This window comes from Capricornis sumatraensis, chromosome 12 (assembly GCF_032405125.1).
Source record: "Capricornis sumatraensis isolate serow.1 chromosome 12, serow.2, whole genome shotgun sequence".
Classification (NCBI taxonomy): domain Eukaryota; kingdom Metazoa; phylum Chordata; class Mammalia; order Artiodactyla; family Bovidae; genus Capricornis; species Capricornis sumatraensis.
This window is the reverse complement of record NC_091080.1, coordinates 44,345,829-44,417,917: the sequence shown is the minus strand read 5'-3', so window position 1 is coordinate 44,417,917 and position 72,089 is coordinate 44,345,829. Positions and strand designations below refer to the sequence as shown.

The 72,089-nt window shown below is 41.1% G+C and overlaps 1 protein-coding gene across 1 annotated transcript; it reads left to right on the top strand.

Moving 5' to 3' along the window:
- The first annotated feature begins 44,994 nt into the window (after nucleotides 1-44,994).
- Nucleotides 44,995-66,845, top strand: SGCG (sarcoglycan gamma). Its single transcript, XM_068984679.1, has 7 exons — nucleotides 44,995-45,189; nucleotides 47,861-47,962; nucleotides 49,455-49,542; nucleotides 55,289-55,408; nucleotides 56,869-56,941; nucleotides 64,593-64,716; nucleotides 66,672-66,845. Exons 1-7 carry the CDS (start codon nucleotides 44,995-44,997, stop codon nucleotides 66,843-66,845), a joined length of 876 nt encoding a protein of 291 aa, XP_068840780.1.
- Nucleotides 66,846-72,089: the final 5,244 nt, after the last annotated feature.

Below are 72,089 nucleotides of genomic sequence, written 5' to 3'. Positions count from 1 at the left end.
AAGCAGAAGGAGACGAGGGTGACAGAGGATGACGTGGTTGGATGGTATCACAGATTCAATGGACAGGAACTTGGGCAAACTCCAGGAGATAGTGAGGGACAGGGAGGCCTGGCATGCTGCAGTCCATGGGGTTGCAAAGAGTCAGACACAGCTTAGTGACTGAACAACAATAACAAAGACTGAAAATGTCCATCAAATTCAACAACCAGGTGGTGTGGCTACAGCAGAGCAAATCAGGGAAGCAAGGCAGGGATAAGATTCCCAGGCTCACAGAGCCCTGTTGAAATGCTGGCTTTCATGCTGAACATGGTGGAATCACAGGCATGACTCAAGCACAAGAACAGCGTGTTCTGGCTCAAGATGTTAAAGGTTCATGCAGGCTGCAGGGTTGTGCACAGGCCCAGGGCGACCAGGCAAAACCAACCACTTAGGAAGGGATTTTAATCATCCCAGCAAAGAAGGACTGGAAGCTTTGTGGTAGCAGGAGAGATGGAAAGGAGGGGTGGTCAGCTGGGGTGCAGGGGTGCGGGGGGAACCAGTTAGGTTTGCTGATAGATGGGACATGGATAAGAGAGACAGCAAGGTCCAAGGATGAATCCAGGGTTTTGCCAATGGCACTGGTCCTGGCTTTTTGCTTGTTTGCTTTTTTTCTTGGAGTGTCTACAAAGATGGAGTTATCAGAGGAAGTATTCAGAAGGAAAAACAGATTGTGCAATGTGTTGGTGCCATCTTATTCTACTTCATTAACTTGACCAATAAAATGCATCGAGGGTCAATTTCACAGCATGCTCTGTGCTAGATGTCAGAGACGGAAAACAGAAAGACATGCCATCTTTGCCCTCAAGGGAGTCACAATCTAGGAGGAGACAGACACGTAAGACCATGTTTCAGATAATTTCCTTCCCTCTCAAGAGGAGGAAATTTGTTGCCAGGGAAGAGAAATTTATCACCTCACAGAACAGGACTAAACAAACCATTCCCCAGCCCCATTTACTAAGGTTCTATAATGATAAAAGTTGAAACGTCCTCACCCAGAGCAGGTCCAAACAGCTTAAGCCCCAAGGGCAAGTCAGTGTTAACATCACTCCCCACCCCAAGAAGATACAAGATGACTTTATATGAAGAGACCCGAGCAGAGAGAATAACTCTATTTTTCTATTTTCAAAATTTCCCTTCGTCTTGAGGCACCAACTGTGAGAACCCAGGAGCACAGGAAAATATCTAGGAGTGAACCAATGTAGAGTCAGTTGGCCTCCTTCTGAGCACAGCAATTTGGAAAATTGGAGGAAAAGTGCCAACCAGAAAACTGAAATAGCATATTATCACTCTGAATGCTTTGTTGGTTCTGGAATTCTTCCTTCAGGTTTTAAGATCTTAGACTCGAGGAGAACATGAGAAACACATCACACGTTTTGTTCTGAATCATTTATTTATGGTGTAATCTTTTTAAAGTTGTCATACATTGTAGACATTTTAAGTTTAGCCCCTACTCTTCAGAAACATAGAACTTTTCTTTGCAGTGTATATATATATATATATATATTTCCTACTGTGATTATATAATATTATACATATTCTTAAATTGTCATTCTACTTTGAAAAATAGCACCAGTAGTTTATAGCACAGCTATCTTGAGTCAGCATCCCTGGGCTGAGCTGATCATATTTCATTTTTAGAATTTATTAGACACAAATTCCAGGACTAAACCTATGGTATGAGCAAACCTGGGGTAAGAGCAAAGCTAACAAACCAGTGCTCTGACTTTTTATGGTGACATTTCTACTGTGGTCATGAAAATCAGTGTGGCTATGTGCCTATGAAATTATTTTAAATGTCAATAAAGACAGTGAACATTGAAGAATCTATGGAACAGCAATTTTATTTTGGGATCAATTTTATATTTGGATCTGATTGTGGGCAAAGTAACTAGAGATCAAACTGACAACATTCACAGAATCATGGAGAAAGCAAGAGAATTCCAGAAAAACATTGACTTCTGCTTCACTGACTGTTCTAAAGCCTTTGACTGTGTGCATCACAACAAACTGTGGAAAATCCTTAAAGACATGGGAATACCAGACCACCTGACCTGGCTCCTGAGACATCTGTATGCAGGTCAATAAGCAACAGTTAGAACTGGGCATGGAAAAATGGACTAGTTCAAAACTGGGAAAAGAGTAGATCAAGGCTGTATATTGTCACCCTGCTTATCTAACCTATATGCAGAGTACATCATGCAAAATGCCAGGCTGGACGAATCACAAGCTGGAATCAATATTTCTGGGAGAAATATCAACTGCTTCAGATATGCAAATACTACTACTCTAATGGCAAAAAGTGAAGAAGAAATAAAGAACCTCTTAATGACAGATGGGGAAAAATAAAAATAATACAGCATAGTATATACACATATATCAGAGAACAATTTGGTGAAAATTTGACAGTAAAACATTTTGAGATGCTATTTAAAAGATATATGCAAATAAACCTATAATTATAAAACTGATAGAATTGTATCAGAAAAATCATAATACCTCACTTAATATGGCACTTAATATGAGAATTAAATGGTATAATATTAATACAGGTAAAACCTTTGCATAGTGACTGAAAACTATGTGTACTCTGGAAGATGGGGATTCAGGAAGGACTGTTGGCAGTTAAATTTGTTAAACCTTGAGAAAAGCCTGTATAAAATTTTAATAAGTTAAATAAACATTTATCAATGACCTGTTCTGCTGTGTGCATGCTCAGTCATGTCCAACATTTTGTGACCCCCATGGACAGTACCCGCCAGGCTCCTCTGTCCATGGGATTCTCCAGGCAAGAATACTGAAGTGGGTTGCCATTTCCTTCTCCATGGGATCTTCCTGATCCAGGGATCGAACCTGCATCTCCTGCACTGACAGGCAGATTCTTTAACCACTGAGTCACCCGGGAAGCCCTATCAATCACTTACAACAGAGCAATTCTGAATAAGTTGTTAGACTTCAAAGCATGACTAAGACATGGCTTCTGCCTCCAATGTGTGAAGGTGAAGTAATGATTAATAATTCAAATGCAACATACAGGTGCTCTGACGCAGGTGTGTCCAAAGCTCTGGCAGGCGGTGGGGGCGCGCAGAGCAAGATGAGAAGCTGCCCTCTTGAGAAGAGGACCAGGAGCTGGGGCACACAGGACTTTCACAGGGCAGAGGAGGAACGAGTTTCTAAGCAGAGAAAACAGATGCTCAGGAACTTGGCAGCAAGACCATGGGGTGGATTCACTTTAAAGGGAGAGAAGATGTGGAGTGAAGCTTGGGCAAGACAGGGAAGAGTGGTGACCTCAGACTCAAGGGCCATTTGGGTTTAGTGTTCTTCTGCTAGACCACCAAAATTTTGAATATGCTATCGCCTAAAAGGTAAGATATCAATAACCTCAGATATGCAGATGACACCACCCTTATGGCAGAAAGTGAAGAGGAACTAAAAAGCCTCTTGATGAAAGTGAAAGAGGAGAATGAAAAAGCTGGCTTAAAGCTCAACATCCAGAAAACTAAGATCATGGTATCTGGTCCTATCACTTCATGGGAAATAGATAGGGATACAGTGGAAACAGTGTCAGACTTTATTTTTGGGGGGGGGCTCCAAAATCACTGCAGATGGTGATCACAGCCATGAAATTAAAAGATGCTTACTTCTTGGAAGAAAAGTTAGGACCAACCTAGATAGCATATTCAAAAGCAGAGACATTACTTTGCTGACTAAGGTCCATCTAGTCAAGGCTATGGTTTTTCCAGTGGTCATGTATGAATGTGAGAGTTGGACTGTGAAGAAGGCTGAGCGCTGAAGAATTGATGCTTTTGAACTGTGGTGTTGGACAAGACTCTTGAGAGTCCCTTGGACTGCAAGGAGATCCAACCAGTCCATTCTGAAGGAGATCAGCCCTGGGATTTCTTTGGAAGGAATGATGCTAAAGCTGAAACTCCAGTACTTTGGCCACCTCATGCGAAGAGTTGACTCATTGGAAAAGACTCTGATGCTGAGAGGAATTGGGGGCAGGAGGAGAAGGGGACGACAGAGGATGAGATGGCTGGATGGCATCACCGACTCGATGGACGTGAGTCTGAGTGAACTCCGGGAATTGGTGATGGGCAGGGAGGCCTGGCGTGCTGTGATTCATGGGGTCGCAGAGTCGGACATGACTGAGTGACTGAACTGAACTGAAAAGGTAAGATATTGCAAAATACTTTGGAAATCTTCTGAGAGCTGAGCCACTGAAAAAAATATACAATGACTAGAGTTCTGAAAAGTCTCAAGAGACAGAGTCTAGCCTTTCCCAGGTCACTCTTGGGAGGAATGTGGAAAGCTGGAGTGTTACTAGCTGCACTCCAGTGAATGAGAGGGTGGGATGATTTGGGAGAATGCCATTGAAACATGTATACTATCATGTAAGAAACAAATCGCCAGTCTTTGTCCAATGCAAGATATAGCATGCTTGGGGCTGGTGCACAGGGATGACCCTGAAAGATGTTATAGGGAGGGAGGTGGGAGGGGGGTTCATGTTTGGGAAGGCATGTACACCCATGGTGGATTCATGTCAATGTATGGCAAAACCAATACAGTATTGTAAAGTAAAGTAAAGTAAAAATAAAAATTTAAAAATAAATAAATAAATAAAATAAAGAACTTAATTTAAAACCAAGCATTAATGACAGCATTGGAAAGAATCTGGTTCATGATCCCTGACCAAGGTCATTAAACAATGCTATTTTTGCATATATTACATACAAAGCTAAGATTAATTCTGATTTTCTTATATTTTAATGTTTCATCCCAGAATTGTCCATGCAGCGGCAAGAGGAAACATTGAGCAGACTCCAAGGCAACGAACGAGAAATAGGAAGATTCTCCTGACTTGTCTCTAAATCTCTATGAAAACTACATTGACAAAGTATGTGATGGTGTTCATATACAAACTCCTCTTTAGAAATGAAAGTCCCTATTAAAAATTTTAAAGTACTGACGACTATGAATATAAATGGGTCTTCAAATACTATGGGCTTTAAATGGTTTCTAGTCTATGTGATAAGAAAGTAAGCCTCTAATCCGAAAGTTATGTTTCAAAGGCAAGCATTTCACACTTTCTATGTCCATTATTACATTTTATTGAGGGAAAGCAGTCTGCTTGGAATAATGCAACTCCATTTCCTACTTTTGGTAAAGAGCTGTCTTTGGACGTAGATATGGAGCTGTTTCAGTCATTATAGATTTTCATGACAACCACTCAGAGTTCACTGCAAATTCGATTACGTTCGAATTTGGCAACTCGGATGGTCACAGCACCGACTATGTTTTCTCTATTCCTCAAGAAGATTGGTACATGTTTTGATGGCCCCTTAGTGTCAGGATGAAAAATAAGTGTTCCTGTTTTTCCTCTCCAGTGTCAACAATTTTGGATGATTATATACCTTCTGAAATTGCTGTTATTCTCATATTGTTTTCAAGGTCCACTTAAGTACCCAAATCTATTCACATTTTTATGCCAGGGATGACAATTTGGAAAAATGTAAAACACTACACAGCAAAATGAAGGCCATCTTTAGAGAGATATGGCAACTTTTATCTTCATTTAAAGGAAAGTTGGAGAGATTTTAACCAGCTCAGAAGACCAGAGAGGTTAAATAACTCATCCAAGAACATATTATTAAATCTGGTGTCAGGTAGACCCTTCTGACACCAGATTTCAGTCTCTGCTGACATTTAGAGCTCTGTTCCTACTAGTGTTAAGCTAGGATGTTTGTTTCTATTAATACATGAGTCTCCTCCACACCTGGACTTGGGCAGGTGAGTAACTGAGATGCTGTATTTTTCTGTGTTTATCCATGCAAAATATCTTTTCCAAGCACCTAGTTCCAGGCCTTATGTTTGCAATAAAAAAACTAAATACTGTTCTTGGCCAGAGGAATGTTTAACCTAATTAGAGAGGAAATCTCATGAATTACAAATATAAAGGGGTAAAACACTGCTATGTATCAAATGCTGTTAAAAAGAACACGGAATTGCAGACAAGGAATCTGCTGCCACTGTGATGAGTGTGGTGGGACGTGGGGGAGGGGCCCAGATCCATGAAAGTGGGCAGAAGTCAGTCCCCACAGTCAACAGGGAATAGAACCCAACTCCTCTTTCAAAAATTCACATCCTGAGACAGCAGATCCCTGACTTGCCTTTGATGGCTCGTATCCATTAAACCACCTTGTCCTGCCCATGTTTTCACGTCATGCCCTTTTTTCAGTGCATGTATTCTGTGCTAAGTTCTTAGCAGCAGACACAGAAAAGGAGACATCCAGCTAAATGATTCATACTTGGTGTATAAGATGGGCTGGGTCATTGTCGTAATCAAGATTTTTGATGAATACTGGAAACAGAGCTAGAAAACAGTATTTAAGCAAGTATTTGAAAGGAGCCCATTTCGTGGGGGTTTTTCAAATTTTGACTCTACTGAGGTATAACAGACCTGTAAAATTATAAGATATTCAAAGAATATATCATAGGGATCTGATATATGCATACATTGTGAAAGGACTCCCCATCTAGTTAATTAACACAGCCATCATCTCCCATATATGTCTTCTTTTTTAGATAAGAACATTGAATTCTACTCTCTTTGCAAATTTCCATTATGCAATACCATGTAGTGTTGACAGCTAAATAAAGAATTATTTGACTCAAGAAACAATGGAGTTGGGTTGGGTTGGACACCTTGGTGAGAACCAAGATTCTATGAAGATAAAAATAAAGCCCCAAAATTTATTAAGACAATAACTCTGCATGTTTTCTAAGGCACAGATAGACAATGGAAACCTTAAAGTTATCATTCACTGCATGATTCTAATAGTTTAACCTTGAAAATTTAAAGCGATATCAGATAGTCAGCCACAGAGTGCAAAGGAAAAAAGAAATGTCTTAATACACATGGGAAATGAAAAAATTTTATTGCATCTGGATTTAATTTTAATAAATGCTTTTGACTTTCTCCAAAATGACACTGGTCATTTGACTAGAAGGAATGCTGAGGGGAAATTTTAATAGAGATAATTTTAAAGGCCTAGGAAAAAAGATGGTGCCAAAAAGATGTTAATGAAAATGGGGGTACAACTGACATTAACTTTTCTTTATCAATTTTTCAAAATTTCTACAATGTATGTGAATTGGTATCACAATCATAAATACCATATACATTAAAAACAATGGGAATACAAAAGGAAAAGATATGCTCGTTCACTGCAAGAAAAATTAATCTGCTTTCAAAAAAGTTTCCAGATGTACAACTCTTCTGTCTGCAGATTATCTGAATTTCTTGGCCAAAATATTCTGGCCATTTTCAAAGGAAAAAAAAATCACAAATTAATAAAGATAAATTGCCTAGAGATAGATTTTAATGAAAGTGAACTCACAACAGCAGCATATTTATTGCCTTGCATTGGCAGTTTAACAGGGGCACACCTGGTACTGAAACACATATTGTTTAAACTATCTGAGCACATCTGGTCTTATTTTACCAAATAACGCAGATTCAGGTAAAACTGGGGAAGCCCTCATGTCTGTGGGTTTCTGGTATAAAATTTTTCTAAACAGCAAAACACACAAGAGATACAGGAACACCTACAGGAAAACACGTTCAATCATGGGGAAATTTCACTGGGTATGTGTCAGCTCATGGGAAAATTTGGAGTCTGACGAGCTTACTTCAGAATAATGACAGTTTTAAAATGAAAGAGAGAAAAATAAACTTATAAGTACATTCTAAGAGCATACGAGCAGACAGCTTTAAATTTTCAGTTCCTACAGAACCATACCCTTATTCATGTGTGCATCTATTTGTGAACCAAAATTTTTATTTAGACACTCATGTGCCAACCTCTGAGAAGCCTGGTGGGTGACAGGTGAGCGAAGAGAATCATCTCAGAGCTCCAGGTCAGTGGGGAGCAGACAGCATGCTAGAACCTGCATGTGCTCTACTGGCGGGGGGTGGTCCTGATACTTTAGAGAAGCCCCCAAAGTAGAGTGATCAGGTACCCACCACGGATTCCTACTAATCCGTAATGCAGCTCCTAAGATTAAATCAGTCACAAACTCCACTCCACAAGCAGCTAAACAGAGGTGTGGTGAGTGAGCCAGCTGGGCGAGGCCTTAGCCTCCTGCACGCGCACTGGTTCAACTGAAGTGTGTTGTGTGTGTGCTCAGTTGTATCCGACTCTTTGAGACCCCATGGACTGTAGCCCGCCAGGCTCCTCTCTCTGTGGGATTCTCCAGGCAAGAATACTGCAGTGGGTTGTCATGCCCTCCTCCAGGGGATCTTGCTGATCCAGGGATTGAACCCAGGTCTCCTGCATTGTAAGCAGATTCTTTACTGTCTGAGCCACCAAGTGAGCACCCAATAATAATAACGTTCAATGAATGAACTGTTAGATAAGGGAGCTGAGGTCTTCAAATTGCTTCTCACTGCCTCTCTTTAAGAGATTTGACAAAATTTTCCTATGCCTGGGAAAACATGTGTGAAAAAGGAAGCTATTTTTTTTAATGTCTAAAATTTGCCTTGGAAATGATTTTAAAATGTTAAGGCAGTTTGAGAATCATGAAAAACTGTAATTAAGTAATTTAAATTATTGAAATTACAGATTTTTTAAACATGACGGGAAACACTGACCTGGATATGGTAAATACCACCACACAGCACTCCCTTCCCTTCCACCTGTTCTGAATCTGGAGACTTTACTCAGGACAGGATGCTCCAGGAATCACTAGAAACGTCTTGTTGACACTTGCTCAGAACTTTCTCCCCTCTTTAGCGTGATTTTATTTCATAAAGCAAGGATAAAATATTCCAATAAAACACATCTCTAATTTAAGATTAATAGGAAAATGATTTATCTTTAAAAGGTTATTTTTAAAAGGGTTGAAACAATTTACTCCTTAAAGCAAAGAATCATCTGTACAATTTATTTTAGAGATGCTTTTCTATCTCACATGGAATAATTACCTAACTTAACCATTTGTGAGCTCCATATTTTTAAGGATATAGAATTAAGACATGATTACTGCTACCAGTAAACTTACAACCCAGCAAAGTAAACACATAAAACAATATACTAGAAGTAGCTAAATGAATCTTGAAATATATTAGATGGCATACACCAACCAAGTCACACGATGCAATAATTAATAAATGGCTCAGAGAATAGACCCTCAGTAAGGACTAAAGGAATCCAAGAAGACTGCACAGAGGTGTCAGCCAGGGAAGACTTGAAGAGAGAGGGTTTTGACTGACTTTCTGACTAAAAGTCCATACAGATGAATGGAAATTTCCTACAACACTCTATGGCCCTTTCCATCTCCATCTAATCAGAGAAACATTAAATGAGGTATTCCATGCAAAACTGGAATTCTAGAGAGAACATACAAATATATATCACAGGCATCTACACAGTACATAGCAGAAGGATATATGTGTGTGTAATATCAGATCAGGGGCTCCCTGGTGGCTCAATGGTAAAGAATCTGCCTGCCAATGCAGAAGACATGGGTTCAATCCCTGGGTCTGGAAGATCCCGTGGAGGAGGAAATGGCAACCCACTCCAGTATTCTTGCCTGGAGAACCCCATGGACAGAGGAGCCTGGCGGGCTACAGGCCATGGGGTCGCAAAGAGTCAGACACAACTGAGAGACTACACAACAAAACATGAGATAGATACATATCATATCTGATGGATGTACTTCATGCAATATATACATATATGTATCATTTCATATCAAACAGAGGGACCCAAATCCTATCTATGAACAATGATGCTAACCCTACCCACATTCCTGACTTTCAGAGCTTACTTTCCCCTCAAAAATCCCTCAAAGAAAGTGGCATCCATCCTTCAGAGCCACACGTCTCGCTCCCAAGAGCTAACACCCCACAACCAGCTGAGGAAGCACCAGGATGTGAGTTGTCCCATAGCAGGTTTGCCTGAGCCCACCATCTAGGGAGTTCTCTTCGTGTTTACTGGTCAGGAGGCTCTTTAGTTCTCCAGTTGGTACCATCATGTCGCCAGCCTTTCAGCCTCACTTACCACAGTTGATAACCCCCTTATCCATGAGAAGCCACATTTATGAGACCCTGTGTTCTCTTCCCATCTTCTTCTCATTTCACTGGGGATACCTTCTCACCATGCATTTCTTTGTCCTCTTCGTCTCCCCAACTCTAAATACTGTCGTGACCCAGAACTGAGTCTCCCAGACTCCTCTCTCCAACTGCCCCTCTGTTGCTTCAGTATCTTCCTCAGGGTCATGGCTTAAATCCCAACTTCCATCTTCATATTCCAAGCCTGGAGCCTCCCTCCTCAGTTCTTGATGCAGACAACTGCTTATGGGATGCGTCAGCTCGATGTCTTAAAGGGGACTCAAATTTCACAAGTCTAGCACTAGACTCTTCACCAACCGCTTAAACCTCTTTTCCAGCCATCCTCTCCAAATCAGTCCTCGGGTCCATCATTCACCATTTGTTTGAGGCAAAATGTGAAGTTATCTCAAACTTGGCTCTTTTTCTTACCTCATATCCAATCCATCACCAGAGGTGTTGACTCTAGGCAGTCCTCCACACTGACCTGCCCAGGCTGTGCTCACCTCCCACCTGGGCTGTTGCAGTAAAGGCCTGTCATGTCACCCCAGTCACTACAATCTACTCACTGAGCAGCTTATACAACAGGCATTTACATCTCACAGGCTGGAGGCTGGGCATCCAAGATCAAGGTGCCTGCAGATTTGGTTTCTCCTGCACCTGCTCCTTGCCTTGAAGATGGACCACCTCCCTACTCTTTCCTTAAGCGGTCTTTTCTGCTTTTCCTCACGCTACTAGTGTCTTTCATGTGTCCTGAATCTTCTTCTTATAAGGACACCAATTAGACTGGATTAGGGCGCCACCCTAACAACCTCATTTAACTTTAATTACCTCTTTAAAGGTCAAGTCTTTAAATATAGTTACATTTGCAGCTGGCGCTTCAGTGTATGAATCTGCGGAGGCAGCAGTCCATTATGCTATCATTCAGTGGTTTCCCATCTCACACAGGAAACAAGCCAGCATCTTTTCAGTGGCCCGAGAGACAGCACCTGGCCTGACCACCCTGTCACCAGTCTTTCTCCAGCTCCTGCACGCAAGCAAATCAGCTTGTTTGCCATTCATGGAAGAGCCGGCACCCTCTTTACTTGTGACTCCCTCCTCAGAAGGGTTTTCTCTCCCTGCCACAGGGTTCTCAGGTCTTTGCTGAAGCATCTCTTCTCCAGGAGACCCTCCTGCCTAATTTACAGCCTCACCTTGAACACCACGACCCCCCTCTCCCACTTTATTTTCCAAAAGGACACCTGTCATCATCTCTCCCAGTGTTGACATGATATGTATTTTACACATTTGTGGGTATTTGTCTGACACCAAGCTTCCTGGTGGCTGAGGTCTTTGTTTTATTCAGTGCTGGTTCTCCATCATCTTGAACAGGAACAAACATTCTCCGATCAAGGTGACAAAAATTCATGACTGTTTTCAAGGGTATAATGCTGATCAGAACTATCAACTATTTCTATAACTTATTTGGTCCTGGCCAATAAGCAACCTCCACTTTCTCCTAGTTGATAATAAACTCATAGTGGTTTTGAGATCTCTTTCTGGTGACTGATTCTGCACAGCTACCCCAAATCCATTATTATTTCTTGTTTCTTTGCTTGTATACTTAGAACATGCTGAAATCAGCACATACAAATTCATAAATTCAGACCTCAAGGGCTTTTCTATGAAAGTCCCTGGTTTATTGAGGTGTTAACATAAACCATAGTCCTGCAAAGAGTTAGAAATTTTAGATGAAAGAAGAGAACATTTATTGAGCACCCACTTTGAAAGTGTATGATTTCATTGAATCCTTACTACAAGCCTGACTTCCCTGGTGGCTCAGACGGTAAAGCGTCTGCCTACAATGTGGGAGACCGGGGTTCAATCCCTGGGCCGGGAAGATTTCCTGGAGAAGGAAATGGCAACCCACTCCAGTATTCTTGCCTGGAGAATCCCATGGTAGGCTACACAGTCCATGGAGTCTCAAAGAGTCGGACACAACTGAGCAACTTCACTTTCAATACCTTTACTACAAGCCTCTGTTACCACTGTTATTAAGTCTGTTGATACTCATTAAATCTATTCATACTGTATTGTTTATTGATACTGGATTAAGTCTATTGATATTGTTATTAAGTCTACTGATACTGTATTGTCTATTGATGTTGTTATTAAGTCTACTGATACTCTATTAAGTCCACTGATCTGATTCTCTCCTCCCACACAGGAGAGCCAATATGGTTCCCTGAATATATTACAAAATCTACCTTTTTTCCCTCGTGAATATGCAGAGTTAATTCACAGCTCTTAAGGATTTTATATAACAAGAAGCTTATCTTCTCCACTGAGCTAACACTCTCCTGCTGGACACCCCATGCCTGTTCTCACATGTGGAACCCTGGATACAGCCTTGATCTCAGAGGCTTGGAATCAGCAGGAGCCAGGAGGGAGGAAAGGCATTGTCTTCAGCAATTCTCCAAATACAGCATAATGTACTCTGTAAGAGTCTGGACTCCTGAGTGCAAAGCCCTGGTTGTCCATTGACTAGCTGTACATCTTGGGGAAAATACTTCACTTTTCTGTTAAATGGAAAGGATGACAACAAATACATTGACAGGATTCATAGAGATGTTATGCCCACAGCCTGTAAGAGCTTCAGTAATGTAAGCTATTGACCTGCAACTTGCTTTTTTCATTCATACCAGCAGTCACATGTTTGCCCTGATGATAAACATTTAATTTCTGGTCTCTTGCTTTAATAATGCCAGTCAAACATCCTCATACATATTTCCAGAGGCTTATGTGAAAATTAGTCTAGGATATATACAGAGAACACAGTTTGGCAAATGTTCGTCTCCAATTTGTCTAGATATCACAAAATTGTTCTCTAAAGCATTTGTACTGACTTTTACTTTCATCCCCCCACATAGCAGTGAATGATACCCTCTCATCATCTGATTGTCAGGCTTGATTGAGTGTGGCCTTCTGATGTGTGTGAGATGACCTCATGAGATACTCCGTTTTCATTTCCCCGATGGTTAATGAGGTTGGATATCTTTTCATCATGGCAACCTTTCAGATTTCCTTTTTGGCTGATTGCTTATTCACAATCATTTCTACTACAATTTATTGATCGAGGTAATTCATAAAACCAACTCTGATTTGAGGGTAGGAGAAATAGAGTCCATTGCTTAAACAGACAGAACATCACACCACATTTATCAGTTCTGTGGCTTGCCTTTTTGTAACTGTTTTAGTTAATTTTACTGGAATTATCTATCATTCCCAAATAATATCTTCACCCATTTAGGTTATTACAGAATATTGAGGAGAGTTTCTTGTGCTGTATAGTACATCCTAAATGTAAAGAGAATTTGAAAAAAGATAGATATATATATATGTGTGTATAATTGAATCACTTTGATGTGATTTATGCATCACAGATGTCGCTTCCCAGCATGTGGCTGATCTTTTCACACTTTACAGTGTCTTCTGACTCATAGACATTTTCAGTGTTAACATAGTCAAATTTACTGTCTTTGTCTCATGAACTGTGATTTCTGTGTCTCTTTTAAGAAAATCTGTGCTCTCCAAAAGTCATATTCTGCTGTTTCTCCAAATGCCTTAAATTTTAGTATCTACATTTGGATCATAAACCATTTGGTATTTATTTTAGTACATCGTTTGGGGTAAGAATAGAATTTAATTTTACTTTTTTTCATGTAACAAGCCAATTGCCCCAGCAGAGTTTGTTAAAGAGTCTAGATTCCTCTATTTATTTGTAATGTCCTTCTGCTGTATAAGTTTCCTTATATTTATGGTTGTATTAAAGTCCTCCCTAGCTAAAGACACTATTTTAACAACTGAATAAGTTAAGACTGAACATTTGATTTGATACACCTTCATTTTTTTCTTCTTTAACTTCTCCTGACTATTAATGTTCTTTGCTTTCTCATTCAAATTATAACTGGTTTGTCAAGTTCCACTTACTAGTATCTTGAATGTATTTTTTTCTTTTTTATTTAAATTTTAATTTTTACTTTATTTTACTTTACAATACTGTATTGGTTTTGCCATACATTGACATGAATCCGCCACGGGTGTACATGAGTTCCCAAACATGAACCCCCCTCCCACCCCCCACCCCATATCATCTCTCTGGATCATCCCCGTGCACCAGCCCCAAGCATCCTGTATCCTGCATAGAACATAGACTGGCAATTTGTTTCTTACATGATAGCATACATGTTTCAATGCCATTCTCCCAAATCATCCCACCCTCTCCCTCTCCCTCTGAGTCTAAAAGTCCGGTCTACACATCTGTGTCTCTTTTGCTGTCTCGCATACAGAATCATCATTATCATCTTTCTAAATTCCATATGTATGTGTTAGTATACTGTATTGGTGTTTTTCTTTCTGGCTTACTTCACTCTGTATAATCGGCTCCAGTTTCATCCATCCCATTAGAACTGATTCAAGTGTATTTTTTTAATGGCTGAGTAATACTCCATTGTGTATATGTACCACAGCTTTCTTATCCGTTCATCTGCTGATGGACATCTAGGTTGTTTCCATGTCCTGGTTATTATAAACAGTGCTGCGATGAACATTGGGGTCCATGTGTCTCTTTCAATTCTGGTTTCATCTGTTTGTATGCCTAGCAGTGGGATTGCTGGGTCATAAGGCAGTTCTATTTGCAACTTTTTAAGGAACCTCCACACTGTTCTCCATTGGCTGTACTAGTTTGCGTTCCCACCAACAGTGTAAGAGGTTCCCTTTTCTCCACACCCTTTCCAGCATTTATTGCTTGCAGACTTTTGGATCGCAGCCATTCTGACTGGTGTGAAGTGGTATCTCATTGTGGTCTTGATTTGCACTTCTCTGATAATGAGTGATGTTGAGCATCTTTTCATGTGTTTGTTAGCCATCCGTATGTCTTCTTTTTGGAGAAATGTCTATTTAGTTCTTTGGCCCATTTTTTGATTGGGTCGTTTATTTTTCTGGAATTGAGCTGCATAAGTTGCTTGTATATTTTTGAGATTAGTTGTTTGTCAGGTGCATCTTTTGCTATTATTTTCTCCCATTCTGAAGGCTGTCTTTTCACCTTGCTTATAGTTTCCTTTGTTGTGCAGAAGCTTTTAAGTTTAATTAGATCCCATTTGTTTATTTTTGTTTTTATTTCCAGTATTCTGGGAGGTGGATCATAGAGGATCCTGCTGTGATTTATGTCAGAGAGTGTTTTGCCTATGTTCTCCTCTAGAAGTTTTATAGTTTCTGGCCTTACATTTAGATCTTTAATCCATTTTGAGTTTATTTTTGTGTATGGTGTTAGAAAGTGATCTAGTTTCATTCTTTTACAAGTGGTTGACCAGTTTTCCCAGCATCACTTGTTAAAGAGATTGTCTTTACTCCATTGTATATTCTTGCCTCCTTTGTCAAAGATAAGGTGTCCATATGTGTGTGGATTTATCTCTGGGCTTTCTGTTTTGTTCCATTGATCTATATTTCTGTCTTTGTGCCAGTACCATACTGTCTTGATGACTGTGGCTTTGTAGTAGAGCCTGAAGTCAGGCAAGTTGATTCCTCCAGTTCCATTCTTCTTTCTCAAGATTGCTTTGGCTGTTTGAGGTTTTTTGCATTTCTATACAAATCTTGAAATTATTTGTTCTAGTTCTGTGAAAAATACCCCTGGTAGCTTGACAGGGATTGCAGTAGAAGGAAAGAAATCTTAAAAATTAGGGCAGAAATAAATGCAAAAGAGACCATAGCAAAAATAAACAAAGCCAAAAGCTGGCTCTTTGAAAGGATAAATAAAATTGACAAACCATTAGCCAGACTCATCAAGAAACAAAGAGAGAAAAATCAAATCAATAAAATTAGAAATGAAAATGGAGAGATCACAACAGACAACACAGAAATACAAAGGATCATAAGAGACTACTATCAGCAGTTGTATGCCAATAAAATGGGCAACGTGGAAGAAATGGACAAATTCTTAGAAAAGTACAACTTTCCAAAACTGAACCAGGAAGAAATAGAAAATCTTAACAGACCCATCACAAGCACGGAAATTGAAACTGTAATCAGAAATCTTCCAGCAAACAAAAGCCCAGGTCCAGATGGCTACACAGCTGAATTCTACCAAAAATTTAGAGAAGAGCTAACACCTATCCTACTCAAACTCTTCCAGAAAATTGCAGAGGAAAGTAAACTTCCAAACTCATTCTATGAGGCCACCATCACCCTAATACTGAAACCTGACAAAGATGCCACAAAAAAAGAAAACTACAGGCCAATATCACTGATGAACATAGACGCAAAAATCCTCAACAAAATTCTAGCAATCAGAATCCAACAACACATTAAAAAGATCATACACCATGACCAAGTGGGCTTTATTCCAAGGATGCAAGGATTCTTCAATATCCGCAAATCAATCAATGTAATTCACCACATTAACAAATTGAAAAATAAAAGCAATATGATTATCTCAATAGATGTAGAGAAGGCCTTTGACAAAATTCAACATCCATTTATGATAAAAACTCTCTTGAATGTTATTATATCAAAATTTTAAAATTTAATTACATTGTAAGCAATGTAAAAATCTCATCAGGCATTTTTCATTTTTTTCTTAGAGACTGAAAAGATGATTCTAAAATTAATATGAAACCATCTAGTGTATAGGAATCTTGTATATCCAAAGCAGTTTTTGAAAAGAATTAAGTCAAAGGACTTATACTACTTGATTTCAAGACTTATTATAAAGCTGTAGTAATCAGGATTAGTGATACTGGCATGAAGACTGACACATACATCAGTGGAACAGAAAAAAATCCTGGAAATAAACTCACATATGTACTGATGTGTCATTACCAGCAAAGTCAGCAAAGCAACAACTGAGAGGGGAATCTTTTCAAAAGGAATTGTGGGAACAACTGGACATCCATCTAGGAAGTGGAACAGAAAAAAATCCTGGAAATAAACTCACATATGTACTGATGTTTCATTACCAGCAAAGTCAGCAAAGCAACAACTGAGAGGGGAACCTTTTCAAAAGGAATTGTGGGAACAACTGGACATCCATCTAGGAAAATAAACCATAACACTCTCCTCAAACCAAACACAAACATAACTCAGCATGGATTACAGACCTACATTTAAATGCCAGAACTATAAAGCTTCTAGAAGTTACAGGGTCCAAGTTAGGTCTCGGAATATCTGTACCAGTCCTTAACTAATTTAACAAGAAAGAGTCAAGCAATGGCAAATTGTTTCATAGCCCTGTTTCCATGAACAGCACAAAATTTTCTCTAAAACACTACACACTCCCAAACTAACATATTTAACAGCTAAATCTAATCATACTCAATATGCTTCTTACTTTGTATCAGTGCATAAAATCCTAACAAGATTGTTTTAAAAACTCCTTATGGGAAATCTATCACCACTTCATTTCCTGATGCTCCAAAGTGAGCTGTTTAACTCAGTGTTAAGAAATTTTCCACGTCTTTCTCTTTGTTTTCCCTCTCCTGGCTGGCACAATTTTTGATATGTAGTAGGCACTACTTTGTTTAGTTTCATTTAATTGAAGATATAAAATCAAGGTTTAAATGTTCATAACAATTTATGAAGGAAACATTTCTTTAAATTACTAAAGCTGAAGCCAATGGAAATGACAGTAAAACTCTAAAACACCTATTTTCTTTCATCCAAAAACTCCCTACTCTTCTATTGCAGATTAGCTCAAAGAATTTAAAACATTTCTTTCAAAACCAACAAAGAACAAAAGGGTAAAATTTTAAAACACAATTCAGGAGTTTGAGCAGATTCAGAGTTTTCTCGTCATTGATGGTAATGAACCTTTGACACTATAGCTTTAATATTTGGAGAAGGCAATGGCAACCCATTCCAGTACTCTTGCCTGGAAAATCCCATGGGTGGAGGAGCCTGGTAGGCTGCAGTCCATGGGGTCACGAAAAGTTGGACACAACTGAGCGACTTCACTTTCACTTTTCACTTTCATGCATTGGAGAAGGAAATGGCAACCCACTCCAGTGTTCTTGCCTGGAGAATCTCAGGGACAGGGGAGCATGGTGGGCTGCCGTCTATGGGGTCACACAGAGTCGGACAGGACTGAAGCAACTTAGCAGCAGGATTCTTCTTCAAATGTGTTCATAACTATTCACGGTGAAGCAGTTTTAGGTTCACTGTATTTACATGCAGCATATTACAGAGCATGACAGCTTTGAAACTCCATAGGCAAGAAACTTGTGACTTCCAATTCATTGTTACATTGTAAACTAATAGATATGCAAACCTGTAATAGATATTTTCATCTACAAAGACTGCAGTTACAGTAAGAAGCATGATAACTATTTCATTTCTGCCATGTTTCGCACCAGTTTCTGAATGAGCACATCCAATCACGTTGTTATCTATTCCTTAAATATTTTAGGACCTTTCATGTTTGTTCCAGTATGCTAAGCCATGCAACTCTCTAAATTTCTAGCGCTGTCTAGGGGCTGCAAAACTTTAACATATTTTTGAAATCAATTATTAGAACACAAAGGCATCTGAAGGAGAATCTGACACAGCAACTGTGGAACTATTTTATTCACGGGACTGTTTTGAAAATCTTATAAAGATTACAGACACTGTCAGAACAAATGCACACTTTCACAAAATTTTGCTTACAACTTTAGGATTTTCAAAGAATACTGAAGTCTGATTCTTGTATCCCAAATTAAGAATCTTCACCTAGTTTAGTCCCCTTGAGTAAGTGAGTAGTGTGTGCTCAGTCATGTCCAACTCCTTGCAACCCCATGGACTGTAGCCTGCCAGGCTGTTCATGGGATTTTCCAGGCAAGAATACTGGAGTGGATTGCCATTCTCTTCTTCAGAGGATCTTCCCAACCCCATGTGCTGTGCTGTGCTTAGTCACTCAGTCATGTCTGACTCTTTGTGACCCTATGGATTGTAGCCCGCCAGGCTCCTCTGTCCTTGAAGATTCTCCAGGCAAGAATACTGGAGTGGTTTACTATGCCCTTCCCCAGGCGATTTTCCCATCAGGGATCGAATCCAGGTCTCCTGCATTGCATGGATTCTTTACCATCTGAACCACCAGGGAAGCCCCTTCCCAACCTATACTGGGAGCCAAAGCCCAGCACTGTGGGCCAGGACTCAGCATTTCAGTGGCCCAGCCAGACTAAAACTCAAGCTTTTGCTGTCTGAGTTCATTACTATTTTTCTGCACAGTACCCTGGTGGCTCAGACGGTAAAGTGTCTGTCTACAATGTGGGAGACCTGGGTTCGATCCCTGGGTTGGGAAGATCCCCTGGAGAAGGAATAGTACTCCAGTACTATTGCCTGGAAAATCCCATGGACAGAGGGGCCTGGTAGGCTACAGTCCATGGGGTCACAAAGAGTCAGACACGACTGAGTGACTTCACTCCAGGTGTGCACAGTACTCAAATTCAAAAGAGGTGACTAGGAACAAAACACAGGATAACAATTCAAATTTCTTATTAGATATGGAATAAAGTCTGAACAAGACAGACAAATAGGTGCAGTAACTCTAGCATAATATATTTAGTGGTAGAAAATTATCATAGCAAGCCATCAAAAATGACATCTTAGAGACTTGCCTGGTGGCCCAGTGGTCAAGATTCCACTTACCAATGCAGGGGACAAGGGTTCAGCCCCTGATGCAGGAAGATCCCACATGCCAAGAGGCAACTAAGCCCATGTGCCGCAATGAGAGAGAAGCTTGCACGCCACAACGAGAGATGCCCATGTGCTGCAGCTAAGACCCAAACAGCCAAATAGACTAAATAAATAAAAGTGACAGCCTAGGCATGAGTGGTCAAAGTACATCCCACACAGTGAGCACAGATAACCAATATAAAGTGATTGCTGGAAGGAAGGAAGGAGAAGGGCAGAGACAAGGGGGGAATTCAAGGAGGGGAGGGGAAAGAAATGTGTTTACCAGCACAGAAATAAACCTTCATCTAAAACGTCATGCTTCTGCTAAGGTTTACACTGTCTTATCTGTCCAGTTAAGTGAAAATGTGACCATGATATGGTACTTCCTTGATGGCTCAACAGTTAAAGAATCCGCCAACAACGCAGGAGACACACGGATTTGATCCCTGGGTCAGGAAGATCCCCTGGATGAGGAAATGGCAACCCACTCCAGTATTCTTGCCTGAAAAATCCCATGGACAGAGGAGCCTGGTGGGCTACAGTCCATGGGGTGGCAAAGAGTTGGACATGACTGAGCAACTAAGCATGCACGCCATGTGACAATATAAAAGTCTGCTATTAAGTAGTTATCAAAGGAACAAATATTATCTCAGGTTTTTTTAACCTTGGAGTAAGATGGATCCTGCTAAGATGGTGCTTTGTTCAGAGAAAGAGCAGGTGGGGTGGAAGAGCCTGGGAGCTGGCAGGAGCTAAGATTTCAGAAGAAAGCAGAAGCCACTCTGCACAAAGAGGATGATGTGTTTGGAACCCCCACATAGAGGGAAGGACAGAGATGGGAAAGAGGACAGGGTGCAGAGCGGGCAGGTGGCAGGAGGGCTCCACTCTGGGAATGTACTGGACGAGGGAAGGACTAATCTAACTCCATATCTCACCTATTTCTTTTGCTTTAACACTGTGCTCGGTCACCTGTGCTGAGTCACATTGCTTCTGAACCTTTTGTGAAAGAATGCTGCCCAGAGCCTGAAATACACAGGGGAGTCTGTTCTCCAGGCTCTGACCTTTAAGGGTCCATCCATACAGAGGTAAAAAGTTGCAGAACAGACAAGAGCACTTGTTTTATTGAAAGTTTATAGAAACATCATGACCTGACCTAACTGCACAGCTGCAAGAACAAAGGATTCCTACACCAAAATGTCTGCAACAGGAAACTATCCCCCTTCCTCACCTTGCCCTTTAAAAATACTTTGCTGAAACTCTTCAGAGAGTTTGAAGTTTGGGGAGCACAAGCCACCCATCTCCTTGCATGGCCCTGCGATGAATCTTTCTCTGCTCCAAACTCTGATGTTCTGATTCGTTTGACTTCACAGTGCATTGGGCACATGAACATGCTGTTGAGAATATGAACTTAGTAACAGTATCTCTTTCTCAGAACCCCCAGATCTTGAGATTGGTCTAAAACTCAAAGAATGTTTAATATGAGTAGTCAATTTATGGAAGACACTGAATGACCAAAACACTTTCTTTTCTAAGAAAACTCTTTCTGACAATAGAATATATGTCCAAAGAATATTATAGACTCTTCTCTGGAAATGTTAAGGCTAAATTAGTTATCCAAGAGATTTAAATGATGTAGGTATAAGACTAACTGAACTGAAGTTCAACCAACTAATCGAAGTTACCAAAGTCTGCTAAATATCTTTAGTATCTTTTAACTCAGTTTTTATGTTTCTATGATTTGCTTTCTTCAATAGTCCACATGTTTTAAAATATTAGACACCATTAGAAACAAGAATTTCAGGTACTGAATTTAAATATATCTGTGAAATTCACTCATGCACATGGATTTCATTAAGTTCAGTGAAGCAAATAAAGTCTGTTGTTATGAAGAGGACCTTTGACAGCTCATAATTACATAATAATAAGTGCATCAGTTGAGGAGTAGAACAAAATTAAGATGTCAGCATTGATGAATCTCATAACTAAAATTTTAAGAAGCACTTTAAGACTCAGTAACTTTTCCCTGTTTTGTGTGGCTACATTAAAGTGGTAACAATTTATTTTGCAGCAACTTGACAGTAATTATTTAACTCAACACATCATGGAAAGTAATTTTTAGAAATTATGGACTAAAATATATTAAATCTGCTTAGCTAATTAAACCATGAAAGACTAAGATGGGAATTGCAATGAGAATTCAATTTAATTCAAAACCTGAACAAAATTTATAGATTAGAAGTAAATGATTGGTTCTAACACTTATAAGTAAGGATAACAATACTAAAACAAAAACGAGCTCCAGGTCAAAAATGCTAGTAAGAGGCATTTTTGGCAGTGGTAGCATCAAGATTCTTTTCAATAAATATTGGTAGCCAACAATAGTTAGGACAGATGTATGTCCAGGCTTCGCTTAAAAGCTAGTCTCAGATCAAAACCCACCACACATGGAAGGTATTACATTGAATCTGTAGACTGTCTGGGGTAGTATGGTCATTTCAACAGCGTTAATTCCTCCAGTCTACAGGCACAGTACACCTTTCCATCTCTTTGTGTCACCTTCAGTGTCTTTCATCAGTGTCTCAGAGTTTTCTGAGTACAAGTCTTTGACCTCCTTACCTGGATTTATTCCTTGTTATTTAATTATTTTTATATGATTGTAAATGGAACTGTTCTCTTAATTTTTATGGCACCCCACTCCAGTTCTCTTGCCTGGAAAATCCCATGAGTAGAGGAGCCTGGTAGGCTACAGTCCATGGGATCGCGAAGAGTTGGACACGACTGAGCAACTTCACTTTCACTTTTCACTTTCATGCATTGGAGAAGGAAATGGCAACTCACTCCAGTGTTCTTGCCTGGAGAATCCCAGGGATGGGGTAGCCTGGTGGGCTGCCATCTATGGGGTCACACAGAGTCGGACATGACTGAAGCGACTTAGCAGCAGCAGCAGTTCCCTGTTAGTGTATAGAAATGCAGCTATTGGCTTTGGGCTTATTATATATGACTTTATTTGAAGAAGAAAATGGCAACCCACTCCAGTATTCTTGCCTGAGAAATCTCCATGGACAAAGGAGCCTGGTGGGCTACAATCCATGGAGTCACAAAACAGTCAGACATGATGTAGCAACTAAACAATAACAGCCACATGCCTTTATTGTGTTGAGGGATGTTGTTTCTGTAGCCACCTTGTTGAGAGTTTTTATCATAAGTAGACGTTGAATTTTGTCTAAAGCTTTTTCTGCATCTGTTGAGATGATCAATCTGTTAATGAGGTGTATTGCACTGATTTATGTGTGGATACCAAACCATCCTTGTATCCCTGGGATAAATCTCAATCATGGTGTATGATCCTTTTACCATTCAATTAAATTTTTTATTTGTGTTTTACAATGTAAGTAATATATTAATTTACTGCATATAATATAGTCATACATATATATAAGTTGCAAATAATCCTACCTGTGTTGCTCAAAATATCTCTGAGAAGGCACTTAGTCAAAACTGTATGGATGGATTTATCTATGGGCTTTCTATTTTGTTCCATTGATCTATATTTCTGTCTTTATGCCAGTACCATACTGTCTTGATGACTGTAGCTTTGTAGTATAGTCTGAAGTCAGGCAGTTTGATTCCCCCAGTTCCATTCTTCTTTCTCAGAATTGCTTTGGCTATTCGAGGTTTATTGTATTTCCATACAAATTGTGAAACTATTTGTTCTAGTTCTGTGAAAAATACTGTTGGTAGCTTGATAGGGATTGCATTGAATCTATAGATTGCTTTGGGTAGTATACTCATTTTCACTATATTGATTCTTCCAATCCATGAACATGGTGTTTCTCCATCTATTCGTGTCATCTTTGATTTCTTTCACAGAGTTTTATAATTTTCTATATATAGGTCCTTTGTTTCTTTAGGTTGGACATGACTGAAGTGACTTAGCAGCAGCAGCAGCAGCATTCGTTAAGTATTTTATTCTTTTTGTCACAATGGTGAATGGAATTGTTTCCTTAATTTCTCTTTCTGTTTTATCATTGTTAGCATATAGGAATGAAAGGGATTTCTGTGTATTAATTTTATATCCTGCAACTTTACTATATTCCTTGATTAGCTCTAGCAATTTTCTGGTGGTGTCTTTAGGGTTTTCTGTGTAGAGGATCATGTCATCTGCAAACAGTGAGAGTTTTACTTCTTTTTCAATCTGGATTCCTTTTATTTCTTTTTGTTCTCTGATTGCTGTGGCTAAAAATTCCAAAACTACATTGAATAGTAGTGATGAGAGTGGGCACCCTTGTCTTGTTCCTGACTTTAGGGGAAATGCTTTCAATTTTTCACCATTGATAATGTTGCTGTGGGTTTATCATATATGGCTTTTATTATGTTGAGGTATGTTCCATGTCTGCTTTCTGGAGGGTTTTTACAATAAATGGATGTTGAATTTTGTCAAAGGCTTTCTCTGCACCTATTGAGATAACCAAATGGTTTTTATCTTTCAATTTGTTGATGTGGTGAATCACATTGATTGATTTGCAAATATTGAAGAATCCTTGCATCCCTGGGATAAAGCCCACTTGGTCATGGTGTATGATGTTTTTAATGTGTTGTTGGATTCTGATTGCTAGAATTTTGTTGAGGATTGTTGCATCTACGTTCATCAGTGATACTGGCCTACAGTTTTCTTTTTTTGTGGCATCTTTGTCAGGTTTTGGTATTAGGGTGATGGTGGCCTCATAGAATGAGTTTGGTAGTTTACCTTCCTCTGAAATTTTCTGGAAGAGTTTGAGTAGGATAGGTGTTAGCTCTTCTCTAACTTTTTGGTAGAATTCACCTGTGAAGCTATCTGGTCCTGGGCTTTTGTTTGTTTGAAGATTTTTGGACACCTTATCTTTGACAAAGTAGGCAAGAATATACAATGGAGAAAAGACAATCTATTTAACAAGTGGTGCTGGGAAAACTGGTCAACCATCTGTAAAAGAATGAAACTAGAACACTTTCTAACACCATACACAAAAATAAACTCAAAATGGATTAAAGATCTAAATGTAAGACCAGAAACTATAAAATTCCTAGAGGAAAACATAGGAAAAAACACTCTCTGACACAAATCACAGCAGGATTCTGTATGACCCACCTCCCGGGGTAATGGAAATAAAAGCAAAATCAACAAATGGGACCTAACTAAACTTAAAAGCTTTTGCAAAATGAAAGAAATTATAAGCAAGGTGAAAAGACAGACTTCAGAATGGGAGAAAAATAATAGCAAATGAAGCAACTGACAAAGAATTAATCTCAAAAATATACAAGTAGTTCATGCAGCTCAATACCAGAAAAATAACCCAGTCAAAAAATGGGCCAAAGGACTAAACAGACATTTCTCCAAAGAAGACATACAGATGGCTAACAAACACATGAAAAGATGCTTAACATCACTCATTATCAGAGAAATGCAAATCAAAACCACAATGAAGTACCATCTCACACTGGTCAGAACGGCTGCTATCAAAAGTCTACAAACAAATGCTGAAGAGAGTGCGGAGAAAAGGGAACCCTCTTACACTGTTGGTAGGAATGCAAACTAGTACAGCCACCATGGAGAACAGTGTGGAGATTCCTTAAAAAACTGGAAATAGAACCCAGCAATCCCACTGCTTGGCACACACACTGAGGAAACCAGAATTGAAAGAGACACCTGCACCCCAATGTGAATCGCAGCACTGTTTACAATAGCCAGGACATGGAAGCAATCTAGATGTCCATTGGCAGACGAATGGATAAGAAAGCTGTGGTACATATACACAAAGGAATATTATTCTGCTATTAAAAAGAACACATTTGAATCAGTTCTAATGAGGTGGATGAAACTGGAGCCTATTATACAGAATGAAGTAAGTCAGAAAGAAAAACACCAATATAGTATATTAACACATATATATGGAATTTAGAAAGATGGTAACCATGACCCTATATGCAAGACAGCAAAAGAGACACAGATATAAAGAACAGACTTTTGGACTCTATGGGAAAAGGCAAGGTTTTTGATTTGATAAAATGACATTGAAACATGTATATTACCATACGTGAAATCGATCAGCAGTCCAAGGTCGATGCATGAAATGGGACACTCAAAGCTGGTGTACTGGGACAACCCTGAAGGATGGGATGTGAAGTGAAGTGGGAAGGGGGTTCAGGATGGGGGACACATGTACACCCATGGCTGATTCATGTCAATGTATGGCAAAAACCACTACAATATAATAATTAGCCTCCAATTAAAATAAATAAATTAGTTAAAAAAAAAAAACTGTATGGAGCGTTCAGACCTTTCCACACTCCTGGCTTTCCCCCCATATTTCTCTTCGGATACATTTGGCTTTTCCATCAGGGAAATCATGGCCAGCGCTCTGGGCCCCCCGGGCCGCCACCTTCCCCAGGAAGAAACTGTGGAGCCAAGTCGCTCTCCCATGTGGACGAAGGGGTCAGTGAGTAAATACTGATAGACATAGAACCACTAATAGGAGAACCATGCGCCTTAAAATCATTTCAGCGAACCTCTCCAGGCTTTAAGAAAGAAGAGGAAAAAAAAAAAATTGTGGTACTGCTGCTTCTCCTTTAGGAAGTAGAGGATGGGCGCTATTCCCAAGCGCAAACCCCGCGGGGCACCCCCAGCGGCCAGTCTCCGGCCCTGCGCGCTGTGTCCGGAGCCAGGGAGGTTCTAGGGGGGCCGGCCGGGGTCCCTCTGAAGCCCGCGAAGGGCCGGGCCCCCCGCATCGACGCCCGGACACGCGCGGGAAGGGCGGCGCTGACTGGGGTACCTCGGAGGACGAGGGCCTCGGCGGGGGACCTGCCGGCGCTCGCGGAACTCGGAACTCGGAGCGCGGATGCGCGAGGCCACGGCGCTGGACCCGGGTGGGAGAGTCTGGAAGGCGGGGGCCGGAGAGGGGGGCCCTGAGGCCGCGGGGCCGGGACTCGGGGAGGGGGCAGCGGAGGGCGCGCCCGTGGACGTGAGCGCGGGCCCCGGTGCGCGTCCGGACCACCGGCGATCCCGCCTCCCCCGGGCCCCGGGTCCAGGGCGCCCCGAGCCCGCGCTGGGATATGGGCGCCGGCGACTGGGGGAACGCCCCCCCAGCCTGGGAGCTGAGCCGCCGCGGCGGTCGCCGAGGGAGGAGGACGAAGGCGCGTTCCGCTCTGCCCGGGAAGAGGCCGGTGGTCCCCTTCCGCCCGGGATGGAGGACCCGGCGGGGCCGGCCCGCGCCCCCAGACCCGGGGAAGCGGCTCAGGTAAGGAGCGCGGCCGCGCGCCACCGCCTCGCCCCAGTAGCCCAGTGTCCACCCCTGAACCTGCCCGCTCCCCCGCCTAGCCCTGCCCCACGAACCCCCGCCGCCTCCTGCCGGGGCCCTGGCCGGCCCGCACCTGCCCCTTCGCCGCCGCGCTCCGCGGAGTCGGGGATGGGGAGCCCTGGGGTGCAGTTGGGACCCTTCTCCAGTCTTTACCCCAAAGACTAAAGGCTGAGCCGTGCTCAGACGGGACTTAACTTCGGAGCGGGAACGGTGGTCCGTGACCCGGCCTTGCGCATCCCTCGGCGGCGGGTGGGTGGGAGCGCCCTTGGGGGCTAACCTGGGCTTCGGGGGGGCGGGAGGGGGACAGAAAGCGCTGAAGTGCGCCGTCTCACCCCCTCTTCACTGGGGTGGTCCCTCCATCCTCATCCTCTACCCTCAAAGCACCCTTAGGTGTATGTTTGCATGTTATCACTTGGTTACGTTGGGATTAATTATTAATAGGAAGTCAGTAACAGCCAGCCAGCGTAGTTGCTGTTCATAAATTTCGGGACAGTAGCGTTCAGTATTTCTGGGAAGCCGCTGATCTTCAAGTGTTACCCGCTGCCTCGGAGCAGGTGATGCAGGGCTGGCGCTGCGAATAGATGCGCGGTACCTTGGTGCAGTGCTGCTGGGTCTTCCTTAAAGCCGGTAAATCCGTGTGAAGCAGTGGAGTTGTATTTCTTTATGTTAGCTTTTTCATATGGCTCTTTTCGTGCTCTTCTTCCTTTCATATGAGCAGGTTATTTTAACACTACGAAAAGTAGATTTTACAATATTATTCAAATATTTGCTTAAGCTGATCCCTTGGCTGTTGGTGGTGGATTACTTTGCTGGAAGGTTCGATGTGCCTGGTGTTAAAACTTCCTCCGAGAAAACCGAGCTTCCAACAGAGTGCTGTCAAGTGACAGCCAGTCCACGTATGCAAAACGTCCTCCAGGGAACTTTTCAAATTGTAGAACAGTCATGTTTTCAAGTATTTTACTTTCTGTGAATCCTGTGTTCTTTCCATTTTCAATGCTCGTTAGTGCTGACTCAACATTAAGCACAATATTTAGTAGATGTTTCACATAAATCATTAACACAGATAATACTCTTGCACTTACAGGCTCAGAAGCATAAAGTGTCCTACATAATAGTTATCATCTATGAGATAATGTTTCTTTAATCTCGGAAAAAATGTAGTGATGAGTTTTAACAAATTAAATTCATTAGAGCTACAGAGCAGACTATGCAAGAAATAAGCAAAGCTTCACATTTAGCCAATAATTTGTTTGCTTTTTTAAAACTGTAAAAGCACCTCTTTCAGAGATAATGAGACTCATTCCAATTTTAAAAACGTGTTTTATTCCTCTGGCTAGATCATATTTAAAATATATCAGATTAAATGTATATTAGTACTATTACATTTTAATCAGCATCATTTCATTATCTTGGTTCTGATTTTTCTTTTAATTTATCAGACCCTCATTTAGTGGTTAGTACTTAAGATTGTGCCCTACAAGAACTCCTGTCTTACTGTGGGTAATATATACAAGTGTCCACAGACATAGTTACAGTTAAGCAAAAAAAAAAGGTAATTTTTTTCTTACTCTAGAATTGTATAGTTAAAAAGTGATTTATATGGGAATTATCATTGTAGTGTAATAATTAAACATTTAATTTGACAAACTAATTTTCTAGACATAGGAGATGGTGATTTGTGATTTTAAAAAAATACCCATTTTATTGTCTTCTTAGTTAAATTTATATGAAGTAAATACAACAGGCTACGTGCTGTCAGTTCTGCAAATGCAGTGTTCTCTGTATAGACAACCTCATTTGAAGTATATTTGCATATAAATTTCTGAGTGTAGCATCATCTAAATTAGGAAACAAAATAACTGGGTATAACAACTTGTCTTTTTAGCATATCATTTTACTATATGTGAGGGAGATGTTTGTTGTGGAATAGGAGGCCCTGGGAAGAGGAAGGTGACAGAAAAGAGATGCTTCCTCAAGGTCATGGACCCTGTTGAAGATCTGGTGAGAGTTACAGGTGTGCTATCCAGAAAAATGCCCAGAGAAGTGTACCTACTTTGGACTCAGTTTCAAGAGGTTAACAACCCTCTAAGCTCAGTCTTGAACCCCAACCAAGATCACTTAAGTTAGATTTTTAGCATGTCAGTGGGCTTGGTTGCTGCACATATGGAACCCTAAATCATTCCATTATAGCAAAACAGAGCTGCACTAATAATTACCTTCATAATAAAACAATGAAAAATGAGTTGGAAAAGAAACATGAATTAGGTATAAATTTCTTAAAATGTGCTTATTCTTTTTGTCTGTTTGTTGCTAAACTCTTTTTTCAAAACTAAGGTCTCTGAATGAGAAAAGGAAGAATTTTAATATGAAAATTTTAACTAAAATCATATTACACTTATGACGGAGACCTAAGGAGCAAACAGATATGAAAAAGCTAGGACTGGACACAAGCTGTGTTCTTACAGAGAATGTCTGTATAAATCATTGAATTATTTAGGTGAAATTCTGTGGGCTGTGTTACAACTGAGGTTCTGACCAATGACCCCTCCTGGTAGCCATGATTTCATCCTTAGTATCCTTCTCCTTTAAGATTCTTGACTCAGTCTGTTTGTTTATAATTCCTTAGTTCAAAATGCCTTGAGAGAAATACCCAATAAATTGCTGTTCAGAATCTCCTTCTCAGATGTACCCTTCAGTTCAGTTCAGTTCAGTCGCTTAGTCGTGTCCGACTCTTTGCGACCCCATGAATCGCAGCACACCAGGCCTCCCTGTTCATCACCATCTCCTGGAGTTCACTCAGATTCACGTCCATCGAGTCCGTGATGCCATCCAGCCATCTCATCCTCTGTCGTCCCCTTCTCCTCCTGCCCCCAATCCCTCCCAGCATCAGAGTCTTTTCCAATGAGTCAACTCTTCGCATGAGGTGGCCAAAGTACTGGAGTTTCAGGTTTAGCCTCATTCCTTCCAAAGAAATCCCAGGGTTGATCTCCTTTAGAATGGACTGGTTGGATCTTCTTGCAGTCCAAGTGACTCTCAAGAGTCTTCTCCAACACCACAGTTCAAAAGCATCAATTCTTCAGTGCTCAGCCTTCTTCACAGTCCAACTCTTACATCCATACATGACTGCTGGAAAAACCATAGCCTTGACTAGACGGACCTTAGTCAGCAAAGTAATGTCTCTGCTTTTGAATATACTGTCTAGGTTGGTCATAACTTTTCTTCTAAGGTCTTCTGGTATTTGCCCTCAAAAGAAAAGTGCTGTTTTGTTGCATTGATTGAGTTCCTGCTTAAACCAGGCACTTGAGGAGTTCTATTTCATTCCATCTTCAACAGCACCCTGTGATTAGGGCCCCCGATAATACAGAAGGAACCCGGGCCCAGAGAGGCTGTTTTTATTGGCCCAGGTGGCTGTTGGGCAAAACTGAGTAATAACACAGACCTGACCCCAAATCTGTGCCTCCCACCACAGACAGCACAGAGGGTTTTTAGGGCAGTGAAAATACTCTCTATGAATCAGTACAGGAGGAAAACTGGAAAATTCACAAATATGTAGAAGTTAAACAACACGCTCCTGAACAACCAGTGGCTCAAAGAAGAAATCAAAGGGGAAGTGAAAAAATACCTTGATGCAAATGAAATGACAACACAATATAAAATCTTTGGGGTGCTGCAAAAGCAGTTCTAAGAGGAGAGTTGAAGGCAAAGTACTTACATTCAGAAAAAATAAAGATCTCAAACAGTTTCATTTTACACCTCAAAGAACTAGAAAAGTAGATCAAGCCTAGCAGAAGAAAGGAAATTACAAATGTCAGAGGAGAAACAAATGAAATAGAGACTAAAAAGACAACAGAAAAGACCAATGAAACTAGGAGCTGGCTTTTTAAAAATAATTAAAATTTATAAATCTTTAGTTAGACTAAAAAGAGAGGACTCATAAAATCAGAAGTTAAAAGAGAGTCATTACAAATGATAGTGCAGAAATACAAAGGATCATAAGGGACTACTGTGAACAATTATATGCCAACAAATTGGATAACCTAGAAGAAGTGGATATATCCTAGAAAAATGCAACACACTAAGACTCAGTTCAGTTCAGTCACTCAGTCGTGTCCAGCTCTTTGCGACCCCATGAATTGCAGCACGCCAGGCCTCCCTGTCCATCACCAACTCCCGGAGTTCACTTAAACTCATGTCCATCGAGTCGGTTATGCCATCCAGCCATCTCATCCTCTGTCGTCCCCTTCTCCTCCTGCCCCAATTCCTCCCAGCATCGGAGCCTTTTCCAGTGAGTCAACACTTCGCATGAGGTGGCCAAAGTATTGGAGTTTCAGCTTTATCATCATTCCTTCCAAAGAACACCCAGGACTGATCTCTTTTAGAATGGACTGGTTGGATCTCCTTGCAGTTCAAGGGACTCTCAAGAGTCTTCTCCAACAGCATATTTCAAAAGCATCAATTCTTCGGCACTCAGCTTTCTTTATAGTCCAACTCTCACATCTATACATGACCACAGGAAAAACCATAGCTTTGACTAGATGGACCTTAGTCGGCCAAGTAATGTCTCTGCTTTTTAATACTCTGTCTATGTTGGTCATAGCTTTTCATCAAAGGAACAAGCATCTTTTAATTTCTTTGCTGCAGTCACCATCTGCAGTGATTTTGGAGCCCACAAAAATAAAGTCTGACACTGTTTACACTGTTTCCCCATCTATTTCCCATGAAGTGATGGGACCAGATGCCATGATCTTAGTTTTCTGAATGTTGAGCTTTAAGCCAACTTTTTCACTCTCCTCTTTCACTTTCATCAAGAGGCTTTTTAGTTCCTCTTCACTTTCTGCCATAAGGATGGTGTCATCTGCATATCTGAGGTTATTGATATTTCTCCCAGCAATCTTGATTCCAGCTTGTGCTTCTTCCAGCCCAGCGTTTCTCATGATGTACTCTGGATAGAAGGTAAATAAGCAAGGTGACAATATACAGCCTTGACATACTCCTTTTCCTATTTGGTACCAGTCTGTTGTTCTATGTCCAGTTCTAACTGTTGCTTCCTGACCTGCATATAGGTTTCTCAAGAGGCAGGTCAGGTGATCTGGTATTCCCATCTCTTTCAGAATTTTACACAGTTTATTGTGATCCACACTATCAGAGGCTTTGGCATAGACAATAAAGCAGAAATAGATGTTTTTCTGGAACTCTCTTGCTTTTTTCGATGATCCAACAGATGTTGGCAATTTGATCTCTGGTTCCCCTGCCTTTTCTAAAACCAGCTTGAACATCTCAAAGTTCACAGTTCATGTATTGCTGAAGCCTGGCTTGGAGAATTTTGAGCATTGCTTTACTAGTGTGTGAGATGAGTGCAATTGTGCGGTAGTTTGAGCATTCTTTGGCATTGCCTTTCTTAAGGATTGGAATGAAAACTGACTTTTTCCTAAATCAGGAAGAAATAGGATATCTAAATTGCTCAGTAGCAACTAGGGAGATTGAATCAGAATCAAAATTCTCCCAACAAAGAAAAGATAGAGACCAGGAAAATTCTACCTATATTTAAAGAATTAATGCAGTTTCTTTTCAAACTCTTCCAGAAGAGTGAAAATGTGAACGCTGCCTTTTGAATTTTTACTTTTTAAATCAACTTGTTCAAATAGGAGATACAGGAGACGATCATTTCAAAATGGAACATGTGACCAGTTTGATCATTTGAAAATAAAGGAGAAGTGATGGAGGGCTGGAGAAGAAGGGGCATGTGTCTAGGTGGGGGGAAATGCTAACATCCTCAACTAGAGAGCAGACAGATGAAGAGATGCTCTGTCATCAGGGGCCAGGATGCAAATGCTGACATAGACTGTTTGGAATTTCAGAGGTGACCGCAGATAAAACAACATAGGGAAAAGGAGAAGAAGGTCACTGGGTGATAATGTGCATGAACTCAGCCAACAGCATGAGTCCAGAGTTAATAAATCAAGCTACAGCCATTTAAGTTTATTTAAAGGTCAGAGGTGAGTATGGGGAAGAAGATGTAAGTAGTGACTTGGACCAGTGGACATGGAGATTGGTAGGGAGACGCGGGAGACTTCAGGTTTCTCATAAGTACCCCCCCCCTTTTTTTTTTTTTTTTTGCTGTGAGACTTGTGGGATCTTAGTTCCCTGACCAAGGATTGAATGCAGACCCTTATCAGTGAAAGCACAAAGTCCCAACCACCAGACCACCAGGGAATTCCCTATCACAAGCCCTTCTAATGGTTTTCCTTTCCAGCGTGTGTGGGTTCTGCTTTGCTAATTGCTCAGTGTTTCCTGTCATTCTGATGGGCACACACAGCAGTTCCATTCTCTGCCCAAAAGTCCATACTTACTGAGGCTGCAGTATCCATTTTCTGTGAATTAGCAAAGTTATATGTTCATGAAATAGTGCTTTTTAATTATTGTGATGCAATTAGGGCATTACCAGTGGATAACCTTTGAAATTTCAGGTCATGCTCCACTTTCTCTTCTGAAATCTTAAAGTTTTCTATTCCTTTTAGTCTTTCCTTTTCCTACCTCTAATTTTTCCAGCATTCCAATGCTTTATCCTCTCTGTCTTCCCTGAAAACACTCAATTAGCCCTTGATACTGAATACTGACTCCTAAATTCCCCAAAAGTACCATGAAAAGCATAAGATACCCACATCAGTAGTCCAGTAGTTTCATTTTTATTGAGTTGGAAACTCTGAAGGGACTATGAATTGTTTTTGTTAAAATGCATACACCTGAAGACTTCTCTGGTGGTTTAATGGTAAAGTATCTGCCTGCCAAATGCAGGGGCCATGGGTTCAGTCCCTGGTCCAGGAAGATTCCGCATGCCAAGGGCAGTGAAGCCCATGTGCGGCAATGCTGAGCCCTCACTCTGAAGGCCATGCTCTACAACAAAAGAAGCCACTGCGGTGAGGAGCCTGTGCAGCGCTCTGGACAGCAGTCCCCACCGCAGCAACTAGAGAAAGCCCGCGCAGCAGTGAAGACCTAGTGCAGCCAAAGAAACAGATAAATAAAAATAAAAGGCATGCACTTGGATCACTCCTATTTAAAAAGTCATCAGAGAGGCAGGTGAGAGGCCTCCAGGTAATTATATTAATAACATGTCAGATGAAAAACTTGAGTTTTCAGTTGTGTATAGAATCATTTGATCACTTCATTTTACTTACTTATAAGAAACGAATCACCAGTCCAGGTTCGATACAGGATACAGGACACTTGGGGCTGGTGCACTGGGATGAACCAGAGGGATGGTACAGGGAGGGAGGTGGGAGGGGGGTTCAGGATGGGGAACATGTGTACACCCATGGCGGATTCATGTTGATGTATGGCAAAACCAATACAATATTGTAAAGTAATTAGCCTCCAATTAAAATAAATAAATTTAAATTTAAAAAAAAGAAAAGTCTGTGGCCATCTGCTTTGAAGAATTACAGCTTCAATTGAAGGAGCAAATGATTCACATGGTTTTTTTTAAAAGGTTTAAAGTTGATCACTTACAAAAGAATTTAACTTTATTTCACATTTCATTTACTCTGAAAGCCATCCTCTTACTGCTGTTATACTGACCTCTTCTGGATAATTCTTGTAATGTCATTCTGATAGATATGTTAGCTGTGTGTGTGTGTATATGTGTGTGTGTTACTGTACACTATGGAATTGCTATCATAAAAAGCAGAGTTTGGTGTAACTGCAGAGTTCAACTAATTGAGGGTTTACTATATGCAGGTGCTAAGCAGGTAGTTCATGGTCCAGTAGAGAGAACAGGTTTACAAACCAATGATGGCAGTGTGCATACAAGCAGTTATAATAAATTTTTAAGTGCATATAGAAGAAAAAGCAGAAGAAAATGAGCGAGAACTCTAGTGCAAGGTCCAGTGGGCACCCGACTGCACGGTGACTCCTGTGGTTCCTTACAGAACCCGCAGGGAGAGGACAGGTGAGATGGGCAAGGCCTGACTTTAAAGGAGCGTGTGCCTGTCTGGACCTGGTGCCCTGTCCCGACTTGCTGAAGGACTTGAAGCAGGGGAGTGATGAGGACAGAATTTCCTGTTCTTGGTGTTAATGTGGCATCAGGGAGAGTAAGATACAACACAGTGTACCTGCACACAGGGACGCAGGTACCAGCTACACACCAGGCAGACCTGAAGGGGGGTTCCCCAGTCAGAAGGGGACCCAGGGCAGAGAGGGGGCCAGAGCAGGAGGGGTGATGTGGATTGGTGACTGGCAGGCAGGTTAGCGAAGAGGCTTCCTCGACGTGTCTCCCTGGACTGTGTGGAGGATGGAGTCGTAAGCCAGGACAGGAAGGATGGGCGAAGGGGCAGGTTTGGGGAAGTGAGGAAAGTGTAGCCAGGGTCAGGGAGGCTTTGCTGTCGATGATATCAGCTGCAGGGAGGGTATAAAGTCTCAGGGACCGTTCAGGATGGGGCCATTGTCTATTCATCCACTTCAGCTAGACCCTGAACGCAGACTCATACATTTCACTGGTAACTTTACTCCCTGCCTCTTCAAAGCAGCTACTCCTCACTTCTCTGTTCTTTCCAAAACTCGAATTATCTCATCTGAAAGTTGCTTCCCTCCATGCCCTTAGCAGCTCTGACCTTGAACAAAGTGTTTTACATCTAGTGGAGGGGGAGACTAGTTTTCTTTAAGGCTTCTTACAGCTTTATAATGTTATCATTTTGTTGAAAACAAATGTGATGTGTGTATGTGAGTTACAAACCTGAACTAGACCTACAGTGGATGCTTTGAGGATCTTTTTTCAATAGTATCAACTGCAGTATAAAATCAAAAGATTTTGTTTTCAAAACCATCCTTCCAGCAGGATTAAAAGTCTAGTCGATAGTGTTAAATATATCTGTGAATGTGAATGGAGAACAGATAAACAACTTGACTAACGTGCTTACAAGACAGCCCCCAAGTTGAAAATTCATCGCCGTGAATCAGTTAATCGACTGACGAAAGGTCCCTTTGTAAGTAACTTTTAAGTGTGACATTTCAACCAGAATATTACGTTAGGGGTTTCATATTTTGACTATTCAGGCACCCGGTGATATTAAAATACATCTCGTATCATCACTGTTAAATATAGTAGGTATTTTTGTTGAGAATTGGTGGCTCTGCCATAGTATTTTGTCCAGCTGAATTGCCACGAGAGAAAAAATAGTAATGCACAAAGAATTCATGTAAGATTTTTCAGTGTCTTATGAATAAATGTACGATTAGTTGAAGCTGTATCAGCTTTTCATTTAAGGCCTGCAGCTGTTGGTGTAAGAAGCATCAAATTTCAAAAGAAGTTAGAGCATAAATAAATAGCATGAGAAAAAGTCTCCTGAGAAGAAAATAAAATAAAAATTAAGCATCTGGATTATCATTCACATTGCTTCTCACAGTCAAAGTTTGGTGCCAAAATATCAATTTCAAGTACATAATTTAGTCAGTTTCAATTCATGCTGGAAACCAGGCTCTGTAAAAATGATGCAGAATAAAAGATTAAGATTATTCAAAAGTTCAGTAGATTTTCTTTACACCTTATAAAAGATGAATGATCTAATTGTTCTTTTTAAAGAAAGGTAAGACTACATAAGATCACTTTACTGCTGCTGCTGCTGCTAAATCACGTCAGTCGTGTCCGACTCTGTGCAACCCCATAGACGGCAGCCCACCACGCTCCCCTGTCCCTGGGATTCTCCAGGCAAGAACACTGGAATGGGTTGCCATTTCCTTCTCCAATGCATGAAAGTGAAAAGTGAAAGTGAAGTCGCTCAGTCGTGTCCGACTCTTTGCCAACGCATGGACTGCAGCCCACCAGGCTCCTCCGTCCATGGGATTTTCCAGGCAAGAGTACTGGAGTGGGGTGCCATTGCCTTCTGCACCTTGTTACTTTCACATAATTTGTTAAACAAGATATAATTTTAGTTTACTGAGAAAATAACTGTCATAATTTTAACATGTCGAGTCTAACTTCTCTTTATTGTAATGATCATTATTTAAGGTTTTCTCAAATGTTAAAGTTTTTTCACTTAAAAAAGGTCTAAAAAAAGTGAAAGTCACTCAGTCGTGCCCAGCTCTTTTGGAATTCTCCAGGCCAGAATACTGGAGTGGGTAGCCTTTCCCTCCTCCAGGGGATCTTCCCAACACAGGGATCAAACCCAGGTCTCCTGCACTGCAGGCAGATTCTTTACCAGCTGAGCCACGAGGGAAGCCCCCCAAAAAAAGTTCTAAAGAAAGTGATTTTTAAAGACTGTTACATAAGACTTTGCAGTTTACTTGAAAGAGAACAGTATACATTTAATACTAGCAAAGTTGCATGTGAATTTTATTTTTATAAGACTTTTGTTGACTTGGATTCCACTGGAAATGCGTCCCACAGGCTTTTCCTGCTCATTTAAGGTCAAGTTCACTGTAGAAAGTTAAAATCACATACTAGGGTCATGATTCAGGGTTTAACTGTTGGTTTTGCAGGAGGATTTTCTCCTTGGCACACTTAGTGCTGAGTCCTGGAATTGGTGCCCAGACAATTTTAAGTGTGGTATGAGCTGTTTGTGTCACAGGAATAAAATTAGATGCGCCTGTTGCTAATAGGAGGGAATGAAACATGAGACAGACCCAAAATGGGAGCCTTCCTCTGGCTGCCTGGCGAACTTGACCCCTCCCCTCTCACTGGGCGATTCCTGGGACAGCCTCAAATCCTGTCTCAGAAGCTCTGAAGGAGTGCAGTTAATTCACTTTGTGCTTTTTGACAACATCTAAGGTAAGTAATCGGCTTTACCTTGGATCTTACAGAATTAGAATGTTCAACTTAAAGACCAAATAGGTATAAGGCCTCTTGATTATTTTTCCTTCATAGATGACATAATGGAAAATAAATTTAAAATGTTAAATAAATTTAGCTCAAAATGATTATATATTAAATATCAACAAAATGGACTTAATGCTTCATTTCAACTTTCAAGTTTTTCCAACTACTAAAATGCTACATGTTATTCTAGCATGATTATGTCCTTTTAATAGTTTTAATTTTAGAACACCATGACAGTATTTTTGTATTATCAGGCATTCAGTTGTTATGCTGTAGCTAATTTAGATAAAGAGTAATCTTTCAGGTCACCTACTTCAAATTCTGGGCCACCCTGGTGGCTCAGACAGTAAAGAATCTGCCTGCAATGAAGGAGACCTGGGTTTGATCCCTGGATGGGAAGATACCCTGGAGAAGGGAATGGCAACCCTCTCCAGAGTTCTTGCCAGGAGAATTCCATGGACAGAGGAGCCTGGCGGGCTACAGTCCATGGGATCGGAAAGAGTCAGACACGATTGAGCGACTAACACTTTCATTTTCACTCACTTTTCACTTCTAATTCTACTCGTACACTTCTGTGATAGAAGTACATTTGCTTTACATTTTGTCATAGTTTTGTCAAAGACGTTTAAACACAGAGTAAAATTCATGAGAACCAAAGTCCAGGTGATTTGATACACTGAGAATAAGCAAAACAGAAGCAAAATGCCAGCTTCAACTGCCCAACTCTTCTTGGATGAAAAAGGGAAAAATGTCTCTCTCCCCAAATCTGGAGAAAATAGTCTATTGCTCAAAATATGTATCAGCAACTATAGTAAGTAGAATATGAGGTAAACACGTGCTGTGCTTTGACCTGTTAAATGTCTGTTCTTTCTGTTGGATCCTAAGTAACATAGGGCCTTTGGAGGACGAGTTTCTAAAGAAAGTCATCAAGAAAGATAATAGGGAAAAAATAGCTTGGCTGGCTGGAAAATTTGCCAGCAGAATGGAGTAACTCACTAGTGCAAAATTAACTACAAAACTCCCTGTGTTTATGTTTTGCTTGTTTTCTTGGAAACAGTTTGTAGAGATGGATACAGAGAGGCGTACTTACCACCTTGTGGTTCAAGTTGTTGTTAGTCTTAGAGGCTCTAGAATTTATCTGAGGTTTCTTTCAAAGCCAAATGAAAAGCAGTGTTTCACTATATTTAAATATCAAATTCCAAAGACTAACACATCCAAGTTTCCTGAATATGTTGGCTAAGCTTGCAGCTAAAATGCTGCAAATAAAGCTGTTCCGTGCTGTCCTTTAAAAAATAAACGCTGTAGTCATTACACTAAATTCTTACTGTTGTTGTTGAGTTGCTTAAGTCGTGTCTGACTCTGTGACCCCACGGACTGCAGCACACCAGGCTTCTCTGTCCTTCACTATCTCCCAGAGTGCTCAAACTCATGTCCATCAAGTCGGTGATGCCATCCAACCATCTCATCCTCTGTCATCCCCTTTTCCTTCTGCCTTCAGTCTTTCCCAGCATCAGGGTCTTTTGCAGTGAGTCAGCTCTTTGCATCAGGTGGCCAAAGGATTAGAGCTTCAGCTTCTGCATCAGTCCTTCCAATGAATATTCAGGACTGATTTCCTTGAGGATTGACTGGTTTGATCTCCTTGCAGTCCAAGGGACTCTCAAGAGTCTTCTCTAGCACCACAGTTTGAAAGCATCAATTCTTTGGCACTCAGCCTTTTTTGTGGTCCAACTCTACTGTATTGAAGGTGAAAATCAAATAACAATGATAAATTATGAATGGGTGCCCATTTTGTTTAATTTTGCACATTTTGTGGGACCTGGGAAGGGTTCCCCCAGCTTCCTCTTCTACATGGCTGCTTCTCAAGTAAGCCCAGCACTGCTCACCCCCATGGGTTTGGTTTCCTAGTGAGGAAACTTCAGAACCCACCTCTGCTTCCTTCTTTCCTTCCTGCCTCCTTTCTCAGCCTCAAGAGCATCTAGCCTTATTCTTCTCTGGACCTACTTCAGGACCAGATCGTTCTCTTGTGTTCGCGTGAACTTTGTAGAATTCCTTACCCACTGTCTTTGCTGTTCCAGACTCCATGCTCACTTCTTGTTTCACATCTTACTGTGCCTTAGGGAATTTCCTGGGAAATAGATGCAGGAGTGTTTGGTGATCTGCGGACTTGCAGGAGACTTGAGACTTCTCCCAGAGTCCTTCACAGTGTCCGAGTCCACTTGACTTTGGTCCAGCTGGTGTGCTGTGCATGCTGGTGAAGGAGCTGGCATTCCCACGGGTTGTGTGTGCCCAAGGCATGTGTGCTTCGTCCTGAAGCCACTGGGATAGAATTAGTCTTGGGGGAGGTCACTTTGATTGCCATGGAGCGGGAGAGAGGAGCTGTAAAACGTCAAAAGATGGCCTCCGCTGAGGGCTGGAAAACAGACCCCAAGGGAGAACCAGCAGGAAGAAGTCATTGCCATGGAGATGGTACCTAAAACCCATCCTCACCTTTGTGACTGTTTTAACTCTTACTTGAAACATTTTTCAGCGAGTTTTACGTGTGCAGCATCTTTGAAGAAACACACTCTCAAAAAGCCTGGTAGGTCACTTGAGTTGATCAGTTGACCAACTGTTTGTTCCTCAGTGGACAGAATTGATCATCACGTCATAGAACTAAGAAGGTGTGACTTTAGATTTAGTCTGTGTTGTATGATAGTGAAAGGGAAATACCTAAGATAATATGGCTGAAAAGTGAGGGTAGAAACAGCCCTTCTCTGATGCTAATCGTCCTCTGAAATTCAACTCATTTATCAAGGTAGAACTTTGCATGATCTTGAAATACATTGTTGAAATACAGAGTACTTATAGATAGACATTCTTGGTAGAAAATGAAGTAGATGAGGTCACTAGGGTCTGAAATGCAGGAAAGGTCCAGCATATAAACCTGTAGATGCTGGTTATATACTGGTGAACAAAATGGAGAACAAAACATCCTTATTTTGGCCTTATTTCTGCTAACTTCAGCTTCTGGACATTGATATTACTCCTTAGTCAAACATGACATAAAGATGCGGTAAAAGCTTCAGATTTCTGAGTTTATTTAATAAAAACAAGAGTAAAACACTAAGAAAACATGTTTGAATTGCTCATCTTCATAATCATAGCCCTGCTTTAAAATAGTCTCTAACTGAACTAAGAAACAAACATGCATTTGAAAACCACAGTTTTATGACCTAACATTTGTATGACAGTGGCTAAAAGTGTTTTTTTTTTCCCCCCTCTTGCTACTTTTTCATTTAAATAAAGGAGTGTTAGCTAGTTAAAGGGCATTTATTCTGTTGGTTTGGTGTATTCTGTAAGGAACTTTTTAAAATGGCAGCTTGCCATTTTATTTTAAAAGTCAGTTCTGTTGTAGAGAAGAGAGAACAGTTTGATGACCTTGTAACCTGTGACTCTCTCTGTGCGTGCGTGTGTTTTATAGCAGGGGCCTTTGTGATGGTGAGAATTGTATTGATTGTGACTTTGGATGAAATTGATAACTACAGTTTGTGTACTTTGCTTCATTTCATAGTCGTGCTAAGCAATTTGACCAAAAATGAAGCGGAACTATTTTTTAAATTATTTGGTCATCCTAAATGTAGTCATGAAGTTGGGAGAAGTATAGTGAATTTTCTGTTAGCTTTTCTATTATCAGAGAAATATATATCAAATGGTAGATATATACAATTTTTTTAATCTGAAAAAAATACAGAAAGACATTTGGGAAATGCAGTTTTAAGCGAAAAAGGTAGAATATGGAGGGAAATTATTGTTAACAATTTTAAATTTGTTTATAGTCTGTTTCTCTGGGTGTATATTTTAATATGTATTTCACTGTTCTGTTTTTCATTCAGCGCTCTACCATTAGCATTTCTCTAGGATATTCAAGATATATGCTTTCAAGCAGTTAATTCTGTAATGATATAATAATCTAATAACTAGTTACTCTGATGTTTAAACTTTATCATTATTTGTTGTTGTTGCTTGGTCGTGTCTTGACTCTTTTGTGACCCCACAGACTGTATAGCTCGCCAGGCTTCTCTGTCCATGGGATCCTCCAGGCAAGAATACTGGAGTGGGTTGCCATTTCCTCTTGCAGGGGATCATCGAACCCAGGTTTCCTGTGTCACCTGGATTGGCAGGCAGATTCTTTACCACTGAGCCACTAAGAAAGCCTTTACTTTCCATTCACCTTTGCTTTTCATTCACCATTATAGATAAAGGAAAACAAATACCTTCAAACATCAATCTTCATTTTCATTCCTGATTGTTTCTTTGGAATAAGTTTCTAGAATTGAAATTACTGTCTGTTTGAGATTCTCAGTACATAGTGCCAAATATCCTTCTAGAGAAATGGTGTTAATTTTCACTTCCAACAGGAGAGGAGTTTCATGCCCATTTTTCAAACATATCCATATGATATCACTCATGCATGCCAATGTTGGCTAGAACCGGTTTTTAAATTTCCCCTACTGTTTGAAAACTGACTGTGGAAGTTGTGTTTGTGCTTCCTGGTGAAGTAGAATCTTTTACTCTGTATTAATCATTTGTGTTTCTTTAATGTGTGTGCATAGTTTTGCTCAAGTTGTATTGGTTTATTTATCTTTCTAAGGGTATTAACCTTGTCTTATCTTTAAGGCAAATATTTCCTCCATTAGTTATCTACTGTTGAATTTTCCTTATTGATGTACTTTTTGTCACATCTACCAAGGCAATCTCTTCGTTTTCCTAAACGTTGGCACCATGTAGGATGCAAACAGTGACCTCCAAAACTAAAAGATAAAAAGATTATGTTGAATGTAGCTAGGTTTGTGATAGGTTTACACCAGCAATAGTAAGCTCTATATAGGAATAAAAATATGTGACAATTGGAAGACATACGTGTGTGTGTGTGTGCGTGAGAATATGTATATACACTCAGCAGTTTTTATTGATCTCTGGCAATACTGTAAAAAATATGTCATAGTTTTGAATTCTGAGTCTCTGGCCATGCCCCTCCAGTCCAGTCTCAGACTCTGAGCTTATCTATGGGCTGTCTGAATTTGCCACCATTATTTAGATGACACATGCTTTGAAATTAATATAACAGAATGATGTGATATGATGGGATTGAGTGTGTCCAGGGAAGACTTCTTGGAGGAGATGACATGTGAACTGGTGCTGAAGGTGAGGAGGGGGCCAGCAGAGTGTGTCAGGTGGGGAGGATGCCCAACAGTGAGTCCTGACCTGAGGGTTCACCTGGGCTGTTTGCGAGAAGGTGGGGCACCTTGGTAGCAGATGAAGAGGTGAGCAAAGGCTCTCATGTAGGATTGGGGGTGTGGGCGATGGAGGAGCCTGGATGTTCTCAGTGGGGGAAAGCCATGGGAAGATTTGACATTGTAGAGTGACAGGCACTGAATTTTATTTCATGTGCCTGCCCCTGGATAGAGAGAGGCTTCCAGAGCGGGAGGAAGGGAGACAGGTTTGCAGTGGTGAAGATGAGGGAGTTCGAGGGGCTGGCGCCAAAGTGGTTGCCATGGAAATGGAGGGAAGTAGGCAGACCGAGGATCTAGGCTGAAGGTGGAGTTGGTATGGGGCTGATGTGGGGCTTGAAAGGGAAAGCAGGGAGCAAGAATGACTTCAGAGCCTTTGAAGACCTGGGTGGGTGGTGATGGACTTTCTCATATAAAAAAAACTGAAGGGCTCAAAGATGAGTAAGTGAAGAACGCCCTCATGAAACTGTTAATAACCGTTTGGGTTTTGAATAATGCAGATTGTCAGTCCTCAGTGTTTGAAAATGATGAACAGCACCATTTTATACAATCAGTTTGAACATGGGCGAAATGCCCGTTCAGTTGGAAAGAGATTTAAAGAATTATTTTAGACCATGACATTTTAAATAAGGACATCTTTAAATCGTTCCTAAAAGTAAATGCGTAAAAAAGTCTCAGAAGAGAGTACTTTATGTTCTGATTCATCATTTTGCTACCTTTACAATCAGAAAAGTCATCTTAATTTCTAATTTTAATTTAAACAAAACTATGCTCTTTGTGTGTGTGTGTGTAAAGAAGAGAATGAGCAACTTTTAAAAATCTCTTCCTAAAGTGGAAATTGTTACCGAAACTCTTACCTTGATTTACATAAAATGATGGATGTTTGTAAACACTTGTACACATCCACGTTTTGATCTTTCTTAAAGTAGGTCAGTACTTGGGACCTATATTATAGGCAAATGTTGGTGTGATTGATATCTTGTAAAGATAATTCTAATTTTTAATTCTGAGTAATATGTAATAGCTGAAGGAAGATGTAACCTAATTGGTTGGCGTAAAACTGAGGAACTGGAATTTTTTCATAAGACTTATAGGTACCAGCTTGATTTTCCTCCCACTGAATCTTTTAAGAACTTGATCACTTGACTGTTGTAGGTTGATGCTTCAATTCCAAAGTTAATCCTGCAGAATTTTGAAAGCTGTATATGTATTGAGTTTATTGATTAAGACCTGAAAATGTGATTGTTACTGTTGTAGTCGCTAAGTGGTGTCCAACTCTTTTGTGACCCCATGGACTCCATAGCCCGCCAGGCTCCTCTGTCCATGGGATTTCCCAGGCAAGAATACTGGAGTGAGTTTCCATTTCCTTCTCCAGGGGATCTTCCCAAGCCAGGGATTGAACTCTGATCTCCTGCATTGGCAGGTGGGTTCTTTACCACTGAGCCACCTTGGAAGCCCTGGAAATATGATCACTGGATTTCAAATGAATTTGCTATATCTAATATGGTGAATGACAGATTATCACTGTGGCTGAAATACAATGACATGTTTCAAAGTATTCTTTAATGCTCTTTTCAAAAATCAATTTTGGAGATTTGTTATTGGGGTAAAAAAATGTTTTGTTGGACTAATGGTCAGTCAGTATTGACAAATTCTCTCTCTGTCTGTCTGTCTGTCCCTTTGTCCCTCTTCCCACTCCACTTCCCCACTTCCTCCCCCTTTTTCCCCCTCCCCCTCTTCACCCCCTACCTGTGGCAGATGGTGCGTGAACAATACACCACGATCACAGAGGGCACCCACATAGAGCGGCCAGAGAACCAGGCTGTCTACAAAATCGGCATTTATGGCTGGAGAAAGCGTTGCCTGTATTTGTTCGTCCTTCTTTTGCTCGTCATCCTCCTTGTGAATTTTGCTCTTACCATTTGGATTCTTAGAGTCATGTGGTTTTCCCCAGTAAGTGTTATTTTTCCTGATAATCATGTTCTTGCTTTGTTTGTGCTGTCAGTCCATCCCCATTGCATCAACAGAAGCTCCCTGTCATGCAGTTAGTGCTTGTCTCCTGTCTACATAGAATGCTCAGTAGCAAAAAAAATACATATAACATTTAAAATAATATAGCATTTACCTTTTCTTAACCTTTTTTAATAGTTTCACTGCAGATTATACTGTGTTGATTTTACAGTGAGTTTTCATTGCAGTTTTTCCACTCGTCATTATCTTTTCATGGTGGGAAAATTGGAGCCATCTTGAGTTTGGGGTTGACTGTGTGTCATGATGGCTTAAAGATTATTTAATTCATTAACTGACAAAATTTTGCAAATTGTATTTTTCTAATTTCAGTAATTTATAAATATTTACCATTCAGATGCAACTTAGTTGATTTTTAAAAGCCGCATTCTGATATGCAATAAATTCTAGTACACATTTAGGTATTTAACAGCAAACTTAGTAACTAGTGAATTCAGTTCAGTTCAGTCACTCAGTCATTTCCGACTCTTTGTGACCCCATAGACTACAGCACATCAGGCCTCCCGGTCCATCACCAACTCCCAGAGCTTGCTCAAACTCATGTCCATTGAGTCGGTGATGCCATCCAACCATCTCATCCTCTGTCATCCCCTTCTCCTCCTGCCTTCAATCTTTCCCAGCATCGGGGTCTTTCCCAATGAGTCAGTTCTTCTTCTCATCAGGTGGCCAAAATATTGGAGTTTCAGCTTCAGCATCAGTCCTTCCAATGAATATTCAGGACTGATTTCCTTTAGAATGGACTGGTTGGATCTCCTTGCAGTTCAAGGGACTCTCAAGAGTCTTCTCCAACACCACAGTTCAAAAGCATCAGTTCTTCAGCGCTCAGCTGTCTTCACAGTTCAACTCTCACATCCATACATGACTACTGGAAAAACCATCGCTTTGACTAGACGGACCTTAGTCGGCAAAGTAATGTCTCTGCTTTTTAATATGCTGTCTACGTTGGTCATAACTTTTCTTCCAAGGAGCAAGCATCTTTTAATTTCATGGTTGCAGTCACCATCTGCAGTGATTTTGGAGCCCAGAAAAATGAAGTAAGCTACTATTTCCCCATCTATTTGCCATGAAGTGATGGGACCAGATGCCTTGATCTTAGTTGTCTGAATATTGAGTTTGAAGCCAAGTTTTTCACTCTCCTCTTTCACTTTCATCAAGAGGCTCTTTAGTTCTTCTTCATTTTCTGCCATAAGGGTGGTGTCATCTGTGTATCTGAGGCTATTGATATTTCTCCCAGCAGTCTTGATTCCAGCTTGTGCCTCATCTAGCCCAGCATTTCACATGATGTGCTCTGCATATAAGTTAAATAAGCAAGGTGACAATATACAGCCTTGACATACTCCTTTCCCAATTTGGAACCAGTCTGTTGTTCCATGTCCAGTTCTAGCTGTTACTTCCTGACCTGGATATAGGTTTCTCAAGAGGCAGGTCAGGTGGTCTGGTATTCCCATCTCTTGAAGAATTTTCCACAGTTTGTTGTGATCCACACAGTCAAAGGCTGTGGCATAGTAAACAAGCAGAAGTAGATGTTTTTCTGGAACTCTCTTGCTTTTTCCATGATCCAACAGATGTTGGCAATTTGATCTCTGGTACCTCTACCTTTTCTAAATTCAGCTTGAACATCTGAAAATTCATGGTTCACATACTGTTGAAGCCTGGCTTAGAGGATTTTGAGCATTACTTTGCTAGCGTGTGAGATGAGTGCAATTGTGTGGTAGTTTGAGCATTCTTTGGTATCGCCTTTCTTTAGGATTGGAATGAATAATTTAGTAACCTAAAAATCAGTCATTATAAGGAATTTGGAGTCTGTTTTAGGCACCCTCATGTTCTCAAGATACCTGGGTAATTTTATATGCTTTAATAATATTTTGTGTCCTTTTTGGAAAAAATTCATTTAATGCAGAATGTTTTTACTTTACAAGATAGTCACAGTGAGAAAAGATGCAGCAATGAACATTTTTTGGAGACTGAATGAAGGTTGAACTCCTCAGGTTTACACCCCAGGGTCTGTCAGGGGCACCTCCTGACTACAGGGTCTTGTCTGGCCTCAGAAAGACTCTCGCTGTGTGGAAGGCTGAGGGATGAGCAGGAAGACGCTGGAAAGGCCTGGAAGGGAGACGCACCCACCCGCCCCCCACCTCCAGCCCCACAACTGCTGGAGACAGAAGACTGTAACACCCCTGGGCACCAGGGGCCACACATTCTCCCAGCCACTGTGTGATCCCACAGCGTGGTTGGCACTCAGCCAGTGTGTCCTGAAAGAATAATGATGTGCATTTTCTTAGAAATACGTGTCAATTAATCCCACAGACTTTGCGTGAACATTGTTATACTGTGAGCCCACCAGGTGCTCTTGGCTGTTTATCATAAAGTGATTATTTAAATCTTACATGCATTTCCTAAACAGTCCTTTGTATTTACACAAGATTTAATATAACACTGAATACTGAATAAAAGCAGCTAAAGTTATAAATAAAGTGCTTAAGAGAAATGCAGAGAAAGGCCGATAGGAAATCTATGAAAAGGTATACATAATTTAAGTTGATAATAAAAGAAGTGAAAAAGAAAGCAATAACAGAATCTCTGCTCTTGTTAACAGGTAGGCATGGGTCACCTGCATGTTATGGCAGATGGACTTCGCCTGGAGGGGGAATCCGTGTTTTTATTCCCATTGTATGTCAAAGAAATACGCTCCAGAGCGGTAAGAAAATGAGGACACATTTAAGTAATTTGTTTCATGAAAAATAAATAATGGTTTTCTTTTGGCTCCCTGGCCATGTGCCCTGTGTGTGCCCTGGCACACAGTGAGTGACCAGCAAGGTCACACCCAAAACCTTGCCCAGAAACCCCAGCCCTGCCCCCAGCAGATTTTTTACATCCCATTGACCAGAGTTGTGTCACTTGGGTCTCCCTCCCCAGAAGACAGGCTGAGAAAGCAATTAGCATTTCCAGCCCCTGAGGTGGAAGCCAGAAAAAAAAGTGGGGAGAGGGGAGTTGGAAAGCATCCGTGAGACAGGCAGCTGACTGTGTCCTTCCCCGGGGGTGGGCCTCGCAGCCCTGACTGCGGCCCTGTCCTCCCTTTCAGGGAGAATGATAAAAAGAAAAAAAAAAAACAAGAGCCTGGACATTGGCACCTGAAGACTGGGCTCCATCATGGAACTGTCACTTGCTGGCTGTGACTTTGGGAGAACTGTCATTTAATCTCTTTGAACTCAATTTCCTCATCTGTAGATGAGGAATAAAGCTACCTCCTCCAAAGTGTGGAGGTAAATGAGCGGATGGATGGTCAAAATCTTCGGTGAGTTGTTAGCTTTTATTATCATGCTAGTTATTTCATAACAAAGCAAAAACAAGTAGTAAGCTCACACTGTTGGATAAAAGGTGAGACGCTGGTAAACCCATGTGCTTCCACAAAGCAAGTTGGAGAATTTCTAACCAGCCAGACGTCCAAAGTGCTCCTGAAACTTCTTTCCTTCTGGAAAAAAGAAAAACACATCATTCCCCCACAGCTTCGGAAGATATTTGGTTCCCTCTGAGTGACATAAACCCACCTGAATCCAGCAGCTGAATTACAGCATTCCTTTTGAAGAAAACTGTTTATATGAGAGCCAGCAATCTCTGTGAAACAAAGCCCCCATTCAGACTATGACCCCACTTACATGCTCATAAAGCCACTTTATCTTCCAACAAAGAGCTCTAAAAGCGTAGGCATCCAACAGATTTTAAAAGCTCTTGAAATTGTGAGAAGGCTTTTGTGTTTTGAAAATAAGTAATACGGTCTTTATTATAGAAGAGCTAAACATTCTCTGATTTATCTTTAAAAATATATCATATCCTGGACATAAATTGTGAGAAATGAAATTTTAATTTTTTTGAAAAGACCAAACAAACACTGATTAAAATTTGATTGTTTCAGATCTTTACATTGAGAATGGGCCTGGTGTATTATAAAACGTACATGGGCTCTGTAAACCCACAAAGTTATTATATTTTGTGGGGAAATAATTTAATGCATTTACCCCATTCACATAATATAATCCAAGTTTAGAAAAAATTAGCCGCAGTTTATAGGCTTACAGGATCAGTGATATCGGAAAAATTATTTTCTATAAATCTCCAATTTATATACAAATGTAAAGGTGTAGTCACTTTAGATAGCATACATCCGGCTCACTGTGTGAATCCATTTTTAGGACTCATCTCTGCTTCTGCAGTCTACACAGAATGTGACCATGAATGCACGCAACGCGGAAGGAGAAGTCACAGGCAGGTTAAAAGTGGGTGAGTTCAGCTTCATCAGAGTGCTTTGAGTGTGTGTGTGGTCCACGAACAGTTGTGCCAAATGGATATATTTGGTTTTTTCTTCTAAAGTGTTCAGAGTTATTTATGAGCAATCAGAGTGTGAGTTTTCTAAATATCATGCTGTGTGGACCATAGAGAGTCATTCACCTGGTGGGAGGACAGTCTGAAGTATCTTAATTGAAGTTATTTTGATTCCAAGAAATAGAGGACCCTTTAAGGTAGTACAAGAAGCACAGTGATTATTGCAGGCTACAGAATCATCTTGCAGAGGCAGAGAAAAGAAAACAAGGTAGTTGCACTCAAAAAAGACCCGGGGCTGAGAGTCAAAGTATTCCTCCTCTCTCTCTCTCCCCATCCTTCTCTCCACTGTGTTTCCTTCCTTTCCATATATGTTTGCCCATGATTTTCACTTGAGTGTTGTGATTACATCAGCCCTAACTCTACAGGACTCTCTGGTCCTTCTTCTGGTTGACTGTAGTTCTCAACACCAGCCAACTTAGTCTTCAGTGTCTTCAATTCTGAACTCACAACAAAGCACTCTAATTGGCCCAATCACTCTGTCCAACCAACTGCCCTTGGGTGAGCCATGTACACCCATCTGATCAACAAATAAGATCAGAGCATATGGTCACATGGAAGCAAGGTCCCATGGAATCTTGCACAGAGAGCAAAAGGATTAGAAAGAATAAGTATCGGAAGAAATGACAAAAGAGCAAACAGATGGTGAAAGGAATGTATATTTGTACTACATATGTATACATGTATATGGCAACCCACTCCAGTGTTCTTGCCTGGAGAATCCCAGGGACCAGGGAGCTTGGTAGGCTGCCCTCTATGAGGTCGCACAGAGTCAGACACGACTGAAGTGACTTAGCAGTAGCAGTAGCAGCATACATATATATGACTCAGTTATACATATACATGTATCAGTTCAGTTCGGTTGCTCAGTCATGTCCAACTCTTTGTGACCCCCATGGACTGCAGCACACCAGGCCTCCCTGTCCATCACCAACTCCCAGAGTTTACTCAAACTCAAGTCTATTGAGTTGGTGATGCCATCCAACCATCTCATCCTCTGTCATCCCCTCTCCTCCCGCCTTCAATCTTTCCCAGCATCAGGGTCTTATCCAATGAGTCAGTTCTTCTTCTCATCAGGTGGCCAAAGTATTGGAGTTTCAGCTTCAGCATCAGTCCTTCCCATTAATATTCAGGACTGATTTCCTTTAGGATGGACTGGTTGGATCTCCTTGCAGTCCAAGGGACTCTCAAGTCTTCAACACGACAGTTCAAAAGCATCAATTCTTTGGCACTCAGCTTTCTTTATAGTCCAACTCTCACATCCATACATGACTACTGGAAAAATCATAGCTTTGACTAGATGGACCTTGGTTGGCAAAGTATTGTGTCTGCTTTTTAATATGCTGTTTCAATGGCATTATTTTAATGGCTATATAATATTCCAAAGAATGTACATATATAATAACTTGATTAGGTAATGCTCAAATATTGTAGTTAGGTTACTCTATTCAGTCATTATCACAGTTCTTAATTCAGGCCACTCATATACTTAGTAGGTGTTTTCAATAAATTCTTATTGAATGAATGAATAGAGGAGTGAATGAAAGATTGTGTAGTATGGGATGGGCTAAAAACCAGTTGGGAGAGAGTTCTAGGAGATGGAATGGGGTAAGATGGCCTGTCTAAGGTGCTCCGAAGTGCACAGGGGTTCAGGTATAGGTCTGAGCTACACCATGAGGGATTTGGGGTCATGGAGAGGATCATGGGTGGGAAACAGATTCAAAATTTAGCAGCCAAAACAGAGGAGAGAACTTCAACAAAGAAAGTCAGGAATAAAAATCAAGGCGTTAGCAGCAATATTGACTATAGTCAAAACATGGAAACAACATAAGTGTCCATCAGTGGATGAATGGATAAAGAAGATGTGGCTTACATGCACAATGGAATACTATTTATTCAGCCACAGAAGAGAACAAAATAATGCCATCTGCAGCAGCATGAATGAACCGAGAGGCTGTCATACTGAAGTGAAGTAAGTCCCAAAGAGGAAGGCAAATACCGCATATCACTTATATTTGGAATCTAAAAAATAATAATAAAATATGACACAAGTGAACCTATCTACGAAACAAAAACAGGCTCACAGACATAGAGAGCAGATTGTGGCTGCCATCGGGAGGGGCCTGGGAAGAGGGATTGACTGGCCGGCTGGGGTTAGCAGATGCAAACTATTACCTAGAGAAGGCATGAGCAGCAAGGTTCTACTGTACAGCACAGGGCACTGTATTCAGTATCCTGTAATAAACCATAGGGCTTCCCTGGCGGCTCAGTGGTAAAGAATCCACCTGCCGATGTAAGAGATGTGGGTTTGATGCCTGGGTTGGGAAGATCCCCTGGAGAAGGAAATGGCAACCCACTCCAGTATTCTTGCCTGGAGAATCCCATGGACAGGGGAGCTTGGCGGGCTACAGTCCATGAGGTTGCAACATGAAGTTGGAGACGACTTAGCAACTAAACAACAAAAACAACAATAAACCGTAATGGAAAAGAATATGAAAATGTGTATATATATATATATGTATGTATATAACTGCATCACTTTACAGCAGAAGTTACAATATCGTAAATCAACTCTACTTCAATAAAATAAATTTTTAAAAACAAGGGGTTCATCCACAGTGCTGCTGTAAACAGGACTGGAGCCCTTTCCTCGCTATTTAGGTCCGTGAACTCAAGCGTGTAGATGTAAAAGACTAGCCTAAAGATTAGAGTCAAGCTACACAGATAAGGGTCATTGACTCCAGGCTTATAAAGCTGAACTAAATAATGCAAGATTACTCTAAAAAATTAGTAGAGTGAACTCAACTGCAGTTTTCGACTTCCAGTCCAGTATTTGTTCGATACCATATTTGCAGTTGTAGAGTAAAACCTTCCTAAAGGACTTTGTGCTGTTTGTTTTTAAATGATGCTCTCTTAAGTTAAAGCTAGCATAGTGGGGAGGGGCAGTGTTAATGGGGTATATTGTGAGTTAGGAAGAATCTGATTGTGTTTTTACAAGAAAAACTCTTGGGCCAGTTTCACAAACTGAATTCATCAGACCATAAAACCTGCCTTTATTTACTTCCTTTATCTTTTATTTATTTCCCTCTTTGTTTGAACCAAACCCTTTCATTAGAAATTTTATTTTACCAAATAGCTCTTTCTTTATCATGAAGAAAGTATTTGAGTTTTGTTTCTTAAAGGACGTGGCTGCAAATGAGGGTGACGTGTTCACCTCTAATGCACCCTCAGCGAGGTTATAAAATCTAGTAGACTATTACTAAAAGAAGATTAGTTATAAACTCAGTTATTTTAAGAAGTGATTTATTCCTATGGTGGGCTTGTTGTCACGTGGAGAACAGTTTCTTTTGAGGTGGAAAACGTATTTAAACATGTTAAACACTAAACATGTTTCAGTGTCTATATTTTTTATTAAATGAAGATGGAATTTTATTCACCTCTGTGCCTTTGCTGGGGCAGCCCCTCTACCTGGAAGGTCTCATTCTCCCCAATCAGGGAAACACTGATGCTTCCAGGTCAGCCCAGACACTCTCCCCCCCCCCCACCCGGGTGTCAGGAATTCCTTGTTAGGTTCTTGCTGGACACTGTCCATGTTCGTCTCATGGCACTTATCACATTGCCCTGGGCTTACATTCTGTTGTCCTCAGTGGGCTGTGAATTCCATCTGCATCTCACTCATTCATATATATTCAATTCTTAGCACAGAATTTTGAACATAAAAACCATACAAGAAATTTGTATTGAATGGAAGAGACTCATTCTCCTGCATTTTCTTTGATTTGAGGGTTTACTTGGCTCTGTTACTCGTGAAAACTATGCAGCTAAATTTTTTTGTTGAATATTTCAACAATATATATGAAGTAATGGTTACAGGAAAAAATATGTCATTTAGTTGAGCCCTTTTACTTAATAAATTTCCCTCAAATTGTTATATGAACTTCCAGGGAGCTAAACAGTGAACTCTTACTGGATAAATTACTCCGGTTTTTTCATCTTGATTTTAAGCTCAAATAACTTCAAATTCATCACTTAATGCAGATCAATGTTTATATGATAAATATATCAGATATATCAGTGACCCAGAAGAGATAAATAGTGACACTGAATCGCAGGGTATCTGAGTTTGGGGGAAAGCTAAGAAGAGCAAAAATACAGGCAATTAACAAAAAATAAAGCAAGCCTTCCTAAAGAGAACAGAGATAAAACATGGAAAAAAAAATGACTTCCACTTTATAACATAAGCACACACACACATACACATATTTAACTGAAGCATGTGTGTGGAGGGTTTTGAGGTACAAATCAGAATATGTATTGTGACAATATCTAAAACTGATTAATGTATTAATTAAAAAACTTCTATTTAATTTCTAGCAGGTCCCCCTCAACTTGAATGAATACTGTGAGGGACACAGGGACACATACACAGAAGCTTTAAGTATCCATTTGACAATAAACTTACTTTTCTAGATAAGACTATAGAGCCAACAAAAGAATTCAGGAACACTTGAACAAATGCTGAATGCTGTGTTCTAGAGAGATTAATCCAGCATTAATCCTTCATGCTGGGTTAAGGTGCAGGGTTGGAAGAACAAGAAGCACAGAGAAGTTAGGAGACATAAAATGATGGATACCCAAGTGCACTGATGAGGGAGACTGAACAAGATCTCACCCACCAAAGGTACAGCATCACCAATGCCTGGCACTAGAAGCACCCATGAAACAAACATCTGCTGAGTCAGCCATGGGTTGCTCACAGTGGGTCTAAAGTGCATGAGAAAGGAGTCAGCTTGGAGGACAAAGTGATGCCCTGTCCCTGAAATAGAAGACGTGAAGGAGACAGAAATGTCTGGGATGAAGGGGAAGGGCAGAAGTTGGAGGGTGTATTTCCAGGGTGATGTCTGTTTTCTCCAAGGAGTAGCAGGTGAGGGGTAGGGCAGAGGCGAGAATCCGAGTGACTCATTGCCTGGGTTAACTTTGGTCACTGAGATGGTCTTTCACAGATCTCACATTTCAGAAAACAAAATCCTCAGTTGTTGATATGCAAAAGAATAGCAATTTAAGTAATCTTCATAAAAGAATTATATTGTTTTTGGCAAGTTTTAAAAGCTGGAGAAAATTAATTTTTAAATAATTCATTCATACACATATTTGATATATACTAACACACAATGGCACCCCACTCCAGTACTCTTGCCTGGAAAATCCCATGGATGGAGAAGCCTGGTAGGCTGCAGTCCATGGGGTCGCTAAGAGTCGGACACGACTGAGCAACTTCACTTGCACTTTTCACTTTCATGCATTGGAGAAGGAAATGGCAACCCACTCCAGTGTTCTTGCCTGGAGAATCCCAGGGACGGGGGAGCCTGATGGGCTGCCGTCTATGGGGTCGCACAGAGTCAGACACGACTGAAGCGACTTAGCAGCAGCAGCAGCAGCAACACACATGTGACCTAAATTAATTTTAATAAGATTTAGGGTTAGGACTTAAAATTTAATCATAGAATTAAAAAAATTAAAACTATTGGTGACAAATCCTAAATGTTTAGGATTTGGTACTACTGGGTGACAGCACATGTAAAAGTAGAGTTTGTAACACTGCACAGAGTAAACACTTTATAATAAGCTGTTTTAATTAATTCTTTAGGTCCCCAAATGGTAGAGGTCCAGAGTCACCAGTTTCAGATCCACTCCAAGGATGGCAAGCCACTGTTCACTGTGGATGAAGAGAAAGTCATGATTGGTACAGATAAACTTCGAGTAACTGGTAGGTATAGCTCTTTATTTTTGATTAAGGAACAATTGACAAACAACATTCGTTTCAGGTATACAATATGGTGATCCAATATTCATATATATTGTGAAATGATCCACACTAAGCCTAGTTAATGTCCATCACCACACATGCTTACAAATTTATTTTCTTGTTATGAGAACTTTTAAGATGCACTCTCTTAGCAACTTTCAAATATACAATACAGTGGCTCAGTGGTAAAGAACAAGCCTGCCAATGCAGGAGACTTGGGTTTGATCCCTGAGTCAGGAAAATCCCCTGGAGAAGGAAATGGCAACCTGCTCTAGTATTCTTGCCTGGGAAATCCCATGGACAGAGGAGCCTGGCTGGCTATAGTCCATGGTGTCGCAAAAGAATCGGATAGGACTTAGCAACTAAACAACAGTTGCTTTCTGGTTTTAAAATAAGCCTGAGTAGGAAAGATAGGTACACCCCAGTGTTCACTGCAGCACTGTTTATAATAGCCACGATATGGAAGCAACCTAAGTGTCCATCAACAGAAGAATGGATAAAGATGAGGTATTTATATACAATGGAATATAAGTGAAAGTGAAGTCGCTCAGTCGTGTCCAACTCTTTGCGACCCTGTGGACTGTAGCCTACCAGGCTCCTCTGTCCATGGGATTCCCTAGGCAAGAGTACTGGAGTGGGTTGCCATTTCCTTCTCCAGGGGATCTTCCCAACCCAGGGATCAAACCCAGGTCTCCAGCATTGGAGGCAGATGCTTAACTCAGCCATTAAAAAGAATGAAATAATGTCATTTGCAGCAACATGGATGGACCTAACGAGTATTATATTGAATAACGTAAGTCAGACAGAGACGAAGAAATATCATATGACATCCCTTATGTGTGTAATCTAAACAGACATGATACAAATGAACTTACTTACAAAACAGAAAGAGACTCACAGACTTAGAGAATGAGTTTATGGTTGCTGGGGGGAGGAGAAGGATGGAGGAAAAGGATAGTTAGGGAGTTTGAGATGAACATGTACACACTGCTATATTTAAAATGGATAACCAACAAGGACCTACTGTATAGCCCAGGGAACTCTGTTCAATGTTATGTGGATGGGAGGGGAGTCTGGGGGAGAATGGATACGTGTATATGTAAGGCTGAGTCCCTTTTCTGTCCACATGAAACTACCACAATATTGTTCATCGGCTATACCCAATACAAAATAAAAAGTTAAAACAAACCTGGGTATTTGCAACTGCTTTAAAAATCATATTTTGTTTATAGGAACCTAGTGAAGTCGTGGTGTTCTTGGAAAAGTAGGAAAGCAGTTATGCCTATTTTATCCCACAATTCAAACGTCTATACAAAGTCAACAGTCAAAACCTACATGTCCTGTAATATGGAGTATAAAGGCTTGATTTGTTAGCCGTTGTTTACTTTTGTAAGAATGCTGCACCTTTGGTTTGTGTTTAGGGCCTGAAGGGGCTCTTTTTGAACATTCGGTGGAGACGCCCCTCGTAAGACCCGACCCACTCCAGGACCTCAGGTAAGAGTTTTGTTCAGATGTAAACAAACTGGTTATGTGCTGGAGTAATGCTTCAGCAGATGCTACCAGGTGGTTCCTTGTTCTGATGACCTTCCACCCATGACAGGTCATTTCTGACAGAATCCAGAAGGTGAACGTCCTTGTGCGAATCCCGTCCTCCCGTCTCTGAGACGCAGGCCTGGTGACCAGCCCGCCCCTGCCCCAGGGCAGCCTGCACCGTTCTAGTAGACTAGTTCCTCCTCCAGGGAACCTCAGGGACTTGGCTAAATGCCACTATTTTATTTTTTCCTAGCTTTTTTTTTATTGTGGTAAAAATACACATATAAAATGTATCATTGTAACCATTTTTAAATGTATAGTTCAGAACATATTTATACTTTATATACTTAAAAGTTTTGTTTTTTCTTTTCTATTATGGTTTACCACAGGATATTGAATATAGCTCCCTGTGCTCTACAGTAAGACCTATTGTTTATCCATCCTGTATATAGCAGTTTGCATCCATTGACCCCAAACTCCCAATCCTTCTCTCCCTCCATCACCACTCTTCCCCTTGACAACCACAGGTCTGTTCCCTACGTTTGTGGGTCTGTTTCTGTTTTGTAGATGAGTTCATTGTGTCATATTTTAGATTCCACATACAAGTGGCACCATCGATGGCTCAGCAGGTAAAGAATCTGCTTGAAATGCAGGAGACACGGGAGATGCGGGTTTGATCCCTGGGTGGGGAAGATCCCTTGGAGGATGACATGGCAACCCACTCCAATATTCTCGACTATTGGTTGAAAAATCCCGTGGACAGAGGAGCCTGGCAGTCTACAGTCCAAAGAGTCGAGATGACTCAGACGTGACAGCCTGCGGCACACATAAGTGATATCCTATGGCATTTGTGTTTGTCTGACTAGGGTATATACTAGAGAGTAGGATGAACTCTAGGTCCATCCATATAGCTGCATACAGCATTATTTCACTCTTTTGTGTAACTGAATACTATTCCATTGTGTGTGTGTGTGTGTGTGTGTGTGTGTGTGTAAATATACCACAGCATCTTTATCCATTCACCTGTCGATGGACATTGAGGTGGTATTCACAGTTTCTGGTTACTGTGAATAGTGTTGCTATTAAAGTAGGGGTGTAAATGCAGCTATTTAAAAATGCTTCATTGACTCCATGTCAGCCATAGTAAAGTTCAGAATGCTCCCAGGGCACTTGGCCTGTGACCTAGTCTCCATGGGGCTCCCTAGACTGGCACCCTGGGCACCTCCCTCCTCACTCGTCCTGAAACTGAGCAGCTGCCAGCCCCAAGCTCCACACTCCCACACACCTTGTCCCGCCTGACTGGGGTGCCCCTCCTTACCTTGGACACCCATGGACATCTCCTTGTCCTCATGCTTCAGCTCACCAACCCATCGTTTTTTCCTGAAAATCATCAGCTGAGGTAAAACAATTGTACCTTTTAGTGAAAGAGAATTGTGTCCTATATGGGCTTAAAATGTCCAAAAGGCATTCTCAGAAATTTCAGTTTACATCACATTTTAAAAATATGTGCACTGTGAGTAGAGACAAGAGCGTTACAAAACTGAGAACGTGATGAATCCATATATGCAAAGAAATTGTAAACCGTTGATATATCTTTTTTCAACTGTGGCAAAATACACATACATTTTACCTTCTCAACCACTTTTAAACGTACAGTTCAAAAGCCTATAGTAGGCTCATTGTTGTCAACCATCCCTACCTCCAGTCGACAGAATTCTTTACATCTTGGAAAACTGAAACTCCACGCCCCTTAAACACTAACTCCTGTCCCCTTCCCCGACCCTGCATGCCACCACCCTGCCCTCTGTGTCTATGAATCTGAGGACCCTCGGCACCTTGTTTAAGTGGAATCATACAGTATATGTCCTTTTGCGACCGGCATAATATCCTCAACCTTTGGTTTATCTCTATGTAATATCAGAATATATAAAATCACCTCGTTCCATATGTGTCTTTTCTTTATACAGAGTCTCTGTGTGCCTGTGTGTATTTCACTGTATCACTGGCTACTGAACGTCCTTTACTGCTGTAAGTGTTTATTCTAATAGTGTGTTTGTACTTTATAACAAAAACAAACAACAGTTTTTAAAACAAGTGTCTACAAGTCTACAGTGTCACTTAAAGTCACATTTAGAATTTGAACTTGAAAAATTTTCAGGTCAACTAGCATATTCTAATATATTATGTATAAATAGGGGAATAATGTACAGTAGGAACCCCAGCTTTACAAACAAGCCTGGTGACCTTGGCCAAATTAACCCTTTGAGGCTATATTTTCTCATAAAACATTGGTAGTATAATACATCTCAGAGTATTCTGGGGAAGATTTAATAAGCCATGAAGTTAAAAATGTTTTGTAAACTGAAAGTGGAATACAAATAATCATTTTTATTATCATTATTATACCAACTAGATATTCATACCAAATGGAACTGGAGTTAGGAAATTTGGCATTTCTCTTAACGTTAATGTCTAATTAAACATTGCTGCTGCGGCTGCTGCTGCGGCTGCTGCTGCTAAGTAGCTTCAGTCGTGTCTGACTCTGTGCGACCCCATAGACGGCAGCCCACCAGGCTCCTCCATCCCTGGGATTCTCCAGGCAAGAACACTGGAGTGGGTTGCCATTTCCTTCTCCAATGCATGAAAATGAAAAGTGAAAGTGAAGTCACTCAGTCGTGTCCGACTCTTAGCGACCCCATGGACTGCAGCCTACCAGGCTCCTCCATCCATGGGATTTTCCAGACAAGAGTACTGGAGTAGGGTGCCATTGCCTTCTCCGAATTAAACATTAATCTAAAGCATATGAGAGTTCAATTCATCTTACCCACTTAGAGAACATTTGCAGCATAAAATTAGATTGTGACTATAATTAAATTGTAACAGTTTCATTGATTTTGATAAAGGACCATGAGATCAATATTATAGAATTATTATAGTTAGGGAAGAAGAACATTTTACTTTTGTAGGAAAGAAACATGATTCAATATCTTTAAAAAATAATGCCGTGAGAAAAATTTTGTTATTAAAAATAATATAAATTGTAGACCTGCCAAACCACTCTTTGCAATGAACGTCACTGTTTTAAAAGTAAAGGCCTCATAATTAAGCAATTCGTCTTACATTTTTCCCATTAGGAAATAAATTTTCTGGCTTCTACAGCAGGCCTTTCCTGAAAAAGAAATGGCAGAAGAGTATTCTCTGGCTTTCTAAAACATGACACTAAGGGAATATTCCATAACCCAAGTGTTACAACCAGAGTGATTGAGAACATAATGAAATCATGAGGAATTGCTTGAGGAATGGGGTTTGGATGGAAGACATGAACTAACAGGTTTCGAATGCCTGCCATTGCCAGGAAATGTGTCTGTACTGTCACATAATTTATCTCGTTTCCTCGTCAGCTCGACCTGAAAAGCATCAACTCAATCCCCATTTTACAAAAGAGAACACTGAGCTCAAGGTAGGAGCACATTCTAAGACACAAAGGAAAAAAGGCAGCCAACTCATGACTCAACTTAGCTCTGGCTCCAAAGCCAGTGTACGCTCTGTTCCCACCTTCCACCACCCAGGGGAACCCTTTAGTGATTTACTCCCTGATTTATCAGCAGACTCTGCTGACTGAGTGCATGAGAGTTGTATTGTCTTCTGTGAGTTCATGCTATCACCTGTCTTTCCCTTTTTATGTCTGTGTCCAGTAGCATTACTATTCCTGGCCTGAGTAAAATGAGATCGATTCTGGAATATGTTAACTGACCTATGAAAACTTTGTGGATGTTGTGGGTTAAGATCATGAAGATCATTTATAAAAAGACCTCTGAAATATACATGTTTAAATATCACAATTTAAATTTTGGTATGTGCTCAAATGGTAGTTATGAAAGGGTAACAGTTATTTTCTTTAAGAAAAATATATAATTGACTTGTATTTAATCTAGATTTACATTTCTTGGGGCAAGGTCATCCTCAAGAGAAGTATGAACTGTAACATACCATTTTAAACCTAGTTCTCATTTATGCATGATGTAATTCAATCTTTTTAAAAAAAATTCAGCAAAAACGTATAAAGTATGTTTATGTGCCAGACTCTATATAGATGCTGGTTCCACAGTGATAAAAGGCATGGTCCCTGACCTTAGTGAGTTTAAAGTCTGTTGGGAGAAAGAAACGTGCAAACAAGTTACAATGACATCATTCATTGCGATGATGAAGGTGCAAAATGATAGTGAGGGCATAGGAGAAAGAGTGTAACTCTTCCTACGGCGATCTGAGATGAAGTCACAGATAAGAAAGCTCTTGAACGGAAATTTAAGGAATCAGCAGATGTGGATGCAGTGGGGCAAACTGCAAAGCCCCTACAGCCCAGTAGGGATGTGATGGCGGAAACCATGCCTAGGACATAGTAACACATATGTTTCTTCATTAGATGAGTAAAATGAACAGACGTGGAAGTATTTGTTCCCATTTCAAACACTTGTAAATATTGGTTTCCTTAATGTAGTTTATAAATATCACCTAAGTAGAAACCAAGGAAGGCCATTCACTCCCAGGTCCCAGTAACCAAGTAGAAAATTCACGGTCAGTGCATGTGTTGCTCAATCATGTCTGACTCTCTGCAAACCTGTGGCCTGTAGCCCACCAGGCTCCTCTGTCCATGGGATTCTCCAGACAAGAATACTGGAGTGGGCTGCCATGCTCTCCTCCAGGGATCCTCCCAGTCCAGGGATCAAACCCAGGTCTCGCGCATCTCCTGCGTTGCAGGTGGGTTCTTCACCACTGGTACTACCTGGGAAGCCCATGGTGGAGTGGAAGCTAAGTCAGGGGTACTCAAGGAGAAATCAGGATTCCACAGAGACTAGGGGCTGGAACTTGAATATTTTATGGAGACTGATTCCAAGCTACAACCTAGTGTGTATGAAATGCCCAGAGATAGCTCATAGATCTTGAGAAGATATTTCAGCATCTGGTAGGACTAAGCACACACACACACGTGCGCACACACACACACATATGCATACACACATACATACACACACACCCTCTCAGAGTTTTTCTCTCTCACCATTTCTCTGTCTGTTCTTGCTTATTTTTCCATGTGAACATTAGGTCTTTGATATCTGACCATGTTGAACGCATTCATGGAAATGCATACTTCAGAGCATTCTCATCTCAGCCTTTTTGGTAACATGGGTCTAAACCTGTACTGAATTGAAATGTTTCGTCTTCAAGGATAGAAATAAGGCAGAGGGGACAAAGTCTGCTTCTGGGAGCATTGCGTCGTGAGAACATTAACAACTAGTCATTGGTCCTGTTGAGGTCACTTGTGGTTTGAGAATGACCCTGGAAATGGACTCACCTTTGCCAGGGTCCCTGAAATGGGCCCAGCGGTGCAGGGTGCTCACACCCTCCTCCTTCCCCTCTGCTGTCTTCCATCAGTCCAGGCAGGAAAGACGCAGGCAGTTAGCAGTGGCCAGAAGGGGCCTCCATCAGCTGACCAGGCTCAGGTAGGTACCAGCGTGTTTCCCCAAACACCTGAACGCAACAGAATTTGACCAATACCTTCCAGGACTATCTCTGCTTCTAACACTCAGTCATATTTTAACGTGTATAACAGGTCAGATATTACATACTGAAAGGGACATAAGAAAAAGGAGCTTTATTTTCCATAACAAATAGTGGTAGATGAGAAAACTTGCCAATTAAAGGCAGTAATCCACCTGATTTAAAGGTTGATTGGTACCACTCAGTCCTAAAAAAGAATGAAATAATGCCATTTGCAGCAACATGGATACAACTAGAGATTATCATACTAAGTCAAGTAAACCAAACAGAGAAAGACAAATAATATAAGATATCACTTATATGTGGAAGCTAAAATATGACGCAAATGAAACTATCTGTGAAACAGACTCCAGGACATAAAGAATAGACTGGTGGGTGCCAAGCGGGTTGGGGGAGGGAAAGATTGGGAATTTGGGATTAGCAGATGCAGATTATTATATATAGGATGGATAAGCAACAATGTCCTACTGTGTAGCATAGAGAACTGTACTCAATATTCTGTGATAAACTATAATGGAACAGAATATAAAAGATTATATATGTATATATTTATGTATAACTGAGTCACTTTTCTATGCAGCCAAAATTAATTAACACACATTGTAAATCAACTATACTTCAATTAAGAAATTATATTAAAAGTCGATCAGTCACTTCAGACGCAAATTCATTACTTCTCGCCTCTTAAATGCTACCCTTTCTTTCTCCTGCCTCCTGCACCCTACTCTCACCCTGAAGTGGGATGGGTCCCTTTCTCCTTCTCGTGGATCTTTAAACATTCCAAGCAAGTCAGCCTTTCGCCTTTTGGTTGAGTCAGGTTGGAGCAGATGAAAAGCCTGTCCAGTGATCCTGCGGGGCCATCTGGTGGAAATGCCATCAGTCGTTTCCAGGCAGAAGCAAATAAGAGAAGATCCCTGTTCCTGTGTTCCTGGTTCTGAATCTGTGTTTGACTAAATCACAAGGAGATGCTGCTGAATCTTACAGAAACAAGGCCTGCTGAGGCTAGTCTCCACCTTGTCTGTAAACTCCATTAGTTAGTCATTTTTCCAGGAGAAATTGCTGCATGTGCCCTGTAATCTTCCTAAATGAGAAAAAAAAACAAACAACGAAGTCCAAACTTTTGTGAACATGTAGCAAATGAACGTGTTGCCCTTAAATTTCTCTTTCTCCCAAAGAAGTCTGGGTTTGGGCTAAAAATAAATAGTTTTCCAGAGATATTCACCAGTAGCACTTTCTTTTGGTGTGGCATGCCAGCCTACTGACCACGTTGTCTGGAGCTGCTGCACAGGGCTGGGATGGTCAACGTTTGCATCAGTTTTCAGAGGATATTAATTTCATAGATTCTCATTGATGGGAAGTTAATTTCTTTACTGCCCTTTATTTCTGGGTTTATCAATGAAAATCAACCCTGAATATTCATTGGAAGGACTGATGCCAGAACTGAAGCTCCAATACTTTGGCCACCTGATGGGAAGAGCTGACTCACTGGAAAAGACCCTGATGCTGGGAAAGATTGAAGGCAGGAGGAGAAGGGGATGACAGAGGATGAGATGGTTGGATGGTATCACTGACTCAGTGGACATGAGTTACAGCACACCCTGGGAGATAGTGAAGGATAGAGGAGCCTGGCATGCTACAGTCCACGGGGTTGCAAAGAGTTGGACATGACTCAGTGACTGAACAGCAGCTGTTCAGTCCAACCTCATGGACTGCAGCATGCCAAGCTCCCAATGTATGGCAAAACCCACAATACTGTAAAGGAATTAGCATCCAATTAAAATAAATTAATTAATTTAAAATTTTTTTTAAAAAGAATGAGTGAATATACTATATATCTTACTGATATATATTCTCTATATGTCTCTATCTCTATTGGAAGATACTATGTCTTACTGATTATATTCTCTATGATCTTACTGATTATATTCTCTAAGATTTATGTTCTCTAAGAATATAATCAGTAAAATATATAGTATATTCTCCATTGGTTGGGGGATTCCTGGGGTGGCTGTTTTTTATGCCATTTTTTCTTGGTTTCCTTCCCTCATTTCAGACTAGAATCCCCAACACGGAGTCTCAGCATGGACGCCCCCAAAGGCGTTCACATTCAAGCCCCCGAGGGGAAGATCGAGGCCCTTACCCAGATGGACATCGTTCTTCAGAGCAGTGATGGGACGGTGAGTCCAGCGGACGGTGGGTGGTGGCTGCTCCCATTGTACAAGCCTCACATCCACTAAGTAATGATGACATTCACATCCAATAAGCCATCAGCAAATTACAGTTTGTAAACAGATGTCATGAAAGGCATCACAGAAAATGTGAAAGAAGGAAAAAATTTAACACTGAAAGAAAAGCCAAGAAAGGTTAAAAGCAGTCTCTGTTGGATCCAGACTGCTTTCTTTGGCATTTGTTCTATCAAGTCTCTTATTGTTTTCAGCCTTGAAAAAGTCCTGGACATTCAGAGCTCGCAAAGAATGACCATTCTGCCACTTCCTAGTGACCCTCCCAGTAGAACCATCACTGGGGGTCACCTGTAAGGGATAACTTTTTTTTTTTTACCACCCAGGGTGCTTGCTCACATCAAGTCCTGGTGCAGTGAAAGTCAAATATGAAAAATAAGAGTTGCAATAAAGAAAACTCTGGAACCTCCAGTCCAGAAATAAAACATCCCTGATAAGAGCCCCTCTGAGAATGGGCAGCAAGGCACAGGCTCCCTACTATTTATTGATCCTTCTAGTGTGAGATCAATTCGCCAATTACCTGTTTGAGTCAGGGACATTAACAGGCCTCTCTGGGCTTCTCTCCTCATTTGTCAAGTACAGGAAATAGTATTTACTTCACTATGTCACAGGGCTAAGAGACATCAATCCAGTAAGATAATTCTGAACTGATATTAATTTAATATTAAGGGGGGTGTGGTTGGGGCTGCAGAGGTAGACCACAGGAGGCAGGTTCAGTCCTGGCTTGGCAAGATCCCCTGGAGAAGGGAATGTCAACCCAAGTATTCTTGCCTGGGAAGTCCCATGGACAGAGGAGCCTGGGCCAGCTATAGCCCATGGGACACAAGGAGTCGGACACAACTTAGTAACTAACAGCAGCAGCAGCAAAGCATTAGACAATAACCGATATAGGTTCTGCTCCAAAAAACATAAGACCCATTTGACTTCCTGCTCTGATGGTGACCCAGACCCCAGGGCAAAGCCTGCCTGCCATGCACTTGTACTGTCACCCTGCACTGCCCACAGAGATGTCAGCATCCCGGGATGCCAGTGTATTCAGAGCCTGGCCTGACGGGACCAGAGCCGCATAAAACAAAGGTGGGATTCCACCTGGTTGGTGAGGAAGAACGTGGGAGCTTCCCAAACATAGTTCAGCTCGTTCTGATAAGTGAACACCCTGCTGGGGCTCAGGCTTGGTTGCTCTGTTCTATGACTCTGATTTCTTTTAGCTGTCAGAGATTTCCAAAACTCAATCAACAGCCATTTGTGTGCATCTTGGTTCAACTAAACCTCTCTAGGAACAAAAAGTCCAGTGGCTTCCCTCTTATTTCAGTTGTCTGTGTGTCACTTGCTTCCTGTATCTAATAGAAGGCAACAGAGTTGCAAATAAAATTGTAAAAGCTGGAGAAATGGTTGCTAGCCATTACGATGAATTTAATTGCCTCTCCTAGGAAAATAATATCATGAGCAATTCCAGCATTCACAAGGTAAAATAAATAAGATGAGTCAACTTCTGCAGCTTGTACTTTATCCCAATAGGAGGAGAAGCTGAAGGTCAAAGTGGAACACAAGGTCGATGTGAATCAAAAAATGGTATTATTTTGGCCAGATAACTCTGAAAGGTCTTCAAGGAGTGTCACATCATACACTTTCCTAGCTGGCCTAAAGCAATGAATAAAAGGAAAAAAAAGACTTCCCTCCAGTTCCTAAGGAATATTTATCCCCCCTGCCCAGATGGAAACGAGAAATAGGCTTTGAAAGAATCAGGTCATCATAATGTGACTTCAGTCAAGGCAGGTACCTACTTCATTTTCTATGCAGAGAAAGAACTTGGAACATTTGGAGCATTTGAGTTTCGTGTTTGTCGTGTTCCCTCCCCTTGACCACGTCTTGTCTCACTCTCTCCCAAGCAGCTTATGCTCGACGCGGAAACTGTGTTTTTGCCTGAGCTGGCTCTGGGGAGCCAGGGGCCCGCAGGCAGCTCCCAGGGGCTCTATGAAGTCTGTGCATGTCCGAATGGGAAGCTCTACCTGTCTGTGGCCGGCGTGGGTACCACGTGCCATGAGCACAGTCATCTCTGCCTCTAAACCATCGGCACCGCCCAGGGAGCATCTGCTGTGTCTCGGTGCGCTCAGCAGTGCAGACCTCAGCCTTCCCAGCTGGAGCCACTCGACAACGGTGAGCTGAGTTTGCGTGTGGGAGTTTGAAAGGAGCTCAAACGTACCACTGAAAATGTTCCCGTGAAACGGTGATCTCAGAGTGGAGCTTAGACACAAAAGTCCAAGGATCAGAACCATTGTGACTTTCCCTGTCCTGTGTGTGTCGGTCTGTGAAGGGATGTTGGGCTGCTGTGTGGAATGGATACATGGATGTGTGATGCTCAGCTGGAGACCTCTGACCTCCCGTGAGAGTAGTCTGAGTCCTGCCCAGGTGCCTCAGAGTTCTCTGAGGTTTTCCACTGTGTCAATCAATTCTGCAGGAGCTGTATTCATTTCAACGCAAAGTGTGTCTGGTTTCAGAAGAAAATCTTCAAGTTTTAAAAGGATGTTGAGATTGATCTGACTTTCAGAATGTGGTCAGAGGAATAAATTGTACACAACTGATCATGTCTCTTTATATAGTCCATAAGCAATAAAAATCAACCTACATTTTTCATAGACTTCACAATGTGTGTTGCTTTCTTTAATCCTCACAACTCTTTTTGAGTTCCGTACTGTTTTTCCCCCAGTTGCTGGTGATAAAAAAAAAAAAAAAGTTCAGATGAGTCAAGTCACAGGTCACCCAGTATCTACTAAAATTAAACTCAACTGGACGCTAACATTTCAGCATCAGTTTTCACTTTGGAAAACTTTGATCTGTGTCTCATTGCACCTGCATCGCCTGTTCACCTGATGCCTGCACAGACAGGCTGATGCCTACGTGAAAGGTGGAGAAACTAAAGTCAAGGGGAGTTTTGTCATCCACCAAGATGGCCCCATGAGCTGGTGGGGGCTCGCCGCTGCCCAGCCCACATGCTCACCTCACAGGAGAGGTGAGGGGCCGGGGGTGGAGCGGAGCCTCCCCGAGTCCTTGCTCACAGTTGCCATCCTCGGCTGTGTGATCTGAATATGAATATGGTGAACACACACACTGAACCCATGAATGCTTTGGTTTTGTGGTTTTACTTACACGGCAGAACGCCTTCATCACACCGAACGCCAGGTGTTGGTTTTGATGTGTGTTTTACTGATCGTTCCCGTTAGAATCCCCACACAGCGCAAGACGTGGTGGGACCAACAGCACTGCAACTTTCCCATTAGAGGATTTATGACTAGAAATACATTGGTTTCATTTTCCACAGTCTCAGAACTGAGAGAAAAGTGGTCTTTATTTCTAATGCTGTCTTAACAAGGTGTTAACAATGCAACCCACTCCTAACAGTTTCTTAATATTTAAATTACTGGTATTATAAACATTTGAAATTATTAACACAAAATAAAATTAAAATTAAACTTTTAAAAATACAGTGTGTCCTAATCAGTTAAGAGCAAACTCAACTCTGAATATAACACTCCTCGTTTCAGGGGATTGGGAGGGTGGGGACTTAGATTATTTAAATAAGTATTTGCCTTTTCCATTTAATTAAGTCCTGATTTTTAGAATTAATGTCTGCTTTCTTGCCGTGACACTTCTGTTGTCATAGTAGTGTTGTCATTTTTGTGTCATATTTACTCTCTTATACCATGTTTGTGCAGAAAAAAAAGTCTTCCAACCCATTGATATAGATGGGTTCTTATAGAACATGTGTACATGTCCAAAAAAATGTCAATGACAAAGCAGAGTCAAAAAAAAAAAAGACTCAAAGGACGGGGATAAACATTTTAAATAAAAGGTGTAAATCCAAACTTTTGTTTCTAGCTGCATTCTCCAGAGTGACAAGGAGTTTCTCCTTGGTTTCAAGCCAGACTTTCAGATGGGCTGTATTCTAGAATGTACTGCATAAACCTACCTTCTTAAGTACATTATACAGTGTAGTTTAAATCTCCACTGAAGGGGCAAGGCCGTGCTAGGAGCACCCGCAACAAGGCACGTACACGGACTACGCACCAAGTGGTTACAACCACTGAGTATGATACTTTAGGGACCTTGAAAAACAGTCTTTATTTCTTTTCCAATTTCCGAACCAATTGAGAAGCAGACACAAGTCAAAAAATGAAGATCAAAATGTCAGCTTTAATAGTAAAGTTAGATTTGCAGCAAACTAGATTTGCTAAGACCTTTCAGTGGAGTAAACGTGAACCTCTCAACCCCTCACAGGCTCTGCAGCTCCTACAGGGCTCAGGTTCCCCCCTCGGTGCCCCCCAGGTCAGTCTCTGCTCGTGAGGGACAGGGGAGCAGGGTGGGAGCTCTTCTGAAGAGCAGAGCCATCCCCAGCATGAAGCCAGCGAGGCTGGGTTGCTTGTACTGTTTGTCCCCGCCATCCCCCGATCTAACACGTCACAGCTCACTGGGCTTCAGTCTTCTCTGTAACTGCCGCTACACACTGGCTGTGGTTTGAAAACCAAGTGAACTTTGGGTCGGGCATAAACAAGCAGGTGGAACAAGAGGGTAAGAAGGGCATGGAGCAGAAAGTGAATTTTGAGCTGAATAGTCAGTGCGGCTTCCGTTTTTGTCCTGGGCTTTGTATCCAGGGCCTTAACAAACACAAGAGAAAGCAGCAGAGATTTTAAGCATGTGGTTCTTCTTTTTAAATAAAATGTAACTCACGTTGGCTCTGGTATCCATTTCCCCCCAGGCTCTCCCACGCCTTGACAGCACGGGCCTGGGACTAGCTTCCTAACCAATGGAGGACTGATGACACTTTAGACCAAATGAGGCAAAACAAGATCAGTGGGGAAGCTCTAGAAGTCCGGGGTTTAGGAACCTCCACCTGCAGTTAGGAAGCTCCAGCTCCTGCTGTGGGCAGGCAGCCTGTGGGCACAGGCTCTGGCCCTGATGGGTGGTCAACTCCTGGAAGGAGACCTCTTCCCACATGGTGTCCACACGTCTCCCACTGGCTGCAGGCTCTGGTGGAACCCTGAGCAATACATGACTAGCTAAGTCTCATCTACTTCCCGTTCTCTACTCTCTTTTCCTTGAGGTCGACAAAATGCTGAAGGACACAGGATGTCAACTGGCACTGATGGAAGGACACCTACTGGTCCCCAAAGTTAACCTGTCAACTACTTCTCTTTATTTGACTAAACGCTATGCAGACATCTTCCCAGCATCATTCTCGGGCCTTCACCTGCTCCCCCCCGGTGGCTGCGGACCACTCGGGCCTCCTGCCCACAGGGCAGCAGAGCCCGCCTCCATGGGCAGGCCTGTTCCAACCCCCTCCCCAGGAGCAGCTGCTCACACACTGGTTGGCAGTCTCCAGTTTCCTTTTAATAAGAAAAGCAAAATAGGGTAAAAGGCATAAAATAATAATAATTTAAAAAATAGTTTGGGTCCAAAATTCCTTGCCCTGAACTTCAAAATCTGAAAGTTTCAAATAATGAAAACTTCCCAAATCTATCTGCTGTAAACTCTGGGCAGCAAAACCTGATCTAAGTTTAGATGAGGCTGTTTCTCAGGTCTGTGTAGTTTAGGGTGGGTGGGTGTTCATGGTTTCACTGTGTTTGATTAAAGGGGAGTGGCCCAACCCCCACCCCCAATGGAAAAGTGAAACTGAAGTCGCTCAGTCGTCTCCAACTCTTGGAGACTCCATGGACTGTAGCCTACCAGGCTCCTCCCTCCATGGGATTCTCCAGGCAAGAGTACTGGAGTGGGTTGCATTTCCTTCTCCAGACCCCCAGTGGAAAAGCCTCATTAAACCCAGTTTATACACAGTAGTATTAACTTTCTAAAATCCAAATTCTGAAATCCATTTGTATGCAAGGGCTTCATGGAAAGGACTGCAGACCTATAATTTTTCTGTTAAAGGAAGTCTAGAAAAAACACAAAATTCCAACTACATCAACTATCATAAAGGCCAAAATTTTCTGTGTACATTTTAATATCCAAAAGCAATAAAATACATTCCAAGTGTTGAATCTAAGTTTTAAAGTAGCAAGAACTTAAAAGTCCCAGATAGCTGGAGACCCAGAACTGGGGGGGGTGGGACAGAGAACCCCAAGTTTGGTGTGTAGGGTTTGAAAACTTGTGCCTCAGGTATAAGAGGAACATCGCTCACCTGTTAGGGCTCAGGTGTGAACTAGCCCAGCACACAGCCCTTCCCTGAAGCAAGGTTGGCATCCATCCAGCCTCTACTACAGAATAATTCTATTTCATATATTTCCAAATACGTATGTGTATCACATATGTTGAAGTTACAATACTTTGGCCACCTGATGCAAAGAGTCAACTCATTGGAAAAGACCCTAATGCTGGAAAATATTGAAGGCAAAAGGAGAAGGGGGAGACAGAAGATGAGATGGTTGGACAGCATCATGACTCAGTGGACATGAATTTGAGCCAATTCCAGGAGATAGGGGAGGCCAGGGAAGCCTGGCATGCTGCAGTCCATGGGAGGGGGGTTGCAAGTCAGATACAATTTAGCAAGTGAACAACAAAAATCATAAATGTCAACTAATCGCATTCCCTAAAAAGGTGAAATAAAATCAACTCTTAACAAAATCAATGAGCACCTAATAAACTGAGTATATACCAAGTACTTTATACTCAATCATAAAAAGAAACCTCTTAAAATTCCAGTATAAAATATATAGGAAAGTTCTATGCTAGTATTTCCAATAAACACACATATACACAGCATGTCAAATCTTAATACAGGAAGATACTAAGTTTGATTTTCAAGGAACTATTTCTCAAGAAATACCAGTTATAATGACTTCATATGTACATTTGCTTTATTAAAATTGTGGCACTTATTATAATAGCAGAAATCATCACATGGCTCACATCCAAAAGCAATACAATAGTGGAGGCGCAAACATTCCTTATTACCAGTACAAGTAAAAAAAGTGGTAATATGTCCCATAAGCCCTTAATTGCATAAAATATTATACTGCACATCATTTACAGCCAGCACACTTAAATAAACTAATAATCATCTTTTATATTCTGCAAGGGATATAACGTTCATAGGACATTCAAACATGATAAAAATTAAACATCAGTTCTCAATTATTCATGGGGAAGACACAAGCTGATAATTCCTCTTTTATAACCTACTGGATATTGTCACATGATTTTACAATTTTTTAATGTCTTCAGAGTGAAATCCAAAGGAAAAAAAAACTCCACTAAGTGCCATGTTGAAGGACAAAAAATGTTGAGTGCAGCACCTTTAGACAATGAAAGATCACATC

Bases quoted from the DNA above. Each gene is read 5' to 3' on its own strand.
- SGCG (XM_068984679.1), top strand. From the start codon at position 44,995: ATGGTGCGTGAACAATACACCACGATCACAGAGGGCACCCACATAGAG. The intron at 45,190-47,860 runs GTAAGTGTTATT...TCTTGTTAACAG, and splicing joins GAGTCATGTGGTTTTCCCCA to GTAGGCATGGGTCACCTGCA. The intron at 55,409-56,868 runs GTAGGTATAGCT...GTTTGTGTTTAG, and splicing joins AGATAAACTTCGAGTAACTG to GGCCTGAAGGGGCTCTTTTT.